This window comes from Triticum aestivum, chromosome 6D (genome assembly GCF_018294505.1).
Source record: "Triticum aestivum cultivar Chinese Spring chromosome 6D, IWGSC CS RefSeq v2.1, whole genome shotgun sequence".
NCBI classification, from domain to species: Eukaryota; Viridiplantae; Streptophyta; class Magnoliopsida; order Poales; family Poaceae; genus Triticum; species Triticum aestivum.
In genome coordinates this window covers 254968110-255040198 of record NC_057811.1, presented here as the reverse complement: position 1 = coordinate 255040198, position 72089 = coordinate 254968110, and the positions used below count along the sequence as shown (strand labels likewise).

General features: G+C 47.2%; 2 long non-coding RNA genes across 13 annotated transcripts; both read left to right on the top strand.

Moving 5' to 3' along the window:
• Nucleotides 1-32384: 32384 nt before the first annotated feature.
• Nucleotides 32385-34781, top strand: LOC123141464 (uncharacterized). Of its 9 annotated transcripts, none has more exons than XR_006470314.1 (8): nucleotides 32402-32523; nucleotides 32781-32847; nucleotides 32916-33020; nucleotides 33240-33327; nucleotides 33411-33479; nucleotides 33868-34245; nucleotides 34390-34459; nucleotides 34562-34781. It is a non-coding gene; the product is annotated as an uncharacterized lncRNA (long non-coding RNA). The 9 variants fall into 9 exon arrangements; XR_006470316.1 differs by having other exon boundaries at nucleotides 32403-32523; nucleotides 32781-32807; XR_006470315.1 differs by having other exon boundaries at nucleotides 32425-32523; nucleotides 32791-32847.
• Nucleotides 34782-35249: 468 nt separating this feature from the next.
• On the top strand, nucleotides 35250-38576 carry LOC123141463 (uncharacterized). Of its 4 annotated transcripts, none has more exons than XR_006470305.1 (4): nucleotides 35250-35279; nucleotides 35768-35974; nucleotides 37766-38052; nucleotides 38146-38562. It is a non-coding gene; the product is annotated as an uncharacterized lncRNA (long non-coding RNA). The 4 variants fall into 4 exon arrangements; XR_006470306.1 differs by lacking the exons at nucleotides 35250-35279; nucleotides 35768-35974 and adding exons at nucleotides 36742-36799; nucleotides 36917-37054 and having other exon boundaries at nucleotides 38463-38576; XR_006470307.1 differs by lacking the exons at nucleotides 35250-35279; nucleotides 35768-35974 and adding exons at nucleotides 36742-36799; nucleotides 36917-37054 and having other exon boundaries at nucleotides 38214-38562.
• The last annotated feature ends 33513 nt before the right edge of the window (nucleotides 38577-72089 follow it).

The window sequence follows — 72089 nt, the reverse complement described above, 5'->3', positions numbered from 1 at the left end:
TCTTTTCATCGATCTCACAACCGCACACTCCTCGCCCTATCTAGCTAGTAGCTGGGTCTCTCACACCACCACCTAGCTCCATTCTCTCTGTCTATCCGTCTCGCCGAGCCTTATTTTCCTCTAACAAATGGACGTACACCGACCGATCTCCCGCTATACATATAGCTAGCTAGGTCCTTATAACTCGTTTTTTCCCACGTGTCGGTCGATCTACCTCATTAGTTATGTCTCTCCCTTCCTCCGGCAAACAACAATTGATCTACCGATCTAGTTAGGTTTGCTTACCAAACACATGGTTCCCCTTCATCATCCATGGATGTGTCCCGACAGATCTATCACGCACAGGCACACACAGAAACACATCCCCACTCTTATTGATAATATTGCAGTTGCACCCTCAGTTTGTCTAGTAGGCCTCTCCCACCATCTTCGAGAAGCAACTCCATCACCCATCCAGCACTCTACCCCTCTCCCTCCCTCTCTCTCTCTCCTCTCTCTCTCTCTGTCCCATCCAATTTCCCGTTCTTCAGTTATGTATGGATGTCGACCGATCTCCCTCAAGATATAGCTGGGTCTCTCCTTCTCAACACATATATGAGTCGTTCTACCTCCATAGTTAGGCCTCTTCCTACCCCTCCCCCACCCCCTCCCGCAGACACACACCGATACATCGGGCGCTCTAGTCATGTCTCCCTGCCACAGACAAACTTTACCTGTGCCCTCTGACATTCCGGTAGCTAGGTCAGTCGCCCTATATCTTTGACTTGCACACACACACAATTTCGATGGCTCTCTTCATCGATCTCGCACCCACCCACTTGATCCTCTCTTCGACTCTATCGATATCTATGACCCCTCCCTCTCTTCTCGTGGATCGCCCACCCTCTCTATATGATATGGATAGGCCTCCATTTCACACACATTGCATGCAAAATTTTGTTTGAGATGTCATCAACACATATTACCACAAATACATTCATGAAATCAACCTCCCCCCCCGTCAAGCGGTTTTCGAACATGCGTTTGAAGCGAGCAAGGCATTCTTTCACCGTTGCGGAAGAACGGGTGTAGATGACGTCGAACTCATCGCCGGTGATGGTTCTAACGTTGTACTCACCGCCGATCATGGAGATTTGGGACGCCATGGATTTGGGAGGAGGGTTAGGATTGGTGGAACTACCGTACTGTGAAAGGACGGGACGACTGGGAGTGAACTGTTGTAAGGTACTGTACTAGTAGAAGACGGGGACGAGTAGGGCGTGCGAACGGCGTGGGGTTGCTGGCTTGCCCGGTGGATAAACGGCTACAAGCCCCCAAAGAGTTCTCGAGAACTATGCGGGACCCACTAGGTGTCATGTCTACTAGACCCATACCGTAGGCCTGACGCTATAGCTTCTGCCTGTTCGCACGCCATGCCGGCTTGTGTGTAACTTCAATTAATTCCGTCAACCGTCGCGCCTCCCACGACCTTCGCCTCCCTCGCGCCCTTTGAGACTTCGACCGGCTATAAATGAGCATTTTGTTTCCTACTCTGCATGCATGATACTCCCTCTGGTCCTTTTTACTTCCGTCAACCGTTTATACTAAAAATATCAATATCTACAATACTGATTATAATGAGTATAAGAACTACTACTAACCCAAAAAAGCACCTCTTGGGTGGGTTAGATTTTTTTTGGGTTAGTTGAGTTCAAAATAACCCAAACTAACTCTAAAACATGGATCCAAACAGGACCAAGGTTAGCTATTAGAGTACTACTACCTCCCTTCTAGTTTAAAGGGCTCGATTCAAAAATTTCACCTACTCTTAGAAAGATAGAGGCGGTGGAATAGTTTTTGTAGTTCTTCACAAAAAATGTGTTTACCAATGCATGCATAAACACTAGTTACTCTAACCCCCCTCTCTTCTTTAATTATTTGCCACATCAGCATGTTTGCTATTCCCGTGTGCATGATACCAGCTAAGATACCACCATTATGGCCAGCCTTAATCATCGCATGCAATAATTTAATGCACCTTCAAATATGAACATGTGTGGGGCGTGTATGTTTTTAATGACTTCAGACTATACCTAGCCTGGCATGCAAGATGAGACTTATTATGCACCGTTCCCCATACCTGCAGGAAGCCCGTTCGTCTCCAAATCTTTTCCTCTCCATGTGTGGAAACAATATGCCTGCCAGACTCTCCTCCCTCTGGCAGTCCCACCACTCCACCCCGTGTGGAAAAAATCTGCATGCATGACTCTCCTCCCCCCGCGGTCGTCCAATCCGTTGTGACCACCCATATTTCCACCCCTTCCCTCCCCCGTAATTTACTCCAACAAATATGCCCACGTAGCTGTTACTTAACTGCAGGTGCATTGGGTCACTGACATATGGGACCAACAGGGGTCTGGCCCACATGTTAGTGATGCAACTAGACCTGCAGTTAAGTCAGTGCAGCTCAGTTGATATCTTACGTAGATGTGCCATTGCTCGCTATAAATACTGCGCCTCCCACGACATCGGTATCTCCTCCCCCTCACGTTCACGTTCATCACTATCTCCTCCCCCTTCCTCCCACGTCGACCACCATGGCATCACCCCTCCCAAGCCCTAGGCGCCCCTCGCTGCACCGCGCGGATGGTCACGCATCGCCGTTCCGTTCCTCGCCGCCACTAGTCGACGAGGATGCGTCGGCATTCTGCTCCTCGCCGCAACGCGACGCGTCGCCGTTCCGTTCCTCGCCGCCACTAGTCGAGGAGGACGCGTCGGTGTTCCGCTCCTCGCCGCGACGCGTCGAGGTGGACGCGTCGGTGTTCCCAATCTCACCAGCACGCGCGTCGGAGGACGCATCGGCTCCCCGCTACGAGGAGAACGCCGCGCCGCCCGCCGAGCCCCCCAGCCTTGAGTAGCTTTGGAAAGAAATGGATGTCGCCTTGTGGGAGGCTTTGCCTCCAGCAGAGCGCGCCAAAATAGAGGCGGAGAAGAAGGCCAAGGAAGAGAAGCGCACCGCGGAACAAGCTACCTGGGAGGCCTATGTCGCGTCCGAGAGAGTCAGGCAATTGGCTATTTGGTAGAAGGCTCGTGCGAGGGCCGTTAGGGTGGCGGAGGATGCCCGTGCCAACGCCCTGAGTGCAGTCGGGCCCACGCGCCTCATCTACGCTTGGTGGTACGTGGACCGGGTGCCCGCTTCCAGCGAGGAGGAGTACATGTTGGCACCGGATCACCACACCAGTGAGATCGTGCTCGCCCGCCGGCAAGCCGCCAATCAGCACCTCGCGAGTTGCGAGGCTGAGGAAGAGACGTTGTGTCGGTGCGCTGGGAAACGGCCGCGCACCAGGGCACTCGTGGCGCGCCGCAAGCGCTCCTGCGAGCGCCGTGGCTTTTAGGAGGAGTATAAATTTTGTTTCGTAAGGTGATCTCATTAGTTTTGGGACGCAAATTATAAATCCCGAATGTTCAGGAATTATTAGCGTCCTTAATTAATTATGTAAAAGGGAAAGTTTGGAAACCTTGTGTATTCGTACGCATTTTGCAAGTACGTGCATATAGCACAAACTTTACTATATACTATCGCACTACACGTCTCTCTCTATATATGCTTGCAGACTGTGCTACTCCCTCCGTCCAGGTCAATAGTTCATCTTTAGTTGTGCACCGTGACCAAGAAGGAGGGAAGACTTATACACCTAGACGGAGGGAGTACTACTATTACTTATGTACGTGCAAATGCACGTTTTAACAGTATGATGCAGTTTTTGTAAAAGTAGAAAAACAACACTAGTCAATCCTGTGAAATGATTCAATGCAAAACAAATGCAAAAATGCTCGTTTGATTGTTTACTTTTAGCTTCCTTCTCTGTGGTTATTTCTCTGTCGTACTTTGTACGGAGTATCTCACTGGTCAGAAAGGCATGCAAATTCCCAAACCGCTTCCTACACCCTGTATCATATTTTTTGCCTAACAAGTTGTGCCATGCAATTGGAATTCCAACTTGAGTACTAGTACTAGTAGGAGAACCAGGGGCCAGTTCTTTTAGGCTTCTAGATTAGTATTCCCATAACTACTACCTCTGTCCTGGTTTATTGGTCCCCATTGTAATCTGTATCAAATTTTGATCATAAATTTAACTAATGAACTGTTAGTAGTGCATGTCACATGCACTAACATTTTATCAGTTAAATCTTTGGTCAAAATTTAGCACAAATTACAATGGTGAGTGTCGGTGTCAAAACCGGCGGATCTCGGGTAGGGGGTCCCGAATTGTGCATCTAGGATCGATGGTAATAGGAGACGGGGGACACAATGTTTACCCAGGTTCGGGCCCTCTCGATGGAGGTAATACCCTACTTCCTGCTTGATTGATCTTGATGATATGAGTATTACAAGAGTTGATCTACCACGAGATCGTAGAGGCTAGACCCTAGAAGCTAGCCTATGATTATGATTGTTGCATATGTCTATCGACTAGCCTGGCCTCGGTTTATATAATGCACCAGAGTCCTAGGATAACAAGTGTCCTAGCCGAATACGCCAATGGAGAGGAGTCCTTGTCTTGATCGCCAAGTCTTGTGGAATCTTCCTTGTTTGCGGCAGCTGTCCGAACTGGCCCATGAGTATACGACCATGGGGGTCCTCGGCCCAATCTAACAGATCGGGAGATGACGCGGTGACTAACCCCTAGTCCAGGACACCGTCAGTGAGGAATAAACCAGGACGGAGGTACTACTAGTAGTAGTAGTTGAGAAGCCCAAATAAATGAGTGAGGCGCCTTAATGTTACTCTCCACTATGACTAGTCTTATGGGAAAAGCTGGGGAAGCCGCCAAAAGAACTGGCCCTAGGAGTAGTAGCTAGGGATACTAGGAGTAGTAGTTAGGGATCGAGTGTGCGAGATGAACCGGAGAAAGTAAATGCAGATAGATGAAATGCAAAAAGGACGGAGCGATGTGATGGTTGCTTGTCCGTTTATTTTACCAGGCCACTTATTACTGGGAGTGGTTGAGTTTTGGGATATGGCGGCTTTACTGCCGCGCCACGAGCGGGGTGAGACTCCCTTGCAGCGCCGCCCTCTACACTAGTACGACTACATCGGACGTGGTTTATCCCCCATTGAATTTGACTGAAGATTTAATTGACAAAATGTTAGTGCATGTCAACAAAAACAATATCGTTGGATTCATATTTGAACATAGTTTTCAATGATACTCCTATAATTTTAGGTGACATGCATCATCATTTATCATACTATATATAATGTTAGTTCAATTTTTGGTCGTACTAATCTATAGTAAGGTGCCCGTGCGTTGCACGGAAGAGTGAAATGCATTGATCGGGGAGTTGTTTATTTTGACAAATGATGTGGGGGTCATCTCATGTGTAACGGGTATCGATAGGTTTGTTCGGATATTATTTCATCACTAGAGCTCACAAACATCCGGGTGAAATAGATAAAGAAAGTATCTTTTGCAAACAAAAGCGTTCAACTATTCAACCTGCATCCAAAACTTGTGAAGAAATAACTCTTATTGTTCTTTGCATGAAATGATCTTCAAGAATTAGTTTTTGAGTACCCATTGTTATACATGTTGGCTACAGATGACATGGCACTTTCTTATAGTCAACAGTTGGCTATACTATTTAAGTATTAACCATGCCCTTATACACCTAGACGGAGGGATTAAATCAGGATGACTTGGAAGGGGGCAGAGGATATGTAAGAAATAGTTCATCATAAGTCTTTCACCAGTACTGTAGTAAAAATTCATACATGGAAGATTCTAGACTAAACCATAAATGGATACACTTTTATTCATGTGTGATACTCCAATAGAGGAAGATCATGCATGGAAGTCTCCACATGCTTAGACAGCGAATTACATTGAGCGAAGACTAATGATCAACATTTAACTTGATAATGCAGATGTCTAGGTGAACCTCCTTGGAGTCCCCGTGCACATTGTTGGGGGTCAAATAATATCGTGCGTCTTCCATGTCCACATCGGCGGGAAGGTCCCAGCTCGGCAGAGTCCAAGTCAGCTTGACGTAGCCAGTGTCGCCGCCCACGTACCTCCGAGGGGTAGTAATAGTGAGAACACACCCGTACATCGGCCTCATGTCAGTGTCAGCGTCAGCGGCGTCGCCCCTGACGCACACTACAGAGATGTGGCGGCGGCCTGCGCGGGCCTCGCCGGTGGCCATGATCAAGAGGAAGACGCTGCTGTCCTCCTCCGAGACTAGCAGGCGGCGCTGATCCTCCATCGACTCCGGCACGGTGAACGGGTAGCACATCTCATACTTGATGTTCTTTGCCAAGGGCCAGTAGTGATCGCCACACGCCTGCGTCAGGTGATGCACGATGTCCACCGGCGAGCCCCAAAACGGCACCGGGCACTCATAGCAGTAGACGAAGGGCTCCTTGGAGGCATCGACCAGGCCATCCATGAAACGGGAGTGGCTGTAGGGGACGTTCCGCCAGTTGAATATATGAGCAAGTTACTACGAGATTTACTACAAAATAAATCATGAAGGCTATAAAAGAGATCAAACTAATCATGCGGACTAGCATAGTAGATGAACAGATCGTATCTAGGACACAGACAAGAAACATGAATTCTACCACGATTTCGAACAGGAAGGACAAAAACACATACGGTGCAACGGGAGTAGCACCATTGGCCTTGAGGTTGTCGCCCATGTCGTTGAGGAAGAGGTTGCCGAGTTCGGGAGAAGTCGTCGTCGGTGAAGTCGTCGCTGCTAGCAGTCGCGAGAGTGCGCTCCCCAAATTTCAACAGCGCCCGCCGAATGGAGCGCAGGAGGGAGTGGCTGTAGGGGACGTTGTGGCCGCCGAATGGAGCGCAGGAGTAGCCCACGAAGTAGTAGATGGTGCTCCTCCCTAGTCTCTTTTCTTATCTCTATCCCTACTACTCTTCTTTGTTTTTTATAATATACTAGTTGTAGTTGTCAAATCGAATAGTACTGCGCCGTCCACTGCATGCCCGGCTGAACACGCCTCCTCGCCTCCATCAAACCCACCCGTTAAACCCGCATGCAAACCAAGGAACCTACTCCGGCCCGCGGGAGGAAATTTGCCGGTTGCCGTTGGAGAATAATAGAGTCACGTCCAATCCATTTGAGTTAATTGCGTGTATGATTCTCCCTCTATGAAAAGTTATTTGCATCCTTAATCTTGTATTCTAAGTACTCTGTGGGTTCCACTGTCAGTACGGTGTACATGACTTGCAGGCTGGCTACAGATTCGTACAGAAAGTTACAAAGAAACAAATCCATCCTTAATCCTGTATTCTAAGTACTCCGTGGGTTCCACTACCAGTACAGTAGCGAAAGAAGTAGTATATATTAAAAAAATAAAAAGCTAAAGTTTAGGATAAAATTCGAACTCAGGTCATCACGCTGCGAGCATCCGGCCCGGAACAGTACACTAGGTGTTGGTTGCGGAGAATTCAAGAGATAAACCTTTATAACAATGAGCCCGTCCGTTGCAACGGATCCAAAGTAGAATAATACATATTCACAAATTTGAAAAAAAACAGTTTACTTTTGATATACATATCACTAAAAAAAATCTTATGTTTCACTCGAAATATATTCTTTGGGCTGTTTTGATGAAGTAAGGGAGGAATGTGGTTGGTTTCAAGATACTAAGGGGTTTTGTGTAAACTGGAGCAGAGAAGTGGGAATTGTTGCAAAAGGCCACAACTTACATCATAGCCGTTAGATGTAGATCTAATGGTCAGAAATGGCGGATGGCAGACACACCATCATCACCAACTGAGTCTTTTATAGGAGTAGGAGTAGAGAAAAAACCGAGTTGGTGATGATGGTTCGTAGTCGTTCCATGCTCGGGCATTGAAGTTTGTAACTATTTTAGATTAGAACATACTACTCCGGTGCTAGTAGTAGAGCAGAGTCCTACTCCACTACTACTCTACTCAAGCAACTTAGGGCATAGTAGCAGGTACTGTTGGGAGTACCAGTAGTGTGATCACTCAAGCAAGTTGTTTGACTTCGATATGACCTTACGCTGCTGGTATGTGTCTCGTAAGTCAAGCGGCGTGCTGTAGTCATCATCACCTATCCACTTCCCCCAGCACATATTCGCTTCTCCATCTTTGTCCGCTCTTCCATCCCTGTTAAGGCGCATCCTCCCTCGTCCAATCTTCCATCCCCGCTAAGGCGCCCCCCTGGTCCGAAACCCAAGAACTAACAATGGCATAACCGAGCACCGTCCGCCAAAAGAGTGGCTGGAATTCGCTCCCCACAGAGGTAATCAAGCTCATTGTTTCGCGTGTGGACAATCTCAGTACCATCCCGCTCGCCGCGTGCTCGTCGGGGCTGTACCGTTTACTCAAAGCCCTTAGGCCAGAGCTTTTTAAGCCAGCTCCTTGCTTGCTGATGCCGCCAGATCTTCAGAAACGGCGTGTCACACAGCATAATGATCGTAGGGTGGCGAGCATCAACCCCCTTGACTGCGACCCAATCCCCGTAACCCTCAACTACATTAACGGTATGTACTGGGTCGGCATGAACACGTCTTGGATGGTGCTCGTCGACGGTCGTGGCAGCTAGATGCTCGTGGAGGTCTACACCCGACGATTGATCCCCCTTCCTTCGATTAACACTGCACTGCTTTGGCACCGCGGCCCAGAATACTCGGAATCTTACAGTAGCCAACATGATACCAAGTTTGATTTGCTCAAGGTTGTAATCTGCCAAGTGCCCACAAGATCTGCGAATTATAAAGACTTCAGGCTAATTGCGTTCTTCAACCGCGGTCTCGCCTATCTGATAGATCACTGCGGTAAGTGGATAAATCTGCACGTCCATCGCAGGATCATCCATCCTCCATGGTTCTCTGATGCCATTGAACACAAGGGCTTCATTTACGCTGTCGACTCCTTCTATGGCTGGACCTATTGCTGGCCTACTCCAGTCATCGCTACAAACGGCTGTTACAGCAGTATGATACTTTCCTATGATATCATGATGGCTTCCTTATATTACTGTCAACATTTACTGAAAAAATATTCATGCTCATAACATGCTGTTCTTAAGATTGACTACATCAAGAGCCCTTTTTTATTTGACTCCAACTTTTTTTAGGGTTATTTGACTCCAACTTCATATGATGTTGTAGGCCGCCTGGTGTCCCTACCCTTCCTAATCCCAGAACCTTTCAAAGAAAAGCGGCATGGCAGTTGCAGGTGGTTCCTGGCTCGATCAGACGACGGCGAACGATTGATGATCGTTCGCACGTATCGGACGTGTTGTTTAGCGGAATACAATCACAGTCACTTCAAGGTATTTGAGCAGGATCCCAGCTTCTCTAGGCCTTCAGGAATTTTTGACTGGAGGTTAGTAAGTAGCCTTGGTACACGCTCTCTGTTTGTCGGACTGAATTATCCAATTAACCAGGAGATAACCGACGGCAAGGATCATGATGGCAGTGCGGTTTCGTTCATCAGGCAAAACTGTGTGTACACAGCGTACCATGCGTCTCTGCTTGCACCATGCCCTGATATGTGCCACCACGCTCTGCAGCCCAAACTAGGAGAGAGGGTCGCAAGTCTCAGACTTCTATCTGCCGGCTGGAGTTTCCCCCGTCAGGCACCCATCTGGTTCAAGCCGTCAGCCAATCTCCACAGCTTAATAAATAGTAACGTCTAACTGAGCCAGTTAGTTAGATGCGTACACTTGGTGTAGTAGGATCTTTATTTAGTTTGATGCATACACTTGTTCTTTTTTGGTAGCCCTTTTGTAATGATGGCTGATATTTGGTTTGGAAGAGAGAGCTGCGTCTTCACTCTTCTGGCCTGCTTACAGCTTCTGTTGCACCCCCAGCCCTAGTTGCTGCTGCTGCTGTTTTCAATGTACAATCAGTAGTATAATTCGTCTGTTGGTTGAATAAATGTGTTGTTAGAACGACAAACACAACGTTTTGGAAGTCGTTGCACGGTTCGATCCTTTAGTGCCCCGTACCGTACGTAGCGCATACTAATTTTCGTACGGAACACATTTTCCACTTGTTGATAACATGCAGCCCACTGATGAAGGCCCAATAGAGAAGCCCATAATTAACTGGAAGGGAGGCTCTCAGATGAATCCGGCCCAGGTACATGGTCATGGTCCCCTAAATATAAATATGTAAATAAATAAATAAAGCTAAATGCTCATGCACCAGTTCTTTAAATTCACGATTTAACAGGAGGATATTATTTCCTATGATAGTGTCGTTACATTCAGTCGATATTATTCTTCGGCAAAGATAGCGACCAGTCTTCTTTCTCCCAACATTTTCTTCCTACAACCATCGGACCCATGCAAATCGTAGTAAACCTCACAAATAGATCCTGTCCATTTTTATTTTTCAATAAGAATGTCCATCCCACCCCAGCACATTGGCGACAGCACTTTATCCTCTGCCTTGGTGCGCTCGCCACGGCGCCGCCGTCCGGCCCTGTCAACATAGTTTTTTTCGGAACGGTCCCTGTCAACATAGTGAATCGGGAGAGGACCGTAGTTGTGAGTATGACAGTACGGACCCACCAGGTCCACTCACGAACACAAGCAAGCGCCTCTTTTACTACTCAGATGAACCACTCGTTTTCTAATCTAATCCACCCTGCTAATATCTGGGACCCACATCATTTTCAACGTATAGTCAATTAATGACAGAATTGCACAACTTTTTTTAGTAGTAATTCGGAGGAGCAGGCTATAAACTGGGTTGTGCGGTCTCTGTGGCCCGTCTAACAACATGACCAGCCCTGCAGTTTTTTCTTTGGGAAAATAGGTAGCCCAGTATTTCTTTTTGAAGAATACCCAAGCTAGGCCTATTTGTTTTCTCCGACTTACTGGGCTGCAAAAGGGGTTGAAAATTCCAAAAAAATTATAGCAAATGGGATATTAGTTTCTTTTTTTGTTTTGTTCTTCACTGATATCTTATACGTATTTCATTGGATTTAACATGACATAGTACTAATTTATTTTTAAATTTGTTTTAGTATGGCTACTAATTTTTGGATTAAGAATATTTTGTTCCCCAGCAAAAATTTGCGAATTTTCAAAATTTCCCACATATTTGTTTAATTTTTTTAACCCTAGTACTGACCAGAAAATGGGCAGCAATTCTAAAAATGGAAAACGGGCTGCAATAAATTCCATATGAATTAGAAAATGAGTAAAAATTATCAAAACAATAGCAAATGGGCTGTACACGCCACATATTTCGAGGCTGACTTGTTTACGCAAGGCTTTGTCAGTCAACACACGATTCTAGCAGCAGTGACTGTTGGATGTCCATCCAACGGCCGATGTGCTTCTTCAATCTCTGATCTTCCTACTCCAGCCGCCTAAACTAGCGCCGGCGGGACTGCCTGCTCCCTCCTCTTGTGGCCCGCTATGATGCCGCGCAGGCTTCCCCGGCCCACCCTACTCCCTCCGCTGGGCTGGCCGCACGCAATCAACTGCCTCTTTATTACGCGAAAAAATGATTCCTCCCACTGACATCTGGGGCGCACCGGTTGGGAGGCTGACCTGTGGGCCTACTATGTTGACGCGTACGCAGGGCTTGTCAACTTAGTCAACAAACGATTCTAGCAGCAGTAACCGTTGCATTTGAATCGAACGGTCCTGCTCCTTCTTCAATCGCTGCTCTTCTTGCACCAGCCGCCCAAACCAGCGCCGGCGAGACCGCCTGCTCCTGCCTCCAGTGGCCGGCTGTGCTGCCGTTGAGGCTTCACCGGCCCCTACTATTCCCACCGCTAGCCAGGCCCTGCGGCCACGACAGCCTCACACCGCAGTCGAACCAGTGAACCCTCGTACTCCTCTCCGCGTGGGCATCCACTGCCGTGTCTTCCCCGTTGTCCCCTTCCTAGGCCTCGCTGTCGTCCACCGCCTTATTGCTCTCGGCGCGACGTGGTCAATGTGGTCAACGACCGACTTCCATCGGAAGAGTACTGTACGTGGAGAGACTGACAGCTGGGTCCACGGCCGTAGCCCAGTTTTTTGTGATTTGCCAAGTAAGTCGATTTGTCAGGCCTGTTGGGCTGCAAATCTTTCAAGACGAGGAGAGCTTCATTCGACTGGCCGAGAAAATGGCCTATCAGTAATGAGAAATGGGCTGTACATTTTTAAAACACATCAAACCGGCAATTAGTTTCAAATTTCCTTTTTTCATTTCGAGATTTGAAATTGCATTGATTTTTATGCGTCGACAAATTGTTGGATTTTATATTGATGTATATTTATTTTCAAAATCAGTTTGAACGTGACTCAAAATTTAGGGATTAAAAAGAGTTCGGACCGCACCGAAATATGCAAAAATTCGTATAATTTTTTAACCGTGGCCACAATATGGGCTGTAATGCTAACAAAAAGAATATGGGCTCCAAAAAAACCTTAAGAATTAGGTAATGGGCTGTAAATTATTAGAAATAATGGCAGATGAGCTGTATGCTGTTTTCCACAGATTTGAGGCTTTCCTAAAAAAAGGTTGACGCACAAGCAGTGTTGGATGTCCATCCAACGGCCGTCGTGCCTCTTCAATCTATGCTCTTCCTGCTCCAGCCGCTCAAACAAGCGCCGGCGCGACTGCCTGCTCCCTCCTCCCCGCGGCCGGCTATGCTGCCGCGCAGGCCTCACCACCCCACCGTACTCCCATCGCTGGCCTAGCCATCCCTCTACTCACCCACACCTGATGTTATCGTCCAGCGACGGCAGACGAACCAGTAAACCCTCGTACAGTCGTACTCCCCTCCGCGTGGGAAACAACTGCCGAGTCTTCCCTGGCTCCGCGCCGTTCCCTTCCTAGGCCTCGCTATCGTCCACCGCCCTGGTGATCTCGGCGCGGCCTGGTCAACATGGTCAACGACCGACATGCATCTGAAGTGGAACGTGCGTGGAGAGGCTGACAGTTGGCTCCACGGCCGCACGCAAGGAAATGCCTCCTTATTACGTGCAAAATAATGATTCCTCCACCTGACATCTGGGACCCACCGAAAGGGCCTCTGTATTTCACGAAAAAAAGTTACCGCCGCTGACTGCTCGGACCCACCAGCTATATCTTCGCACGCAAGGAAGTGCCTCCTTATTACACACAAAAAATTGAATACCCCCCTGCTAGCTGGGACCCAGTATAGTGGTAGGCTGACTTCTGGGCCTACTAAGTTGACGGGGACGGAGGGCGTTGTCAACTTAGTCAATATGCACGATTCTAGCTCCAGTGACCGTACGATGTCCATCCAACGGCCGTAGTGCTTCTTCAACCTCTGCTCTTCTCGCTCCAGCAACCCAAACCAGTGTCGGTCGTGCCTCGTGCTCCTGCCTCCCGTGGCTGGTTGCGATGCGGCGGAGGCCTCACCGCCCCTACTACTCCCACCGCTGGCCAGGCCATCCCTCTACTCACCCACACCCCGTGTTATTCTACGGCGACGGTAGCCTCACACCGCATCGAACCAGTGAACCCTCATACTCCTCTATGCGTGGGCATCCACTGCTGCGTCTTCCCTGGCTCCGCGTCATCCCCTTCCTAGGCCTCACCGTCGTCCACCGCCCTGGTGCTCTCGGCGCGGCGTGGTCAACGTGGTCAAGGAACGACTTCCATCGGAAGAGTACTCTACGTGGAGAAGCTGACAGCTGGGTCCACGGCCACAGCAAGGAAGTGCCTCCTTATTATGCGCAAAATAATTATTCCTCCACCTGACAGCGGGGACCCACCGGACGGGCCACCGTATTTTCGCGAAAAAACATTTCCCCCTGACTGCTAGGACCCACCAGCTACATCTTCACATGCAAGGAAGTGCGTTCGGGCAAAAAAAATGATTCGCCCTCCTGACTGCAGGGACCCACTAGCTACATCTTCGCAGGGAAGGAAGTGCCTCACAGTCGGGACCCACCTGGTCGAAGCGTACGTAACATTGTCATTCTGGTCGCGAACGTGTACGTACATACTAGTCGATGTAGAGGTGCGCACGTGTCATAGTAGAGGCGCGCACGTAGCATGTACACGTACGTACATCGGCCAGGGTGCAATAAAGTAAATACGGCCACATACGTACATACGGGTGGGGTCTCGAACGCCAACTCGCGCGTACGTACGGCCAGGGCTCGTGTACATGGCTGGGTCGGAACGGAGAAACAACGTCGTTGTCGTGTTCATGAGGAGCCAACCGGCTGGGTCGGAACAGAATGCATCGTCGTGTTCATCGGGAGGGCTTGGACGGAACAGCCGATGGAAATGAGGCCTGGCGTACCGCACAACGGAGGAAACGGCCTTGTGTTCGACCGGCCACGTTCGAAACGGGATCCTGTTCATCGGGAGGGGTCTGGCGTACCGCAAAACGGAGGAAACGGACCTCCTACGATCGAAACGGGGGTCAGGAGGGGTGTGGCGTATCGCAAAACGGAGGAAACGGACTTGTGTTGGAGCGCTACGGTCGAAACGGGGGTCCTGTTCATCGGGAGGGGTGTAGCGTACCACAAAATGGGACTCCACGAGATACTGTTCATCTCCACCGTCGACCCCCTCAAGCCTCCACAGGCTACTATTCATCCACCGTCGACCTCCTCCAGCCTCCACCTACGACTGTTCATCTACGGGCTCCTGTTCATCCAGCCTCCACCGCGCGCTACTCCACCGGCTACTGTTCAACCAGCCCTCTCCACGGGCTCCTGTTCAACCACCCCTCCACGGGCTACTGTTCATCCAGCCCTCCACCGTCTACTGTTCATCCTGCCCTCCACGGGGTGGTCCTGTTCATCCTGCCCTCCACGGGGTCCTGTTCATCCAGCCCCAACCGGCTCGATCGATCGAGGTCATGTTCATCCAGAGGCAACACCACGGGGTCCTGTTCATCCACCCCCACTGGGAACTGTTCATCCAACCCCCCCCCCCCCAGCAATGCTCACTGTTCTTCCAGAGGCAGCATCGATCGGCAGTTACCAGCAGTAGCGAAGGAATCGCTCGATCGGGTTTAGTTAATAGCCATCGATCGATCGCTCAGGTTCAGTAACACATAGCCTGCACTGCAATTGCTCGGGTTCAGTTAGAGACCACCGCCTCGCTCGGGTTCAGTTAGATCCCAACGCCTCACACCCACGCGCGTGCGTGTACAAGAGAAGCACGCATCGCTCGGCCCCGACCACCCACCGTAACCGGGAACACCCCGATATTTTCCTCGCCCTCGCTTCTACCATGGTTTTTTCCGGCATCGATGGCCCAAAGAATGTCATGCAGCTGCGTCTCTGGCCAGCCCAGGACAAAAAGCCCATTTTCTGTCATGATTTTTTGTCATAGAAGTAGGACCCCACCACATCTATGATGATACCGGGTTTTGTCACAATTATCGTCATAGATGTGTCATAATTATGACTGAATTTTTTTCGTTCGGCCCAAAATGTCACGGATGTGTCTTTTCTTTGTAGTGACAGGCGCACGGATTTATCCTTCTTTGGTACCATCACCAGGTTTGCTAGCTAGTCCGGGTGTTTTATTTCTCTGATGAATCCGGCCTCGAGTAACTTGGCTAGCTCCTCCCCCATAGCTTGTCGTTTGGGTTCCGAAAAGCGCCGCAGTGTTTGCTTGACAGATTTATATGCCTCCAATATATTGAGGCTGTGTTCGGCCAACCTGCATGGGATTCCTGGCATATCAGAAGGGTGCCAGGCGAATATGTCCCAGTTCTCGCGCAGGAACTCTCGTAGCGCGGCGTCGACCATTGGGTCCAGTTGTGCCCCGATGGATGCTGTCTTCTTGGTGTCCATCGGGTGGACCTGAAATTTGACTATTTCGTTTGCTAGTTTAAAGGAGGTGGATTTGGGTCGCTTGTCCAGGATTACGTCGTCCCTATCCACCGTGGAACGTAGTGCGGTTAACTCTTCGGTCGCGAGGGCTTTAGACAGTGCCTCGAGGGCCAGGGATGCAATTTTGTTTTCGGCGCGGAGCGATATGTCCAGATCACTGGCAAGAGTGATAATGCCATCGGGCCCGGGCATCTTGAGCTTCATGTACCCATAATGAGGTATAGCTTGGAAGCGTGTAAATGCATCTCGCCCCAATAGGGCGTGATATCCTCTATTGAAAGGGGCCACTTGGAAGTTTATCTCTTCGGACCGATAATTCTCCGGCGTGCCGAATACCACGTCGAGCGTGATTTTTCCCGGGCATCGCGCCTCCCGACTGGGAATGATTCCTCGGAAGGTCGTGCTACTTTGCTCGATGCGGCTCCTGTCTATTTCCATTTTGTTGAGTGTATCCTCGTAGATGAGGTTCAGTCCGCTGCCGCCGTCCATGAGCGCTTTGGTGCGCCGAAAACCGTCCACAATTGGATTGAGGACCAAGGCGGCTAGTGCTCGGACTGCCCGGAATTTTGGTTCGTCACTGGCATTGAAAGTTATGGCTGTGTCGTTCCAGGGGTTTATTGCTGCGACTTGGCAGACTTCGGCGAGGTCGCGGAAGGCCCTTTTGCGCCGATTGTTTGAAGCGAAGGTCTCGAAGACTGTCAATACGCTGAGGTCGTCTTCTTCCAGGGGGTGTTGCTCTAGGGTATTTTTGGTGAGGATATCCTCGCCGCTGTTGGCCACCTGCCGGAGTATCCAACATGCTCTAAGGTTGTGGGTTGGTGTGGTATCTGGTGTTGTGTGTATTTTGCATGGCCTATCGAGCCATCCCTCCAGAACGGTTCTGCACCCCATAATGGGTTTAGATTTCTTTACTGGTGGGACGGGCGCCCCGCGAGGGTGCGTCCTTTTTGCTCGAACGAGGGGTTGAGTGGAAACCGGTGGTTCCCAGCGAGCTGCTTGAGTTTTCCAGGTGCTTTCCATTGCGCAGTACTTCTGTACTATGGTTGCCAAGTCCGCGAACTGTAATACGCGACGGCGGTTGATGGTGTTGAGGATTCCCTCGTCCGTGCAATTATTGCAGAATACTGAAATCATGTCTTCGTCGTGACAATCTTTAATCTTGTCTTTGACAAGGACGAATCTGGCCCAAAAGTGATGGACTATTTCTTGAGACTGCTGTAGTAGGTACATGAGATCGCGTATATCTGGGTGGGTGGGTGGATTTAAATCCGAACCCTGACCCAATTTGGGATCCAGAGTTTGAGAAATTTCCGAGCTTAATAGTTCGGGCTCCGGGATATCAATGGATTTTTCCGGTCAGCCGTCCGATTCCAGGTTCGGAGGACAGGGCATGTCGTTCCGTGGAGCGATATCCGGCTCTTCGAGCTCGGAAATCCGAACATAGTTCGTCCTCAATATAGAGAGAGATTTGTTGTTTTGCTCCTCTACCACCTCTATCTGATGGGTGATCGGTGGAGATATGATTTCTCTCTGATCGGGCTTAAGCCCAATCCGACCGTAGTCTGTAGCAACCCCCAAGGAGGCGATGCGATCCAGGAGTTCGTTTAAAGACGACAACTCCGTCGGATCCATCTGTTTGGAGTATTCGGAGTAAACACGGGGGCGATTTTTGATGACCCGAGAAGTCATCGTCGGCTTAACGGCCGGACGGGTAGTCATGGTAAAGTCGCCCAACCGGAGAGTTTGGCCTGAGGCCAGGGCTCCTTCGGAGGTGATATTGTCCTTGATAACAAGGCGAGCCATCTGTAATGCCCCGAGACCGATGCTCCAGAAGCCTTCAATGTTTTTCGTTATCGTTGTGTGTATTTATTTGTTTGTTGCATTTCATCATGTCATGATGAGCATTGCATTGCATGTTTTCTAAAAAACTTGCACCCGTTGATAGTTGCCGCTTCTTCCTCGTCTCTATTGACCTTTCTCAAGACTGACCATTCGTTTGCTGCCCGACCGTTTGACCCTCTCTACACAATGCTCAAACCCCTCGCCAATGTGCGAAAACTTCCCCGAACCTGAACTGGACTGTCGTTACCGATGGGTCCGGATCATCCCCCAACATCTATAAAACATCTTCGTTTTCTCATTTGAACTCCCTAGACTATTTATTCTCGATCGTCTGACTATGATCGAAGGGTCCAACCTTAGTCTGTTTTCGCTATTTATAGACCACTTCTTACCAAATCAGTCCAACCCTAACCTAACTCTATTCCCACTCGCCGCCGCCGCCACTCCACCGAATCCACATCCGGATCCCACCTGCCCAAACCACCGCCACCATCTTCCCCTTGTTTTCAGCGTCACCCAATCAGCAGCAGCGCCCAAGCGCTCCTCTCCACGCCGGCATCCCCGTCCCGAACCTCATCGTCGTCGTGCACCCACCCTTGATCCATCGCCCGGGGCCGTTTCCCCACTGGACGAACACCAGGCCAGCCGCGCGCCCCTGCTCTTCCTTCTTCTTCCCCTATCCCGCTCTTCTCTCAGTGCTCTCTCTCTGTCCCGTGTAGGAGGACAGCCATGGGAGCACCTCGAGGAGCAACACCGCAGCAGCCTCGTCCTTGCTCCGCCACCATCTCCGGCAAGATTCGGCGAGCCGTGACGAATCCGACCTCCTCCCGTTCCTCTGCTTCGGATCTGGTGCTCCACACCCCCTTCCTTGCGCCTGCGTCCTCCCGCTCGTCGCCATCGCCACAGCAAGTGGAAGCTTCGCCGCCCGTTGCTGTTCATCGAGCCGTCCCACGCTCCAACTGCCGGGAACCGGCTCCCCATCGTCAAGACCTCCCGGATCCGTCCGTTCTGCCGCCCAAGACCTCGCCGGAGTCCCTCAACTCGACCGCACCGAGTCCCTGCACGCGCCCTGCCTCACGTTGACCGCGCCTGCTGCCTCCCCTGCTTCGCGTCGAACCGCTCCAGCCCCGCTCCAGTTGACCGAGCCCAGCCTCGCGTCTTGCTTCCTCGCGTCTGCACCAGCTGGGCCTGGCCCTTGGTGAGCCACCCAAACCCCCCCCTATTCACTGTTGGGCCAGTTGGATTCGGCCCAGTATAGTTTTTTTCGATGTCTGCGATTTTAGCTATTTTTCCAGGAGTTTACTGTTTTGTAGAAAAGTCCCTAGTCTTCATGCATATAATAACTCATCAACCGTGCATCGGATTAAAATGATTTATATATGTAAAATGCTTAGAATTTCATCTAGTTTCATAATATGCTACTTTCATCCATGTTAAAAATGTTTAACTTGCTGTTTGTTAATTTTGCATAAATGCCATGCTAAAATGTTTTATTTCATAACTAAATAACCGTAGCTCAGATTTAAATGTTCTTTATATGTAAATGGGGCAGAAAAATGCATACATTAACATGTTGTGCTTTATTTTCCTGTTTAACAATAGTAAAATATGGTTTTAGGCAGAACAGTACCAAATCCAAAATAGGCATATGAGGATTTTCCGGAATTGTCGTTTGTTGTTCCAGCCTCATTTAAACTTACCTAAATAGTTAGTTTACTATGCTTCACCCCTTGCCATGTTGAATAACATTTAATATTGTTGGGTACATAAACAAGAGCGAACTAAATAACTTGAATGTGGTGTTTCGTCAATATGCAACTCGTTGCATATTGAGCTCCACTTAATTTGTAGTATTGTTTGTGCACTTTGCCATACCATGCATATTTAAACCAGACATGCATCATACTTGTTTGTGCATCATGCCATGTGTATGTGGTGGTTGCTTACTATGTTGTTTGTTACTTTCCGGGTTGCTTCTCTCGTTAGCTTCGGTTTCGTTCTGGAGTTGTGAGGATTCGTTCGACTACATCCGTTTGTCTTCTTCATGGACTCGTTCTTCTTCATAGTGGGATTTCAGGCAAGATGACCATACCCTCGAAATCACTTCTATCTTTGCTTGCTAGTTGTTCGCTCTATTGCTATGCCGCGCTACCTACCACTTGCTATATCATGCCTCCCATATTGCCATGTCAAGCCTCTAACCCACCTTTCCTAGCAAACCGTTGTTTGGCTATGTTACTGCTTTTGCTCATTCCCTCTTATAGCGTTGTTAGTTGCAGGTGAAGATGAAGTTTGTTCCATGTTGGAACAGGGATATGTTGGGATATCACAATATCTCTTATTTTAATTAATGCATCTATATACTTGGTAAAGGGTGGAAGGCTCGGCCTTATGCCTGGTGTTTTGTTCCACTCTTGCCGCCCTAGTTTCCGTCATACCGGTGTTATGTTCCTTGATTTTGCGTTCCTTACGCGGTTGGGTGATTTATGGGACCCCCTTGACAGTTCGATTTGAATAAAACTCCTCCAGCAAGGCCCAACCTTGGTTTTACCATTTGCTACCACCTATCCCCTTTCCCCTTGGGTTCTGCAGACTCAAGGGTCATCTTTATTTTAACCCCCCCGGGCCAGTGCTTCTCTAAGTGCTGGTCCGAACTGAGTAGACTGCGGGGCCCCCTCGTGGAAACTCGAGGTCTGGTTTTAGTCGTAGGATGTCTCATCCGGTGTTGCCCTGAGAACGAGATATGTGCAGCTCCTATCGGGATTGTCGGCACATGGGGCGGCTTTGCTGGTCTTGTTTTACCTTTGTTGAAATGTCTTGTAAACCGGGATTCCGAGACTGATCGGGTCTTCCCGGGAGAAGGAATATCCTTCGTTGACCGTGAGAGCTTATAATGGGCTAAGATGGGACACCCCTACAGGGTATTATCTTTCGAAAGCCGTGCCCGCGGTTATGTGGCAGATGGGAACTTGTTAATGTCCGGTTGTAGAGAACTTGACACTTGACTTAATTAAAATACATCAACCGCGTGTGTAGCTGTGATGGTCTCTTCTCGGCGGAGTCCGGGAAGTGAACACGGTTCTTGTGTTATGGTTGTGCGTAAGTAGTTTCAGGATCACTTCTTGATCACTTCTAGCTTCACGACCGTTGCGTTGCTCCTCTTCTCGCTCTTATTTGCGTATGTTAGCCACCATACATGCTGGTGCTTGCTGCAGCTCCACCACACTACCCTTTCCTACCCTTAAGCTTAAATAGTCTTGATCTCGCGGGTGTGAGATTGCTGAGTCCTCGTGACTCACAAATACTTCCAAAATAGTTGCAGGTGCCATTGATACCAGGGCAGGTGACGCAACCGAGCTCAAGTGGGAGCTCGATGAAGATCTGGTTCGTTGTGTTGTTTCGTTTCCTGTTGATCAGTAGTGGAGCCCAGTTGGGACGATCGGGGATCTAGCATTTGGGGTTGTCTTCTTTTATTTTGGTTCCGTAGTCGGATCTTGTTTGTTCTCTGAATGATGTATGTTTAATTTATGTATTGTGTGAAGTGGCGATTGTAAGCCATCTCTTTATCCCATTCTTGTTCATTACATGGGATTGTGTGAAGATGACCCTTCTTGCGACAAAACCACAATGCGGTTATGCCTCTAAATCGTGCCTCGACACGTGGGAGATATAGCCGCATCGTGGGTGTTACAAGTTGGTAATCAGAGCCATCCCCGACTTAGGAGCCCCCTGCTTGATCGAATCGCTGGCGTTGTTGAGTCTAGAACAAAAATGTTTTGAGTCCTAGGATTATATATATCAGAGAGTAGGATTCTTTTTACTCCTCAGTCCCTTCGTCGCTCTGGTGAGGTCTCCTGACGTAGATGTTTTGACTTTCCTCTCCTCAAATTTCACTAAAAAAAATTTAGGATCACGCGGGTATCTTAGAATCGTTCCACTGGTTTTGTGACGAGAACATTGTTCTTGGTGCCTCCGGACATTTAGGGGTTGTGGCAGTGTCCCGGGGAGTTGAGCTCCGAGGTGTTGTCGTCACAATTTTATCGTTGCAGTTCTGGAATACCTGAGTTTCGCCGACATCGAAAATCTCTTTTATGTAGTTGTTGGTGAGATCACCTCGACGCCACCCAGTACTGGGGCGGGAGTTCGGGAGTATTGCCATAACTCGTATAACGGATGCTTTTCGAAGGTTGAGGTAAATAATTTCTGAAGGTTTCTTGGTTATGTGTTGACGGATGGATACAGCTGGATCTAGGGATTGTTAGTTTGGGTGATATATTTTGTGTCCCCTGTATCCCCAACAGCAGATTGCATAACCAGAAAGTTTCGGGAGTTTATAAGTGGGAATTCAAGTATCTTGTAGGATATCTTTCCAACACACACTTGATACGATATGGGATCTATCATATGTTTGTTTCTGGCTTATTTTGCAAGCCAATCCTTTGTTTTGTTTTAAGTTGTGGTATTCGAGTTGCTTCGAAGTCAAGTGTTGATTCCATACCTTTTTCTAAGTGGTGTTCTCATATTCCTATGTGGATACCAATCCTTCTTGATCATCGAGATTGTCATGCCAATTCTTTTCAACCGGCGTGCTTCTCTTCAAGTGGATCCGATCATTTTCAACATTCGCAAGATCAATTCTAAGCTTTTTCTCAACGGTGTTCGTTTCAGCCGTCCCAAGTTGTCTTTGTTTTTCCCGCCCTCCCACCCTTTTTTTTCTTCAAACACTCAAAATTCTTAATCAAGTATCCATCTTATAGATAGGAAGTCTCTCCATTCTTTTCCGTAAATGTTCTTATTCGGTGATTCTCAGGAAGATACTAACAGAGCCTTAACTTCATCATTATTCGTTCTCTTTCTTCTCCGGTGGTTTCAATTCAAGCTTGCGGTGTTGATCATATTCATTTCCTTGTTTTCAAATGCATTCTCATGCCGATGCAGCTCGTAATCATTCAGCTCTCGCTATTCATTTGTTCCGGAGTGTTGAATATATCTCAGAAGATTCGTGCTTTCCATTCTCAATCCGTTCAAGAGATTTTGAGGATGTTATTTCATTCAAGCCATTTAATTCAACCGGTGCAATCTCTCTTTTCAAGAAATCGTTCAACGGTGGTTCTTTTGAGTGGGCCCTAACCCACAAGTTTTTTTTCCAGGATCTTACCTGACTCTTCTAATTTTCCCAGAGCTTCTAAAATTCTTTTCAAAGTTTGACGTAAGAATGGGTTATCATCATTCATATGTCTTTCTCCAAGATCTTTCAAATTCTTCTCATCGTTGGTTCAACCATTCTAATTTTCAGACCAGAGTATCTCAACAATTCATGGTGGTTTCTCATCGTCATTCTCGGATTTTGAAGACCGAAGAAGAGTTTCCCTTAAATCTTGTCCATTCTCTTGAAGATTCATGGTTCTAGCTTCATGCCATCCTCATAATTGTTTTTGATTGTGACAATTCTTTTCTTACCATCCGGAGCATTTCATGAGTTGTTTCCATTTCTTCCCTCCGAAGGCCATCATGTCATAAATTCTTCATTTTAAGAATGTAGCTATCGTTCTCCAAATCTTACCGGTGCATCGTTCAAATATTGTCTAATCACTTCATGATCTCTTCGTTCTCATGTATCTAAATCCCCTCAAGTGTCTTCATTCGGTTCTAATTCTTCCCGGTGAATTGCGCCTTTGCTACTTTCGTTTACAATTCTTATGGTGGTTCCTTCAAGAGTTCTCTTTCTTGGTTATTATATTAATTTATTCGTTGTTCCAATCCTACCGGTGGTTCGTTGAAGACCTTCCCAAGTTTGCGCCATATATATCTTAATCCTTTCTACGAGAATAAGTAGTATGCCAAATCCATTGCTTGTCATCAATTTAATTAGTGAAGGATGAGCATAATGTAATTCTTATTCTTGTTTCATCGAGTAAATTCAATTCCTTATTCCGGAGATTCATCAAAATTCTTGATCTCATTTGTTCATTTTTCTTTCTGGAGCTCCAAGTTATTTCAATTATATCATTTCAAAGCTTCATCTAATCATTGCAAGGCTTCTCCCGGAGTTCTTTTCAACTTTCCCTTTCGTTTGATCATTCTTTTATTATCGGAGTTCTTCATGGAGGTTCAACATGGTGGCTCATCAAGGATTCCTTTCATCCTTCAATTGTTCTTCAAGATTTCTCTCGGAGTCAAGATCCGTCAAGCTATACTCTAAAATAAACATGGTGCTCAACACATGTTTTGTTTTGTGGAGACCAAGCATTCTTCATCTTGCATTCTAAAGTGCAATTCGTTCTACCTTATCATTTGAGGTGGTGTTATGTCATTCTTGACAATTTGAGTTCGCGTTTCATGATTCACATGTTGTCAAGAATGAGATATTTTAAATCCACCAATCTCTTCGTTGGATTTATCTTGTGTCATGTTTCACCTAAAGCCTTCCCTAAGGAATGTTGCTTTTATGGTGCTTATCAATGATCCAAGTTTTCTCCTATCCTCTCGGCGAGAGAAGTTTTCATCTCTTCGTTGATCTCAAGCAAGCAATTATTTCCGTTAGTGGCGGGTTGTCACCTCATAATTTTGAGATGTGTTCCATAAGCCCACAACAAGCTTGTTCTTTTCGTTCTTGATTTCCCAACAACTCCGTTATAACCTTCTTGGAAGGATGCTTTCCAAGCTCATTTGTAGCAGAAGTTGTCATTTTCTTCTCCATTCTTTATTCCAAGGATCTATCTTCTATTATTTATTTCTTCCAGAGGCATTGTGATGTTGCTCTCTTCACTCATCTTCTCGTTTTGTGAGGACCGTGCTCTTTTCGTGCTTATCCATTTCCAACCGGAGTGTCGTGCCCTCTTTTCAAGTTCTTCCCATTCTGTCAAGTTTTGCCTCCCATCTCAACCGGAGTGCTGTCTGAAATCCTTCTGACCCATTGTGCCATTCTTTCAATAGTTCCAGAGGCAGTGTGCTGTTGATTTCATTATGTATCGTCTCGTCTTGTAAAGTTCATGTTCAATTCCTTCCATTTACAGTCGGAGTGCTGTCCAAATTATATCATTCTTATTCCTTCTTTATCTTGTTTTAACCGGAGTGTTGTGTCTATCATTCCTCTTCTAACCGGAGTCTCATCCAAGTGCTTTCTTTTTGCCAAGTTCATATTCTACCCCTTCCATTTTCCGACCGGAGCGTTATCGTAATTGATCATTATCATTCCTTGTACATCTCGTTTCAACCGGAGTGCTCGCATGTACTTCTCGTCCATTGTTCTCGTCATTCATAGCTTTGCAAACTCCAAAGTTCACATGGTGTTCCTTGTTTCTCTTTTCTACCGGAGTCTTCTCAATTTTGTTCAACTCTGTCGTATTCTTCTTTCCAGTTTTCAACCTCTCAAGGTTCTTTGGTTTCACTCGTTTGTCAAAGAAGCAACTTGTTTTACATGTTCCTCTTCTGTTTGCCTCCGGTGCCATCCTAGATCTCGGGACGAGATCCTCTTGTAGTGGTGGAGTGTTGTAACGCCCCGAGACCGATGCTCCAGAAGCCTTCAATGGTTTTCGTTATCGTTGTGTGTATTTATTTGTTTTTTGCATTTCATCATGTCATCATGAGCATTGCATTGCATGTTTTCTAAAAAAACTTGCACCCGTTGATAGTTGCCGCTTCTTCCTCGTCTCTGTTGACCTTTCTCAAGACCAACCATTCGTTTGCTGCCTGACCGTTTAACCCTCTCTACACAATGCTCAAACCCCTCGCCTGTGTCCGAAAACTTTCCCGAACCCGAACCGGACTGTCGTTACCGATGGGTCCGGATCATCCCCCAACATCTATAAAACATCTTCGTTTTCTCATTTGAACTCCCTAGACTATTTATTCTCGATCGTCTGATTACGATCGAAGGGTCCAACCTTAGTCTGTTTTCGCTATTTATAGACCACTTCTTACCAAATCAGTCCAACCCTAACCTAACTCTATTCCCACTCGTCGCCGCCGCCACTCCACCGAATCCACATCGGGATCGCACCTGCCCAAACCACCGCCGCCATCTTCCCCTTGTTTTCAGCGCCACCCAATCAGCAGCAGCGCCCGAGCGCTCCTCTCCACGCCGGCATCCCCGTCCCGATGCTCATCGTCGCCGTGCACCCACCCTTGATCCATCGCCCGGGGCCGTTTCCCCACTGGACGAACACCAGGCCAGCCGCGCGCCCCTGCTCTTCCTTCTTCTACCCCTATCCCGCTCTTCTCTCAGTGCTCTATCTCTGTCCCGTGTAGGAGGACAGCCATGGGAGCACCTCGAGGAGCAACACCGCAGCAGCCTCGTCCTTGCTCCGCCACCATCTCCGGCAAGATTCGGCGAGCCGCGACGAATCCGACCTCCTCCCGTTCCCCTGCTTCGGATCTGGTGCTCCACACCCCCTTCCTTGCGCCTGCGGCCTCCCGCTCGTCGCCATCGCCGCAGCAAGTTCAAGCTTCGCCGCCCGTTGCTGTTCATCGAGCCGTCCCACGCTCCAACTGCCGGGAACCGGCTCCCCGTCGTCAAGACCTCCCGGATCCGTCCGTTCTGCCGCCCAAGACCTCGCCGGAGTCCCTTAACTCGTCCGCACCGAGTCCCTGCACGCGCCCTGCCTCGCGTTGACCGCGCCTGCTGCCTCCCCTGCTTCGCGTCGAACCACTCCAGCCCCGCTCCAGTTGACCGAGCCCAGCCTCGCGGCTTGCTTCCCCGCGGGCCACAAGCCACGGCCGGCCCAGCTTCCCTCCAAGGCTCAGCGTCTGCACCAGCTGGGCTTGGCCCTTGGTGAGCCACCCAAACCCCCCCTTTGCACTGTTGGGCAAGTTGGATTCGGCCCATTGTAGTTTTTTTCCATGTCTGCGATTTAGCTATTTTTCCAGGAGTTTACTGTTTTGCAGAAAAGTCCCTAGTCTTCATGCATATAATAACTCATCAACCGTGCATCGGATTAAAATGATTTATATATGTAAAATGCTTAGAATTACATCTAGTTTCATAATATGCTACTTTCATCCATGTTAAAAATGTTTAACTTGCTGTTTGTTTAATTTTGCATAAATGCCATGCTAAAATGTTTTATTTCATAACTAAATAACCGTAGCTCAGATTTAAATGTTCTTTATATCTAAATGGGGCAGAAAAATGCATAGATTAACATGTTGCACTTTATTTTCCTTGTTAACAACAATAAAATATGGTTTTAGGCAGAACAGGACCAAATTCAAAATAGGCATATGAGGATTTTCTGGAAATGTTGTTTGTTGTTCCGGCCTCATTTAAACTTGACTAAATAGTTAGTTTACTATGCTTCACCCCTTGCCATGTTGAATAACATTTAATATGGTTGGGTACATAAACAAGAGCGAACTAAATAACTTGAATGTGGTGTTTCGTCAATATGCAACTCGTTGCATATTGAGCTCCACTTAATTTGTAGTATTGTTTGTGCACATTGCCATACCATGCATATTTAAACCGGACATGCATCATACTTGTTTGTCCATCATGCCATGTGTATGTGGTGGTTGCTTACTATGTTGTTTGTTTCTTTCCGGGTTGCTTCTCTCGTTAGCTTCGGTTTCGTTCCGGAGTTGTGAGGATTCGTTCGACTCCATCCGTTTGTCTTCTTCATGGACTCGTTCTTCTTCCTAGCGGGATTTCAGGCAAGATGACCATACCCTCGAAATCACTTCTATCTTTGCTTGCTAGTTGTTCGCTCTATTGCTATGCCGCGCTACCTACCACTTTCCATATCATGCCTCCCATATTGCCATGTCAAGCCTCTAACCCACCTTTCCCAGCAAACCGGTGTTTGGCTATGTTACTGCTTTTGCTCAGCCCCTCTTATAGCGTTGTTAGTTGCAGGTGAAGATGAAGTTTGTTCCATGTTGGAACATGGATATGTTGGGATATCACAATATCTCTTATTTTAATTAATGCATATATATACTTGGTAAAGGGTGGAAGGCTCGGCCTTATGCCTGGTGTTTTGTTCCACTCTTGCCGCCCTAGTTTCCGTCATACCGGTGTTATGTTCCTTGATTTTGCGTTCCTTACGCGGTTGGGTGATTTATGGGACCCCCTTGACAGTTCGCTTTGAATAAAACTCCTCCAGCAAGGCCCAACCTTGGTTTTACCATTTGCTACCACCTATCCCCTTTTCCCTTGGGTTCTGCAGACTCAAGGGTCATCTTTATTTTAATCCCCCCGGGCCAGTGCTTCTCTAAGTGCTGGTCCGAACTGAGTAGACTATGGGGCCCCCTCATGGAAACTCCAGGTCTGGTTTTAGTCGTAGGATGTCTCATCCGGTGTTGCCCTGAGAACGAGATATGTGCAGCTCCTATCGGGATTGTCGGCACATCGGGCGGCTTTGCTGGTCTTGTTTTACCATTGTCGAAATGTCTTGTTAACCGGGATTCCGAGACTGATCGGGTCTTCCCGGGAGAAGGAATATCCTTCGTTGACCGTGAGATCTTATAATGGGCTAAGTTGGGACACCCCTACAGGGTATTATCTTTCGAAAGCCGTGCCCGCGGTTATGTGGCAGATGGGAATTTGTTAATGTCCGGTTGTAGAGAACTTGACACTTGACTTAATTAAAATACATCAGCCGCGTGTGTACCGTGATGGTCTCTTCTCGGCGGAGTCCGGGAAGTGAACACGGTTCTTGTGTTATGGTTGTGCGTAAGTAGTTTTAGGATCACTTCTTGATAACTTCTAGCTTCACGACCGTTGTGTTGCTCCTCTTCTCGCTCTTATTTGTGTATGTTAGCCACCATACATGCAGTGCTTGCTGCAGCTCCACCTCACTACCCTTTCCTACCCTTAAGCTTAAATAGTCTTGATCTCACGGGTGTGAAATTGCTGAGTCCTCGTGACTCACAAATACTTCCAAAACAGTTGCAGGTGCCATTGATACCAGGGCAGGTGACGCAACCGAGCTCAAGTGGGAGCTCGATGAAGATCTTGTTCATCGTGTTGTTTCGTTTCCTGTTGATCAGTAGTGGAGCCCAGTTGGGACGATCGGGGATCTAGCATTTGGGGTTGTCTTCTTTTATTTTGGTTCCGTAGTCGGACCTTGTTTGTTCTCTGAATGATGTATGTTTAATTTATGTATTGTGTGAAGTGGCGATTGTAAGCCAACTCTTTATCCCATTCTTGTTCATTACATGGGATTGTGTGAAGATGACCCTTGTTGCGACAAAACCGCAATGCGGTTATGCCTCTAAGTCGTGCCTCGACACGTGGGAGATATAGCCGCATCGTGGGTGTTACACCATCAATCCTATTTTGACGTCACATCAGAACTCTCAGTGAAAGCACCAATGTCGGTATCAAAACCGGCGGATCTCGGGTAGGGGGTCCCGAACTGTGCGTCTCTGGTCGATGGTAACAGGAGACAGGGGACACTATGTTTACCCAGGTTCGGTAATACCCTACTTCCTGCTTGAATTATCTCGATGAATATGAGTATTACAAGAGTTGATCTACCACGAGATCGTAATAGATAAAACTCTAAAAGTCTAGCCTGTATGATTATGATTGCCTCTATGGACTAAACTCTCCGGTTTATATAGACACCTGAGGGGACTAGGGTTGTACAAAGTCGGTTACAGAGAAAGGAATCTTCATATCCGAATGCCAGGCCATCCATGCCAAGGAGAGTCCCATCCGGACACAGGAAAGAGTCTTCTGTCTTGTATCTTCACGGCCCATCAGTCCGGCCCATGTCCAACAGGTCGGGCGCCCGAGGACCCCTTAATCCAGGACTCCCTCAACCGCAGATCAGGACATGCTGCCTGGGCGCCGTCGAACGGAAGAAACGATGCACATCCTCCCTTTCCGCCAGCGGACAGGATGCGGCTGGATCAGTGACCAGCAGTGAGAGGGAGAGGCCACCACCGCCTTGTGTGAGATACTCTGAAGAGAGACAAACCCTAGTAGGCAGGCTCCATTGTATATAGTGGAGCGGACTACCTTTTTCTCCATAAAAATCGTTTTATATTCTGTGTACGTGCCATTGAGCGATATAACTTTATTTAAAAATAACGCGCCAACGCATCAAGTCGAACTTTGTTTCGTGCACGCGAGGTACACGACCTCCGTAGGTAAACAACCGCTACGACGTTCAAATTAGCACGTGGGCTGCCATTTCGTACTGAAATGAGCTCCACCGTGTACCCGCGCGGGTGTGGGTGGGTACGAAGCGTGAGTACGTGCACCTATTCTCTTCGTGTACGTACGCCACCTATGTGGGGTTGTGTGAGAGAGATACAAACTTAGAGAGATATAGTGTGTGGGTTCGTGAGTGTTTTTTTTGGGGGGGGGGTGTCAATAAAAAATGTAACATATGCAATTTGTGTGAAAGTAGATTCCTGGATATATCATATATATAGATGGGGCAATCACGAGAAGAGAGTGGAGGTATCATCGGATTGAGGTATCCATAGAATCGAAGAGAGGGATGATGTGTCTGTGCACGCGCGCACGATCGATAAAGAGTGCCGTCGAATTTGTGTGTGCCCACGTTAAAGATATAGGGTGGCTGGCCTACTGGAACGTGAGAGGGGACAGGTGCAGTTTGTCTCTGTGGCATGGATACCTACCTACAGTGCTCGACTATCGGTGTGTATTGGTGGGGGGAGGCCTTATTAACTATAGAGGCACAATGGCTGGTATATGTGTGGAGGAGGAGAGAGGCCTACCTTATGTATTAAGGGAGATCGATCGGCATCCATGCATATCTGTAGGAGAGGAATAAGGTTGGGAGAGAGACACAGCTAGAGTGTTGGAGGGGGCGGTAGTGGAGTTGCTTGTAACAAATGGTGGGAGAGGCTTGCTAGACAAACGGAGGGCACACCTGCAATATCAATAAGAGAGGGGATGGCTGACTGTCTGTGCGCGTGCGTGTGAGAGACAGGTCAGGAGGCATGCACGAATGATGAGGGGGGACGATACGGCTGTGGTAAGCAGACATAACTACATAGGAAGATCAATCGTCCTCTGTCAGAGAAAGGAGAGCCATAACTTGTGACGTACGTCGATTGATGGGTGGGGGTATAATAGTTAAAGTCGACCTAGGTATATGTAGGGAGATCGATCAGTATACATGCATGTATGTGTTAGAAGCAAATAAGGCCAGGCGAGAAGGATAGAGAGAGAGGGATGCATCTAAGAGGTGGTGCGAGAGGCATACTATATCAAGGGGGAAGGGGTGTGCGAGTACGAGATCGATGAAAAGAGTGGTGGGAGTGAGGCATGGACGGTGAGAGGAGAAGAGGGGAAGCTTGTGTTTGTGGTAGGCACACCTGGCTAGAGAGGCATATCGATCGATGTGTGTGCCGTAAAGAAGGAGCTGGGGGGCCTACACACACCATGGGTGAACGACCTAAAGTGAAAAGACGAATTTGCATGATGGAGCTAGAGAATGCTGAGGGAGGGTGAGAGGGATGCGGGCGTGTGCATGCACGAGAGAAAGTTAGCGGTAGATACAAAGATAAGAGGATTGTGTGGGTGTAAAAGACGAATAGAGATCATAATTCGTTATAAAAAGCGAATTCGGATATTTGATGAATTTATCATAGTGTTTTAAACCGACGCATGCGTGAATATATATAACGGTGATACACATGGTGTATGAACATGTTATACTACATATAATATATTTTATCTCTGCTCCTATAAAAAAACAGAGTTGTTGATGATGGTGTGCCTGCCATCCTGCAATATAGGCCGTCCGATTTATACCTGACGGATAGGAAGGAAACTATGGCAATTTTAAAAAAGATACCCACACCCCTCTCCATATTTGCAAATAAGGCCTCCCCTTGATCATGTTGATGTTCCGTGGAACGCATGGGCATCTTGCTAGTACTACATATAATATATAGAACATTGATTATAGTTTGGGCTAATGTGTGGCTTTTGCAGCTCAGGGCTAAATACTTGTCATAATGTAGGGGGCGGGGCACTATACTTTGTGTGATAAACATGGTGTACGTATGGAACATGGTTTAGATTATGAATATCTCTACTCCTAATGTCTCAGTTGGTAGTCTCCGTTCCAGGTTTATTTTCGTCCCACCTCACCCGGTTTTTTTGGTACCTACTCCCACCTCAGGCTGACCCGCCACGAACCGAAAAAACCACGTACCGAGTCCTCCACCAGCCTCGCGCTCTTCAGGTCGTAACAGGCAATCGCGCCCAAGACAAGCGTCGAAGAAAAAATCTACGACGATTAACCAGCGATAAAAAAACCTACGAAAATTAACCAGCCAAAAAAAACCCGCACGTACGAGCGACGTCACATGCCCTCGAGCGAGAACGACTCGCACGAGATCCCTTGGTCGCCGCCCTCGCACTCGCATCCTTCGCCGCCGCCCTCGCACATCAAGCCGCCGTCGATCCCTGCGCTACTACGAGAGCCGCCGCCGATCCCATTGAGGAGCCGCCGCCGATGACGGGAGACGCCGCCTATCCCGTGGAGGAGCCGCCGCCGATGACGGCAGATGCCGCACGCTGACCTACCCCCTCCCCAATCCCTAGCATCGCACCTCTTCCCGTCTGGCGCCTCCTACCTCGGCTGGGCGGTGGCCTCAAGTGCCTCTTCTTCCCCAGTGCGGCCTCAACCAACGACGCTGCACCCCGGTGATGACTCCGCCCCACGATTCCCATCGGTCGGCGCCTCGCCAGCAGTGACCTCCCCCTCCATGTATCCTGTGATCCGGTCGTGCGCCACCGCCTCTCTAGGCGCTTAGATCCAGGCTTCCAGAAGGGGATAGGGGTGGAGGCGGCAGCGGAGGGGACAGGGATGTGGACCGGAGAAACTACATGGTGGAGGCACAACAAAGCGTTCAAGCACGGCACCCCATCGCATGCAGCTGCAGGTAACTACTTCCCTGAGTCTCCTTCGTAGGTGTGGTCACTATATTTCCTACTTGTGCAGATCCTAACTGGTTGTAACTCCGTTCATTCTCTTCCTAACAGTAGTTCATCAGCCACATTGGACTAATCTAATGCATTCGAATTGCCTTGGTGTATGAAAATAACGATATAGGCTTGATGTGTACAAGCGCATAGCTCCTTATCTAGCCTAATCTGAATGTAGCTTATATTCTTAATCTTTTTATGCACACTATTTTAGCCAGCGGCAGGTGTTGGGCACTTTGAGGTATGCAAACCTTCTCAGAGCAAGGGGAGCAAGAGTACCGGTACTGCATTTCTTATCTTCATCACTCAAAATTCCCAGAACTAATCGTGAGCTCTTGCTTTGATACAGAACTAATCTTGAAGGTGATAGCCCTGTTTCTTCCCTGTTTTAGATCAACCGTTCTTCTTTCTTCCTTGGAGCTCCACTGTTTTGGATGAACTGGACTAACCCTAGGTAATTGATTAATTTCTCATGAAAATAGAATTTAGATGAGAGTGAAATTGAACTGGAGGGTGCTTAATTCGCCATTTGTTTCTGGATGGAGGCTGCATTATTTTCTTTAGGAGAGAACCCCTTTTCCGTACTATACTCTGTACTTCATAAGGACCTAAATCCCTCTCAATAGTCTTGCAAGGTGAACTCAATTTGTTTTTTTTGTGCTTAATTGTGTAGAAGGGATGAAGGTCATCCACGAGGTGTCTCAAGGTGAACCCCGTGGTACCCGACCAAGTGGCTGGAGGGAATGGTGTATGCTCACAAGGTACGTGATTTAGCTGTGCTTCTGACTATATGTGTGCTCATGGCCTCATGGGTTCTGATATAGCTGCGCTGGCTATATTTCAGTTTGTACAGACCAATTTGTTTCACTCGGACAAGAATCCCACGAACCTTAATGTGGCCTTTAAGTTTCAGGTACAACATTCTCTTCTGCTCTGTTGCGTCGCGTGCTCCACCCCTGTACCTTATGATTCATGAGTTTCCGGTGACAAAATGTGTTATATTTGTAGAGTCGATGCTTTAGGAGAGGGAAAAGCAGCTGCCCACGCAATGGTTTTCCAGTTATACTCTTTAAAGAATTTGTAGGAGGATCCATTGATTTAAAAACACGTGGAAAGCATTCAGTTTAGTAAATATTGTATATACCCTTCCCCTGAAAAGTTTGACGTTGTTACTTGGGAAAAAGGAAAATGCCCATAGATCAAATCCTTTGATACATTGATTACTTTTTAGTTATGCAAAGTTTAAACTTCAGTCATGCTTTATTGGTCGTTTTTCCCCAATAAATATCTACCAACTGCAGGTCCTTGGGGTTGGATGCGGCAACTCGCGGCTCGAAGACAATCTTTTGTGGTGGGGCGTCGCCGCCGCCGGCGGCACCTGCATAGACCGTATCGCTGGGAACGAAGAGATGCTCCCCTGATTTGGAGCTGTAGAAAGGAAGTGGTTGCAGACACAAAGTGGGGACACACAACTCCCAGTCATAATATTCTTTATCTTGGCTCGTTGTTTGGGGATGGACGCATCAATCTGATGGCGCTCTCCTCCATGCCAAACGGATCCTTGGTTCGGAGGCGCGCGGCGCCGACGATGACAACCTTTCTATCGACGCAAGGGCAGCAGGAGCTCATGACGTTGTTGATGCCACCACCATGCATGGGGTTGATGCAAGGTGGGACAAGTATGTATACCAGGCAAAGTACTCAATCTGTTTGGCATTTAGCTTTTTGATTCTGTTTTTAGTGAGCTTGATTCAGATAATTTGTTTACCTGATGCCTTCACTCCAGGTAATCTGTTTGTCTGACATTTTGCTTTTTGATTCAGTGCGATCACTAATGGGGAGAACATAAAACTTCAATTGAGGGCACTGTGATTCTCTAGCTACATGTATCATGTAAGTAACATCTTTCCATGAATCTTCTATTCATTATATAACCTCTCAGGCCCTTACAAAAGTATCTCTGTTGACTCGATTTCTTTCTGCTGATTCTTATAGGGTCACCAACCACACATGTAAAAACCATGTCTCCCTACTGTAATTTGATGATTTATTTACATGTGGCACAGAATAGTTCAGAGTTCACTCCGAGAAAGAATTGCTTTGCATGTACATTTGCTAAAAGACGGATGTGCTGAACTTTCGACGGTTCCGATTGGTCGCTGACATAACCTTTCCTCTTTTCATTGATAGGTCCAAAAGAGATCCTTATTTCACCTTTGTTTATAGGTATTCAATGTGAGGAATTTTATACTTTTGGAGTGGAGCTATCAAATATATATTATGAGTTTCTAAAACATCTATTATAAGGTAAAATCATTATATACATATTATTTTATTTATGTTTCATGTGAGCCGAATCTACCGCAGCCATATGAAAGTTTTGGAAGGCACAGCTTATTGCATGATCACGAAGAAATTATTGGATAGTTCATCATTTTTATGTTTGTATGAACAAGGATTTTTGGTTGTTTGGCCTCACAAAGGTTCTTTGTTGAGCAGGAGTTGAACAGAGCTTCCTCTGCCCCGGCAGATTCTGAGAAAACCAACCAGCAGAGAACATGAACAAATATAGTGATGAGAAAGGGTGGAGCTGACTACACCACACATGGATATGATGGTCTCCCCTATGTTCTTTTTGGCAATCCAGTTAATCACTGACTCAACTTTGTATGTGTGAGCTAATAAGCCCGTGTTATGTCTTCCCTCTTTCTTTGTAAGTGGATGATTTCAGATTGCTCGTCATTATTCAACAACTATACTTGTGATAGAAAAATGTGCTAAACTATAGTTCTCCCTCCGTCCCATGATAAGTTTCGCTATACTTGTGAAAGATTAATGTATATTCTTCTAAAGTTATAATACATTCATGGTCTGTGTATATCATTTGTATGTTGCAAACCTGAGTCGGGCAGGCAGCAACTGATTTCTTCATTTGCTATCTTTATATTCTTCAAAGCAATAAAAGTGTATGCGCATTTGGTGAGATTAGGGGAATGTACTGACAAGTGACAAGCATATTTCCTTGCGTGTCGTCCTCGATGCTGCTTCCTTAGTTCACACAGTACATTTCTTAATCACTTTTGTCGCAGATGTTTGACACATCCAACTACCATGTTGATTTTCTGATCATTCTTTGGTCTGGACTATATATGATATATGTATTATATCATCAGCACAATGTGATTCTTCTTCTTCTTGCAGGGCGCTTCCGATGCACAAATGGTGGCGGTGAAGCAGCAGGCCCGAGAGAGCGTGCAGGGGAGGAAGGAGTTCCTGGTGGAGGTGCTGATACTGGCGGTGCTCAGCCACCCTAACTTCGTCAGCCTGATCGGCTTCTGCGCGCAGGGGACAAGCGGCTGCTGTTGTACGAGTACATGCCCTTCGGCAGCCTGGAGAGTCATCTCTTTGGTAATACTTCTCAAAATTATTTAGACTTGCTAATAGAGCATTCGATGTTTAGCTTCTGCCAATCTGTACATTCTGTTCTTAGATTTATTTTCCCTCAATACCTTGTTTAGTACAAGGAAGGACTGATATTATTCCCCAGCCAGGGTCGTTGATTATTGTTTATTTTATCATAGTTCAGTGTTTTTCATCTGAAAATAGATTCAAATGTGTACAGAGTAAGGGTCGTTAAATTTTTATCTATAGTCCTTCATCACCATCATCGAGCCGCTGGAAGGTGGGAAGCAGAGAGGATGTGTCATAGGAGGATTCCATCAGATTAGTTAGAAATTAGAATGCCGCTCAACCTAGCATTAAGGTTGGTTGAGCCTGATGCACTAGCACATTGGATTAGTTGGAAATCAGAATGTACGATTAATTATTAGAGAACTATACATGCAGATTACTCATGTGTGTCTCGGTACCATGATTACATAGGAAACACGTTAATTATGTAAGAGACGATAGGAGTAATGACATCATAGCTCGGGCGTCTTGGGAGGAAAGTGGCGTCGGTGGTGCTGAGCCAGAACAAGTTCACTGGCTCTCCTTCTACCTGCTGGAGCATATGGACGTGTCACGGAAGCCCTTCGTCGGGCCGTTCCTGTTGGCGCTACTGTCTGTCCAGTACCTGAGCATAGCCGGCAACAGGTTCACCCAGGCGCTATCCGACAAGGGGTCCTGCTGGGACAACCTCCGGCTTGTCGACCTGATGGGGAGCATCCCCCCCCACTATCACCATCCTATCCAACCAGCCGCCAAGCATCTACTACTGCTCCCACTGGATATGTAACCCATCTGACTCCCTTCGCTTCCTGTTCTTCCCTTGATATTATCAATTTGTGTGCAAATGCTCTTTTTCAGGAACTTAGTTACGGACTCTGATTTTATTCTTGTTTCATGCAGGCACTTATATATGAATAGCGTGCATACATCTGCACAACTGCATAACAGTCACAAATGATTGTTTTGTGAATCTGCAGAGAATCTAATTATCCATGTACGGCAATAGCCAGATTAATTTGTTTACCCAAAATTATCAAGGTGAATTCCTTGTTCTCGTTTTCTCAAGTCGATGATGCATGCCAAATATCCTACCACTTTACATTCGCTCTCTTTAAATCATTCATCTATTTGATCAGGAAGCATCTTGCTATGATCAATAAAGACGGAAAAACAGTGCACACAATAGATGAGTGGCCGAGTACAATGAGCTTCTTTTATAGTCATGGATTATTCATGTGTTAAGCAAGTTCTGCTCATCGATTAGTTATTATCAAACCTGTGCATTATGTTTTTACTATAATTTATGATTTAATTTGTACCTTGCAAACTCGGCAAGTAAAAATATCACTTATTTAAGAGCCGAGAGAGTGTTGTTAAAATGTGTCTGATTACCTTTTAAATGTTTTACAAGATTCAGCGATATATGAGTATACTTCCATGTCTACTTGATTTCTATACAGAATATGGAACCAGATGTAGTGAAATGTTTGCATACCATGTCTGGATTCAACAAGCTATTTACTGATGGCTGATTTTTAAGGATGTCTTATGAAGTTGTGATTCTGCAAGGAAAAGCTCGTGAGTGGAATTATTCAGTATGGTGCTTGTGATGTTTCCTTCATAGCTCTTTTACAATCAGCCATTCCTCTATTATTATTCCTAAATGGTCCTCTAAATCCTAAATACACAATAGATTTTTTTGTTGCATTCATCTGTGTGTTACAATCTATTTCTTTCATATTTTTTCAGCGGTTCCATTATATATATTCACTTTGGAAGGCAAAAATTATATGTTGGCTGGTTGCCCGAGAAATCAAAAAGGCTAAATCTTGAGTTGTATGGAGCATGGTCATTTGCTTGAAGTTTCCAATGGACTGTATATACCATTGAATGAGAGGAATTATTCCATGAGTGTGGACAAATTGAGCTGATCGATTGATTGAGAAAATATTGTGTGGATGTTCTCAGATCTCCTTGCTCCACTACTCCTTGGATTATTACCTTTGTCCATATATTTTGGTTTATCTGAGCTGAAGGTAACCTTCTTAAACTATCCATAAAAATAGTTCAAATTGTTAATTAATTATTTGCTTAATTGTGTTGTCTATCTATTCTTTTGCACATAGAAGATATAACCTGCAAATCTGCACATGCTTTTGCCAATGTATCCATCCTGATATTTCTTATAATGTGGAAGTTATCAGAGCCCTTTTTTAAGCATCCACTTTGAGTTCACCGGTGGCAGGTAGCTTGTACAATACTGAATTTTCAAGGTAACAAAATCGGTTATGCGTTGCAGCAAAATCGAATGTGGTAGAGAAAATATTCAGGCTTCGTAGCGAAACAATGCCTCTGTTAGGATAGTACACCCAGATCCCCGATGCATTTGGTTTATTATGATGTATTGATACTGAAGTTTGTACCATATCTTGAATTATGATTTCAGCAGTGATAATATACTCTAGATAAAAGGATGGACACATAAGCTTGGGACATGATTGTGGCCGCTGTACTTCAAGAAGGTGCGGAGCTACGGTGAGCAGCAGGTTGCATCGTCATGATGGTCGCCCTCGACCACGATGGTGTGCACACCTTGGCACCAGGAATTGGCTTGGGACGCCGTGGAGGAAGAGAGAAGGGGGGCGGGGGCAGTGGGATGACTGTGAGAGTAAGGTGTGGGCTGAATGTCGTGGTGTAGAGGGGGGGGCTGTAAGAAGCCGCGGCGGGGATAGCAAGCCGGGAGACGAGATGTGAGTGTCAGCACTATATCATGTGGCGAGAGAGTAAGATGGTGAATTGCATTTTTAAGATAAGAATAAAAGGTGATTACTTTTTTTGGAAAAAACGATGGTTTGCTATGAGAAATGTCACATACTTCTTTATATAGTAAAAAATATCGCAAACCCTAACAAGTTATTTCTTGAGAATAATTACTAACAAGTGATTTACAGATGAGTCTACATATTATTAAAATTGGGATGCGACTCACCCTACTAAAGGCGGTCACCTGCTTGCATGTAGCAGCTGACGAATAAATATATACTCCTTCCGTCCCAAAATTCTTGTCTTAGATTTGTCTAGATACAGAATTTTGGGACGGAGGGAGTATTATATATGAGCTTTTTTAAGATATGTATATGTTCACTTTTGTACATCAGAGATAAAAGTCAATGGTTGCGAATGATGCTACTGTTGACCGACAAAGTCACTAACGTAATTATGATTGACCAGACTGAAAACTCATCAAACTTTACAAAATCAGAAGAGATGTATACAAATTATGGTTCTTCTTTGTATATAAACTACACACAATAATACAAAAGGTGTATTTCTCTCTCTCTCTCTATATATATACATATATATATATATATTCTTTTTTATAGATTACGATAGCGATGGAGATGAATTATGTTGAAGTTCAAATGAATCCATCAAGAAGGGTCCCAACGACGTCGTTGGAAGGGGTAAAAAAGTCACCAAGTCTTATACAACAATACAAAAAGTCATCAGAAAAAAAAGTTAAAAGGCCCGTAGCAACACAAGGGAATACATTGAATCCAGAAATCCCGGATCCCACTTATTTTTATTGATCTGATTCTGAAGCCTACCTCTTTCTTGCGGCGGAGAAGCGCCATACTTAACGCAGGTGATGGAAAAATATCTCAAGTTTGCATGCCAATGATATTTATCGGACTCAAAAGACGATGCATCCATTCAAATTGGGCATCGCTTCTACATGACATTCGGTGTAACCTACCAAATATCTCCCAGGCATAAATGGTTATTATTTTTAAGTATGGCACCCAAATAATTCATCCATTACATGTCTTGAAATTAATTTATTCAACTGATTATTCAGAACATGAGTGTTAGATTTTGTAGTCCAAAAAGATGATCATGAAGTTGAGAGAAGAGAGTATGCCTAGGATCTATGAACATGATGTGTGACAAGAGATGGTATGACTTCTTTAGAGAACCATCTTGATCCTTCTTTTTTCTTCATATATGGCCAACCATTGATTATTGTGGTGCAGAAGGTCGTGAGCGCTAGAGATTGTGGCACTATTTAGAGGGTTGGGCGGCAACTCAGGTAGAGGGAGGTAGTGTGTGACAACATTTGCTGACTGTTGATGGTGGTGGCAAGTGGTTTCGTAGGTAGAGGTGGGCGGGTCAATAGACTGGACGGAGAAAAAGGTATGCAGAGGGAGGAAGAAGAGTAGTAGTAGCCGCGGGTGTTGGCGGCGGAGGAGAGGCAAGGGGTTAGCGGTCTCGAGTGCGGGGTGCGGGAGGTCGTGGGCACCAAAATGATGGTAGGTTTTAGAGGAACGACTGGCGTCAGCGTTGACAGAGGTGGTGACTTGAGCAAGTGGCGACGTGTGGCAACACTCGCCGGCTGTAGGGTGGCGGTGGCAGGTGCTTAGGCAGGGAGACGAAGTGGTCGAATAAAAAATCTGCGGCTACGGGAGGAAAACGAAGAATTAGAGGCGGGTCATCGTTGGATGAGAAGGGGCAGGGGATTAACGGATTTGAAGGTGGGGTACAGGATATCTCAGGTGGCGGAGATGGTGGTGGTGTTTAGAGGGATAGCCGACACATCATGTTACAGCATTTTGTTTGCACCATCCATCCCGAACAATCACGGAAAATAGAGAAATTGGTGGAACTATGTTAGAAAGATCTATTTGGGTGAAGAGATGAGGAATAATGTAGTTCATGACAGTCATTTTCATCGTCTACATATTGTCAGCTTTGTCGGCACAGGAACACATAGAGTGAGGGGCGCGTGGAGTGAAAGAGTGAGAGGGCTGGTTGTGGTGAGAGAGTGGCTGAGGTCAGAATAAGGCTAGGCAGGTAAGCTAAAAAAACTGGATAGACAACATTCTTGATTGTGAGATAATTTCTTAAGTGCATCAAGTAAATTTTAATTTGTAACATATTTTTAGTTAGATAATCGCTCTATATGCATACATCGTTAAATTGTTTTTTAATCAATTTACATTGCAAGTGAAGTGGACTTCAATTATTACCCAATTATGCCCATGCTATCTTTTCTCTACATGTGAAATTTAACTTGTGTTATGTTTATATAACTTCAGCAAAATATTTTAAAAGCCCATGGCAACGCACGGGCATTATACTAGTATAGTTAGTACATCAAATGTACTATTATTTGGAATCAACATCAAGTGTAGTCAAAAGATTGAATTCGAGTTCATATAGTACACATAGTTCTATCTCTATAGTAATCATGTGGTGTGTTGTTAAGGTAATACATGAATGATGGTTGAAGTTGGCAACAATCAGGATTGTAGATTCTTATTGAAATAGAGAAACGAATTCAAATTCAGTTCGAATTGCAACGGTAGTATAAACATTTGGAATGCACTAAAATGTGAGTAGGTTTCATGCATTATACAGCCAGCGAAAAAATTTAATTGGACATAACATGGATTCATACTCTGTCTTTGTGTAGCTTTGAATAGCATTTGTATAGTAAAACGGGACAAGACTCTCCCTTTGTGTGGTGCGAATAGTTTTTCTTTCGTTGAGGGAAGTGCGGTACGTACAAGTACAATATTACACGTTAGGCTTGTCCCTAAAATTCAACCCGCGCCTTGGTATATCCCGAAAATTCGGATATCGTGCTCCCAAAACTGGCGCCTTCACAACCCGCACCTTGCTATCCCGAAATTACAACGCGCGCGAAAACTCCCTCCAGCTGCCAAATCCCGACACGCGAAATCCCCCTTCTAACCCTGAGCCGAAAGGGCCATTAGTTCACATCGGTGGGGGTACTTTTGTAACACACCCTACATTTTGGACAAGCGTGTCCCTAAGTCATGGTTCCCCCTCCCATCGCCTCCTTTTCGCCATTCGAAATCTGGCCGCCATAACCTCTCCGCTCCAGCCACGAAACCCCACCTTCCTCCGTCCGCCCCCACACCGCTGCCCAACCGGAGCCTCTTCCCCGACGACGTCGTCCATCGCAACAGCTCGACATCCCTCATCCGCCTCCCCGGATGAGGATCTGTCGTCCATCCCGTCGTCCCACCGGTTCAGCCGCCCTGTCCTCCACCTCCAACGAGCTGCTCCGACGATTGCCTCGTCTACTACGGCTGCTCCATCCCCACAACGCCGCCTTAACCTGCTCCAGCGGAACCGCAGCATCCTCACCGACTCCTCGGATGAAGCCAAGGCCTACTCGGCGCCACCAAATAGGTTGTACACTCATCGCATCGCACCTTCTCCTTAACTCGACCTCCCGGCGCCGATGGTGCTCCATCCCGCACCCCTATGGAGCGGCTACCTGGAAGCCGGCGCCGCGGGCGACATCTCCACGGCGGCACTCCCCTGTGCGAGGCCCCTTCTGCGGCGGCGTCCATACCAGCCGGATCTGCTGCTGCTCCGGCTGTCGCTCGGTCGCTCGCGCTGCTGCTCCGGCTCTCGCTCCCTCGCTCGCTCGCCTAGCTGCTGCTGCTCTCGCTCGCGCTTCTGCTGCTGCTCCGGCTCTCGCTTGCGCTGCTCCTCTTCCCTCGCTCGTGATGCTGCTTTGCTCCGATTTGGCTACACTTCAGTCAACTGAATCGACTTTTGGGTCTGTCGATTTTCAGGGGGTGGTGGGTCTCGCTGGAGTTAAGGAAGAACCACCCGCAGCGGGGAGGGGGGCTCGCCGGAGAGGTACCCCACTATCTATCTTAGGGTTCTGGGTGGGGTGCTGCTCGCCGGCGGTGGGGGCGTGGTGGTGGGGCGGTGGCGTGGGGATTGCCGGAGAAAAAGCTTGGCGCGGGGGGGGGGGGGGGGGGGGGGGGGGGCGCTAGAGCGCTGGCCGGGGCGGCGGCGGACCGATGGTGGGGAGTTGTTTCAGGGCGGCGGCGGACTGGCGGAGGCGAGTTGTGTCGGCGCGGTGAAGCGGGGGCGGACCGGCGGTGGGGAGTTGTTTCAGGGCGGCGAGGCGGCAGTGGGGAGTTCTTTCGGGGCGGTGAGGCGGCGCGGGGTTCGGCGGATGGTGGCTGGCGGCTCAGGGGGTGCAGGTTGAAGATGAACTGTAGGCCCACCCTAAACTATCTCATGTGAAGTGCCTCTCTAGTACCATTGCGTTTAGTTTCGACAGTAACATTCAGATTCCACAGTAAATTTCACCTTCGACGGTTAAGTTTAGAGTCAACAGTTTTTACCTCTTTTGTTGTAGTCAGGTGGTTTTTGGTGATGTAAATTTTACGTCTATAACTTTTTGGTAATGCAGTTTAGATCATCTATTGGAGATGTTGTTAGAATCCCACTTTAGATTAACGATGTATGTCTTGTGCTGCTTCAGCCTTGACGTCTTACGGCTCACCGGAGCTGCTCCAAGGACAGAACGATCCATCACAACAGAGCAGTGCCCTGGACGACGTCTAAAGATTCCCCAGATCTTCCTCCACACCTCCGACAGCCACCTATGCCTCAAATTCTTCAGCGACAAACCCAACGATGCTGAGGTCGACACGGCTACGACAAAGAGGTTGTACACTTGTCGCATCACTTATTAGTCTACATTCATGTCGATTCATTAGGGCTATTGTGGTTCAACGGGAAAACATAGCAATAGGAAATTTTCCTATGGCACTCTACTATTCAATTATTCATGCATTTTGTTAAAAGGAATGGAGCAAAACATCCACCTGGACCTACTTTTCAAAATCCTATGCATGAAAAAAAGACCAAGTGCATTAGTGGCAGAATAACATTCTAACTGTACACACTTTCATATGGTTTCACTTTATTTTGGCCATGTTTCTTTGCATTCCTCTGCTCCCCCTTTTCCAGTGAACCAAACGCCCAAGTTGACAGAAATCCTGTTTTCACAAATGCTTTGTTTCCCATGTGCATTTGTATCCTATTCCGGTGTTTTTCCTCCTATCCTTGTGCTTTTAGAATCATGCAAGCCAAATGAGCCCTTACAGAATTACTTCAGTTACAGGTAGGTGTCGACGAAAACTTTGTGTGGTTTGTCCTGCTCCTGCCGCGACGTCGTCCACCTCACCTGAGCTCCTCCATCGACAGAAGCATCCACCAAACCAGACATCACAAGTCCTGACCATCTTTCGCCGCCTCAGATCTCCTTCCCTGCCGCTGGCACCTACCGCAATGGCAGCACAATCATCGACTCAGCAAATGAACCTAAGGAGTACACGGGTCCACAAGAGAGGTCGCACTATTTTGTTTCTGCTTATGTTATGCATTGCTTAATATTACCTGCTACTTTATTGTCCTGTTCACATCTTAGACTCCAAGTCAGGTCCAAATTGATGTTCAAACTTGAGTTCTAAATTAGTTGTGGGGCACATATCGTGGCAGCAATGGATAGTATCTTTGTCTAATATCTGGTTCACCTAGGGTATGCCTATGTTGTTCATCTTGGGTGGGAAACAAATAGTAAAGCAATCATCATCTATTTTTTTATTAAATTAAAGCAATCATCAGCCTGCTATCATTATTTTTGCATCCATCCACTGATTGTTACCATTACTCTAGGTTTCTGCATGCTCTCCTTACATAATCTCACTATATTTTTTGTATGCATGTTACATATTGTACACAGTCATGCTGAACATGTAGAGAAAAAGAGAAGAGTTTTGCGCGACAATACAATCTCATGCAGACATCGCTCCATGGTAGGTTCAATGGCAAACCCTCCCCCGTCTCCAGATTGTAAACCAGAGGAAGATATCTATTCTGAGGCGGATTCAGACACAACTGACCACTCCTATTTACCCCCAAGGTGTTTGCTCTAACTTGGCATGATGATGTTAGTCATATCATGCATATGTTGCCTTGCAGTGCCTACTTTCGACATCATATATGTCATCTGCTTAGTTTAGACATGTTCTGTAATGCCACATGTTTAGTTTCAATATCATATATGGGACTTATGCAATGCCATCCTATTTAACCAGGCATCATATATTTTAATGATATCTAGCCCATCCTTTTCTTCATTAAATTTCCATTTGTCGACAATGTCTGTACATTAAACTACTCTTCCTGTGAATCAGCCATTTGAGTGGGTGATGGAAAAATCTGGAGTGAAAACAAGGCCTTCAGAGCAGACAATGCTACCTGTCGAAGCAGATCTCTTGCTGGGTCCCGATAGCTCCTCAAAGATGGATTCTGGGACAGATGACCAGTTCTATTCCCGCACCGAGGTGTATGCTCTACCTTGGCACGGTTCTACTGCTCATATCATGCATATGGTGTCTTGCATTGCATAGTTTAGACATCATATACACAATATTCAACACCATGTTCTTAGTTCAGACATCATATATGTGAATACCCTCCGCTTAGCATATAAATCACATATGTGAATTAAATCATGCGATTCTGGTTACTTAGATAACATGTATGTGAGTTATGTCATGCAATCCTGTTTAGTTAGTCATCATATCTTTGAATTATCTTATGCTATGCTATCCAGTTTAGATAGACATCATGTATGTGAAATTATGTCAGGCTATCCGTTTTAGTTAAACAATATACATGTGAATTATTTAATGCCCTATTTTTTCCACACTATCTACTGCATCTGTCTATCATACAATGTTTGTACATTCAATTATGTTTCCTATTTGTCAGCCATTTGAATTGGAGCGGGTGATGGCGGTATCTAGTGGTAAAAACACGGTCTTGAAATAAAACAGTGCTACCTCTTGGTGGAGATAGCACCCCGGTTGTACATGCACGAGAACCAGCCCTACCACACATAACCCAGACTCCCGCAGATTTTACCCCTACTGCGATGGACAGAGAACCAGCTTCACCAAATCTAACCCCAACCCCAGTAGATACTAACCCAGTTCCTGTTGACACAACACCATCTCCACCACAGAGCTCCCAAACAAGAGCATTTAGTACGGCAGCTCCAGTGCCCAAAGCGCTAGTACTACCACGACGAACCCCAACTCCACCAGTTAGTACACCTATTCCTGTGGAGGAAGCACAACCAGCCATTCATAGTTTAGCATCTATTGCATTTGAAGTTGTTAAATCCTATGTGCGTATCTTCCCATCATGGAAATATTATACTGAAGATGAAGGAAAATGCCAGTTGCAGGTGTTTGTCCAGGAGTTATGTGTAAGTAATGTTATTCATGGCAATTATTTTGCTTTGTCCCATACATTCTACCTCCATCATGGTTATAATACAGCAAATTTTCCCATTTTTCTCTATAGAGAAGGACCGATTTGGAAGCTCGGGATGAGGTAACCTGTGCTAATACCTCTGCTATCTTCAAGAATGCTTGGTGACAGTATCAGAATTACCTAAAGAAAACGTACTTCACTGGCAAAGAAACTCATCAAATCCCCTTACGTTCTCCTGAGACACATTTACTGGACGATGATTGGGAACGCCTTGTTCTTTAGTGGTCCCGAACCAAGAATGTGGTAAGGTCTATGAGCTCATTTTATTTTAAGTACTATATGCTTGCGTCTTATTGTACTCTTTTCATGTAGAACAAGTGCTTAAACCTGAAGAACAACTGTTCTCATTTAAGATTCCATTGCTATCGTGCATACTGCTTTGCTCTTGTATCACCGTATTTACTCATACAAACTTATTTTTAAATTAAACTATCCAATGGAAACTCCAATGGCACAACAGGTATGTTTACACATGTTTCTTTAACAAGTTTGCTCTTATAAATAGCTCTGTTGATTTCAATTTCAATTGTGTATACAGTTGACTTCTCATATCATGCACATTACTAGCATCATAACAGGGCCAATAGTATTGTTGTACATGTAGACCCGTGGTACCCATCTGAAATCTTGTTGTGCCGTTTAGTTTCCCACGCTTTGTATTCTTTCAGTGCTGCTTTCTCTTGAACTGGTATGATTTTAACCATGTCTCAATTTTGATTTGGAAAGACAATGCAGTGACCATAGGACATACATATATGTTTGTTTGATGCTTTTATAATGTACTACTTGGCAATAGAAGACTTGGTAGTTTAATCTTGTCCACCTTACTAATGGACTGGTTCACCGGAATGAGTTTCATATACTAGTACATGCTAAACCTGTTATGTGTCTGCTTGTTTCTTCTTTTAGAATGCTGAAAGAATATTGGGGAAGAGTGCCTTATTAAGTAGTGATAAACGAAGTAATGCAGATAAGGTTCGGGATCGTGAGACGTCCTTGTTGGTCTCCAACAAAGCTGATAAAACAGCTAAGGAAAACTATCTTGAAGACAGTGAGGCAACCCCAAAGTCCTGTCTTGGTTTACTCTTCGAGTTACTGGCCACTACCGCTTGCACAAGCTATTCAAAATCACTGTCTGAATCAGTTCGATTTCTTGAGTCTCAACTATAAGATGAAATACATCGATTACCTATGCTGCGACAAGAAGCGGAAGGACTGTAGAAGTCCCTGGAGCATTCAGATGCATACTTTCTGGTGCAACAGCAAGCATTGGAGGATTTTAGCGCCAAACAGGACAAAGCTAATAAGCTTGCTAAGCTTATTGCCAGCATGGTGGATACCCAGGATAACGTTTCTTGAGCTCTTCTGAAGATGTTTCAGTTATGGACTTGTTTTGCTGCTGCGTTTATTTGCACTGGTGGCCAATTTTGACGGCCAGTGTATGTAATATGCCGCTTTGTTCCCTATATTTGCACTGGTGGCGAACTTTGATGCCCAGTGGACGTAATATGTGCAATAGCTGTAATAGGATAGCGTTAGTTGCTTGCTTATTTATTTCCTTATTGTCTTGTTTAGTTGTTTGCTTGTAGTCACTGCAGTTCTTTTTCCGCGTTTTCTAGTGGCCACAATAACCTAGTTTTGGTAACTAGGCCACAATAATCATGGCAACACAAACTGTTGTAACCATGGGCCTCCTGCGGGCCGTAGGATCCGTGGGCCTTCTACGGGCCGTAGGATCCGTGGGCCTTCTACGGGCCGTAGGATCCATGGGCCTTTTACGGGCCATATGATCCATGGGCCTTCTATGGGCCGTATGATCCATGGGCCTTCTACGGGCCGTAGGATCCATTGGCCTTCTACGGGCCATATAATCATTTTACCAACCATGGGCCGTACTATTTGTGGAACATAACGGGTCGTTAAACAGTCGTATTTGATAATGCTATGAAAACAGCCCAACGGGTTTACGGGCCACAAACGGGCCGAATGTAACCACGGGCTGTATTTGGCCCACAAACGGAACAGGCCATAATGTACCGTATCTAACCGAATTCTAGAAATGAGCCGAAGAATGAATGGGCCGTTAGAAGGCCGAAAGTTAACACGGGCTGGAAACGGCCGGCGGAATAATGGGTCGTTAATGGGTATAAAGCGATACTCTGTTCATTATGGGCCAGTTTCATCTCGGGCCTTTAATGGGCCAAGAGTTACAAAGGGCCTCATATGGGCCGAAAGACATCATGGGCCATACATGGACCGGAAGTTACAACGGGCTAGAATCATATTGGACAGCCCAGATGAAGCTACTCGGCTTAATTCCGATAGGCCATAACGGGCTGGTAGTAAGCGGGCCGTAAATGGGCTATATACGAATAGGCCGTTAACAGGCTTTCCGTGGGCCAGCCCGTTACCTTTTGACCAAGTCAAACGGGCCAGCCTTTTCACCGGAATGGGCCTGTGTTGGGCCGTGCCACGTGTCGACGTATCATAGGCGCCTCCTGTCCAATGAGTGGATGACATTTGTCCGAACGTTGAGCCCACACGTGTTTCCTCCGGCCAATGAGAATTTTACACGTGGACAATTGCCATTGGTCCGGGCTGTTAACGAGTTGTCGGATCCAAAACCGGACCAGATAGCTTAACGGCGTCCCGTTACGGTGGATGCCACGTGTCGGTCACCCTTGACGAAAGCACTTCTATGACGCGCGATTTATCGTCATGGAAGTGGACACTTCCGTGATGATAATTTTGGTAATGTCATGGAACACTTATACGATAGCACATGTATGACTATCTTGATTCTGTCATAAATTTGTCATGGATGTACATGCATGACAGAAAATGTGACCTACTGTGACAAACTTGTATCATGATGGAAGTGTCTTTTTTTGTAGTGGTGGGGCCTGGAGCAGAAGCTTTGGGGGCAGTCATGGGCTTAGAAGGGGCAGCCCCACACTTGATGGCATCCCCATCAGCTGTTGAACTTTAGGTGCTGGTGCAGCATCCTCTTCTTCTTCCTCCTCATCCGACTAAATCATCATTGAGGATTTTCCAATCACTCTGGCCATGGACTTCTTGACCGTTTCCTTTCTCTTCTTGCCCTCACCAGGAACCTCTCCAACAGTTGATTTGGAAGTTTCAAGAGTGGAGGCTCTGGCCTTTGACATGGGCACTCTCTTTAAAAAAAATAGTAGGGTAAAACCCCACTGCAATTTTTATTATTTATAGAAGCTAACAAGAGTAGTCTTAAGGCTTGAGATAAGCCCTAAACAGAAGAAAAAAAGATAGAATAAAATAGAGAAATTTAAGAAAACTACTACTAAAACTAAGGGAGAAGAAATAAAGAAACTAGACAAATAAAATTACATCAAAGCATCTAGCCAATCAGTAAACTGCCTCTCAAACTTCTGCTTCATGCTGTATCTAAGTAATTTAAGTTCCTCCATGAAGATGAATTTCCATCCTTGAAATGTGGGTGCTATATTTTCAAAGATCTTGTTGTTTCTATTTATCCAAATGGCCCATGATACTAGAATAATGATCACCATGAAGAAAGGGTACTGGAGCTTATCTTTGAGGTCTTGAAATGCTTCTAGCACTGATAAGTTTGGAGTTCTGCTTGGACAGATGAAATCCCAGCATTGTCTAGCAAATGGGCATCCCCAGAACAAATGATGCAATGTTTCCTCCTGCTGACAATTCCTTACTGCACAATTGTATGCTTCTAACTCAAAACTCTCTCTCCTAAGCAAGTTCCTTGTGTTCACTCTGTCATGTAACAGCATCCAGAAGAAAACCTTATGTTTGGGCTGACGTGAGCTCTTCCAAATCCAGTTGAAATGTGGTGGGGTTTGCTTGTGTCCAATCAACACATTATATGCTTTAATGGAGGAATGGAACTCTTTCCCCATATGTAGCTCCATGTGTCCAGAGAGTCAAAATATTCAGATTGCCTTATAGAGATACACATATCGTGCATTTCCAGATATTCTTCATATGCTTTTGTTGTTAGTGGTAAGTAGAACAGGTCTTGCAGCTATTCAGTGGTAACCACATTTTGGACATTCATTTGGGGGTTTCTAGCAAAGGAGTACAGATAATGGAATTTGTGTTTGAGTATTGATTGATGCCACATATCATCCCAAAAAATGCAGATTAGCCATCTCCTACATTGCATCTGGCAATTACTTCGAACTGATGAATAAGAGCCAGATTTGATTTCCACCAAAAGGATCCTATCATAGTTTCTCTTGGAAGTTTTCCATCATTGTGATAAGTCTCCCAAATTAAGTTGACCCAAGGTATATCATGTCTGTTGAAGAATATGTGTAGATTTTTCATGAGTAGAGTTTTGTTATGAGTTTAAATGTCCAAGACTCCCGGTCCTCCTTGATTTTTACGTCTACAGTCTGTGTGCCAAGCCACCATTGCTGGTCTTCTATCCTCCATGTCATGGCTTCTCCAGAGACAAAGCATTAGGTATTTAATTATCTGCTTCTTAATGGTGATTGGAATGTCTAAACAGCACATGAAGAATACATAGAGTGATCTAAGCACTGATTTAACCAGCAATAATATTCCTGCTTGTGTCATGAATGTACATATACCAGCCAGTCTCTTTGCAATCCTGTTTACCAGAGGAAGACACTGTTCTACAGTTGGTTTGTATATGCCCAATGGTAATCCCAGATAAGTAAAAGGGAATTCCCCTCTAGCACATTGCAGAGTGTTTGCGAAATATCAATTCTGTCTTCAGCAATATTAACAGGTACCATGATTGATTTCCCATAGTTGACCTTAAGCCCAGTAGCTGATGCAAAAGTATTCAAAAGAGCATTGAGGCATATCAACTACCTAGCCTTTGCTTGCATTATAACTAGTGTCATCTGCATACTGTATTGTTGGAAAATCTAGGCATGAATTTACATGCAGTGGAGGTGTTATAAGGTTCAGTCTCATGGCTTTGTTTAAAATGGATTGTAGCATATCAGCAGCCAGAAAAAATATTAAAGGAGAGTAAGGATCTCCCTGTCTTACTCCTCTTCTAATATAAAACTTTTTTCTAGGTACACCATTTAGCATCACAGCAGAGGTAGCAGAGGAAACATAAGTTTCATCCATGAAATCCATTTTTCTCCAAATCCCCTTGCTCTAAAAATACCAATGATTGCTTGGTGTTCAATTGTAGCAAAAGCCTTTTCAAAATCCAGCTTAATAACTAACATCTCTTCTTTTGACTTGTGTTCAATGGGCACTCTCTTTGCAGGAGCCCTCTTGTTCAGTCCAGGCTTTGTAGATGCAGCTGTGCCAAATTCCTTCTTGACTACCTTCTTTTTGGAACTGACCTCCTCCTCAGCAGCAATATAATCTTCATCTTTAGAATCATAATTTCTCTTCCTCCTGTGCCTAGTAGCAGCCTTAGGCAGGTTGCTAGGAGTACTTTTGCTGCCTTCATCATAACTGCTAGAGGGACTAGTGCCCTCACTCAGATTCACATGCTCCTCAGACTTGTTCTAGCTATCACTCTGATCTGACATGTCTGACACTGCAAACTGACAGCTGACCCTGTGAATAGTTATAGATGAGATAGAGTGGATGAGCATCACAAAGTGCAGAGGTTTTGCAAAACAAATGAGTCAAAAACATGGTTTTAGTTTTCCACAGAAAGCATTTCGGAGCTATAGATTTGTTAAACTCGGTGACACCGAAGCAACTTTGGTGTCTAAACTAGTGAAATCGGTCAGACCGAGACACAGTTTGGTGACTCCAAGATTGCTAGGGTTTCACTGAGAGTTGAACTCGGTCACACCGATTTGCAAGTTTCGGTCAGACCGAAAGTTACAAGTGCAATGGCTTAAGCCAAATCCGTGAGACCGATTTCTACAACTCGGTCGGTCCGAGATGAGTTCGGCGGAAACCTAACCCTAAATTTTCGAACCAAAACTAATCTAAAGGAAGTTTTTATTGGATAGGATGATCTCATACGTGGTCAGAATCATGGCATTTGCTTTGTGCTAAGAATCAGAGGTAAGGATTGTAGAAAGGTTCGAACTCATACCCTAGTTCGGCGATGAGCTCGCTACGGCGGCAACAGCGGTGTAGATTTACGTTGACGGCGACGGAGACCAGTGGCGGCATGTCGCTAGCGACGAGAGGACGATCCAGAGACCCGAGTCGGCAGGGCAGGACACGCGCGGGAGAAAGGTTTTGGAGAAATTTTCAAATTTTGACCCATCGGTATATATATCCTAACCCTGTCGGTGTGACTGAGGGGAAAAACTCAGTGGCACCGAGATGCAGCATCACAAGCGGTTACTGCAACTCGGTGTGACCGAATAGTTCTAATCGGTTGCACCGAGATTGAAAACTTAGATCAACTCAGTGAACTCGGTATGACCAAAAAGGATGAATCAGTCAGACCGAAATGCACAGAGAGGTTTTGGACGTTTAAGTCTATGACGAATCGATGACTCCGAGTGCTCCTCACCCAGAGGCTTCGAATCTGACTTCATCAAACTTTGTGATGTAGCATGAATAGGGTTTGAGACGAGAAAAGCATAGATAGCTAGAGGAAGTGCTTAGGCATTTTTGTCCATCCATTTGGCAAAAGAAGAAGAGCCAAACAATCAAAGCAACAAATGGATGTCCTCGAATGAGAAAAAAATATCCAATCAACATGCTCACACAATAAAATGGCAAATGAAATATGTGGCAAAGCAGCAAAAGTGGGGTTACCACTTTTACATAAAGCATTGTTGTGTTCACACCATTAGAGTTGCTTTAGCTCAATAGTTAGAGTAAAGCTCCCCCTAGATGTGATTTCCCCCTAAGAGGGATGAACTAACCTTGGGTTTTGTCGATGATGACTTCATGTAGATGTTCAAGATGTGGATGCTCAATGTTGATGTAGATCATTTGGAGCAATCCATTGGGGTGAGTTGCACTTTCAATACCTACACGCGTTAGTCCCACAAGGAACAAACAAGGATATCCATAGACATAGAGTGAAGTTCACACAAGATGATGTCCATGAAAGCATTAGCTTACCTTATCCCTTGTCTTACCAACAAGAGGGTTTGTGACTCCTTGAACTAGTGCAAGATGTGGAAGTTGTTTGCACTTGTTCTCGCCAAAATGATATGAGTGAAGTATGTAGGCCGAGTCACCCTCAAGAACTCTCTAGTTCTTCTTCTTCGGGATCCACATCATCTTGATAGGAATCCTTGGAGTTGTAGTCGTACTTGGTCAAGTAGAACTTGATGTAGTCCTGGGAACCCACTTAACCAAGGCCTTGGGAGCTTCTTCAAATGCATCAATCTCCTCTTGAAGCTTGTCCTTGCCTTTTTGCATGTGGTCTTGTGGTGGAAGATCATCTTGAACTTGTGTCCCCTTGAAAGAAGTAGGATCATACTTCTCTTGTTGAGGAACAAACTTCGTCTTGGGGTATTGATCTTCTTCCCACTGAACTCCATTGGCATTGAACTTTCCTTCAAAACCAACACCTTGATTCTTCCGTGCCTTCCTTGCTTGCTTACAATTTCCTCGAATTGCTTACTTCCGGCAAGGCTCTTGTAAACACCTTTCTCTATAATTCCCTTCAATAAGCTATTTTCTTGCTCAAGTGTAACTTGCCTAAGAGAATCAATAGTGGAATCAATAGAACTACTAGAAGCAACATCATTGGATTTAACATGATTATTGTTACTACTAGAAGAAGAATCTTTCTTGCTCTTGTTGCTAGATTTTACTTGTGGCATGTAATTAGACAAGAGTAAACGCTTGGCAATGTAAGAAGAACTTTTCTTATGAAGATCATCATTGATTGCTTTTAAGAGCCCATGCGCCTGCTCTAGATTGAGCTTTTCAAAGCGTAGCTTCTCATGAGCCTTTAAAAGCTCTCGATGATCTTCTAAGGTAGTTTCATGAGCTAAGTTAAGAGTGTTTAGTTCTTTAGTTAGACACTCAATCTCCTTCTTATCATCGTCATTCATTTTATCTTGATTAGCATGATTAATAGCAAGTTCATCATAGTTTTCATCCCTAGAGTTGTCAACAAGTAAATCATCATCACCTAGCAAGTTATCTTCATCACTATTGAAATCAAAATACTCGGGGTGTGATACCTTTGGGCCTTTAGCCATGAAGCATCTTCCAATTACTTCATTTGGTGAGTTAAATATGTAATAGGAGTTGGTTGACACAAGTGCTAGACCGGCAACACCTTCATCTTGAGTATATTCTGAGTCGGAGTAATAACTTCTCTCGGAGTAGTGGTCGGAATCCGAGCCGGATACCCATTCACCAACGTGAGTTTGATGTCTTCATTTTGTGTAGCTCCTTGATGACTTGTCCTTCCTTTCCGAATCCTTGCTTCTGTGGGAGGTTCTTCGTTCATAACGATCATCTCTACTCCTTCTCTCTCTTGGAGGTGATTATTCTTTTCTACTACTCCTTTTAGGTGAGTCTTCTCTTCTTTTGTAGGGAGCCGTACACTCATTGGAGTAGTGTCCGGGTCTTCCACAATTGTAGCAAATACGCTCACGACTAGAAGATCTTTTGTCACTGTAGGACCTTGACTTGGAACTTCTTTCCTTGCTTCTACTCTTGTAGAACTTGTTGAAGTTCTTCACCATTAGGCTCAATTCCTAATTGAAGGCTTTTATCTCACTTGATGATGTAGGAGCATCACATGAGGCTTTGTAAGCACCACTTGACTTGTTGTGAAGCTCTTCTTTATCCTTGAGTGACATCTCATGAGCAAAAATTCTACCAATGACCTCGGTTGGCTTGAGATCTTTGTAATTGGGCATCATTTGGATCAATGTGCACACGGTATCATATTTTCCATCCAAGGCTCTTAGTATCTTCCTGATGATGAATCTGTCGGTCATCTCGTCACTTCCTAAGCCGGCAATATCATTTGTGATGAGAGCAAGCCTAGAGTACATTTCAGCGACAACTTCACCATCCTTCATTTTGAACTTGTCAAGCTAACTTTGAAGCACATCCAATTTGGATTCCTTGACGGAGTTGGTTCCTTCGTGCATATCAATCAAAGTATCCCAACTTTCCTTTGCATTCTCAAGACGGCTGATCTTGTTGAATTCTTCGGGGCACAATCCGTTGAAGAGGATATCGCAAGCTTGAGCATTGTATTGCAGCATCTTCAACTCTTCTGCGGTAGCTTCATGATTCGGTTCTCTCCCATCAAAGAGTTCACCTTGCAAGCCAATACACACAATAGACCAAACGTTGGGGTTTTGTCCAAGAATATGCATTTTCATCTTATGCTTCCAACTAGCAATATTAGTACCATCAAAGTAAGGACTTCTATGGTGGTAATTTCCCTCGCTAGACGCCATACTCTCCTAGGTTGTGAAACCAAGGCTATGATTACCAAATCTATGGAAATCAAGGCAAATGGAGACCAAAGCTCTGATACCATGTGTAGGATTGAAAGTATGTCTAGAGGGGGGGTGATTAGACTACTTCACCAAATAAAAATCTAGCATTTTCCCAATTTTAAGTCTTGGCAGATTTTAGCAACTTAACACAAGTCAAGCAATCAACCTACACACACAAGTCTAAGAGTATAACAGCGGAATGTAAATCATTGCATATGAAGGTAAAGGGGAGGAGTTTGGAGGGAGCAAAAGCAATGTAGACACGGAGATTTTTGGCGTGGTTCCGGTAGGTGGTGCTATCGTACATCCACGTTGATGGAGACTTCAACCCACGAAGGGTAACGGTTGCGCGAGTCCACGGAAGGGCTCCACCCACGAAGGGTCCACGAAGAAGCAACCTTGTCTATCCCACCATGGCCATCGCCCACGAAGGACTTGCCTCACTTGGGTAGATCTTCATGAAGTAGGCGGTCTCCTTGCCCTTACAAACTCCTTGGTTCGACTCCACAATATTGACAGAGGCTCCCGAGTGACACCTAACCAATCTAGGAGACACCACTCTCCAAAAGGAATTAGATGGTATGTTGATGATGAACTCCTAGCTCTTGTGCTTCAAATGATAGTCTCCCCAAAAATCAACACTCTCTCACAGATTTTGATATGGTGGAAAGATTATTTGAGTGGAAAGCCACTCGGGGAAGGCTAGAGATCAAGATTCTTGTGGTTGGATTGGAATATCTTGGTCTCAACACATGAGTAGGTGGTTCTCTTTCAGAAAATGAATGTTGGAAGTGTAGGCACGTTCTGATGGCTCTCTCCATGAATGGAGGAAGGGAAGAGGGGTATATATAGCCTCCACACAAAATCTAACCGTTACACACAATTTACCAAACTCGGTGGGACCGAATACTCAAACTCGGTCAGACCGATTTAGTTCAAAATGTGAACGTTAGGATTTTTCATGGGACCAACATGTCAACTCGGTGGGATGGATTTCATTAGGGTTAGGGCATAACGTAATCTCGGTGGGACCGATCACATGAACTCGGTGAGAAAGATTTCTGTAATAGGCAAACAGAGAGTTGGTCAGGCAAGTTTACATTGCGAACTCGGTGGGACCGATCGCTCATTTTGGTGAGACCAAAGCGGTACGAAAAGGAAACGGAGAGTTTGCATTGCGAACTCGGTGGGACCTATCGCTCGTCTCGGTTAGACTGAAACGTTACGAAGGGAAACAGAGAGTTTGCAATCCCTTCTCGGTGAGAGCGAGATCCCTATCAGTGAGACCGAACTGATTAGGGTTTCTTGCAATGGCTATGTCAAGTGAACTCGGTGGCGCCGTATAGATCAAATCGGTGGGGCCGAGTTTGACTTTTGGTTTGGGACATATGTGGATATGAGAAAGTGGTTGAGGGATTTTAGAGCATATCACAAAGCATTTTGAGCAAGCAAGCCATTAAGCAACACCTCATCCCCTTTTAATAGTATTGGATTTTCCTATGGACTCAATCTGATCTTTGATCACTAAAATGAAAATGTAGAGTCTTGAGCTTGAGCCAATATGTGTCCTTAGCATTTTGAGGGATCCACATTTATAGTCCATGCCATGCCAATCATTGAACTTTCTGAAATGATCATCTTGAAAGAATATTAGTTCAATGAGCTATATGTTGTTAAGAATTACCAAAACCACCCAGGGATTAGTTGCACTTTCAGAAGCCGAGCCCTCCCGCGGCCTGCAGCAACGGCTACGACCTCACCGGCGCACAAGCCCACGGTGCACCTCACCCCTTTCTACTTAAGGCCACCCCCGAGCCCCCTCTCTACTCCTTTGGCTTTCTCTCTCTCTCCCATACGCTCCCCAGTCCAACCCATTCCTCCTCTAGTGCCCCCATTCTCCTCCATGGCCGGAAACCTTGCTACCGGCCACCGCTCAAATTTGAGCTCTCCGGAGCTCCACTCCCCCTACTACCTGCACCAGAGCATCACCCATCTACCCACGGGCCTTTCGCGGACTCCATTTCTTCTTCTTCGCGGCCGAAACACCGTGCCCCAACCTCACCGTCTCCTCTGTCTGCCGCAGGCAATGCACCGCTCGCATCCGGCCGCCCCAGCCGGCGTGGCGCACCTCAGCGGGTGCGGCACGCTCTCCTGAATCCGTCAGTGTGCTGGGCATCGCCGGAGGTGGCCGGTGCCGCCGGGGAGAGCGCCGGCGCCCGCTCGGCCTCGCCTTCTCTGTTTCCCGTCGCGCCACGTGGGAGGTTGAAGACGACCTGCTGCTGGGCCCCGCGCGTCAGTGACCCAGTGGGTAGGCCTATCTGTTTAAGTGGAGACAGCTTTGGCCCAATCCGCTTTCCGCGCTGGCTGGCGACCTCCCAGAACGGGCCTTTGGCGTCAGCTCCTCTGCCTGCGCAGCCGAGCCGCTGGGCCGACCCACTTACTATTCGGCGCTTAGTGTGCACTGCCGCCGCCCAGGTCCAGCCCATTTTGTTAAATGCTTTTCCTTTTCTTTTTCTGTAGATTTGCAAAATACATAATATATTCAAATGAAGTCCAAATTTTATGATTCAAATTTATCGTAGTTCCTAAATTCATGATCTATCACATGGTGCAATTTGCACATTTTTCCAGAAACATTTACTTCACAATATATTTTTGAAATCTCATTTTCCATTTCAGTGATAAACTTTAGAAAATCACAGGGAGCCCATTATTGATCCAAATGCCATGATTCAAATTCTTATATACTTATAAGTTCAAAACATAGTTTTTGAAATTTTTTCCCAATACTTTATATGCCACATGAAATAACTGTCCATTTCTCCATATATAGCCCACTTTGTAAATTCATAGAAAATTCATTTGAAATCCAAATCCAGTAAAACCAACTACTAGATGCTTCTAAAATCATTCCTAGTGCAATGAGTGCCTTTGCTCATTTTGCAAAATAATGTTTATGTACACTTCTTGCAAATCCATTAATCCCGTGATTCCATCAGATTGAAATGTTCAGAAATATTCACCAATCCAATTCCAGTGATACCACTCTGGTTATTTTTCATATAACCCAAGAAGTCCTAGAAAAGTCAACTTAATATTTTTAGAGCACTTTTATTTTTTTCCTTGTTATGTTGTTTATTGTGATTGCTTTCGACATTAGTTGACGTAATAGATGGAGTACTCGGAGATGGACCAGAGGAGTTGAAGACTTTGCTGAGCCACGCAAGCAGCCCTTTGACCATGTCTATGAAATCCTTTTTATGCATTTCATATAGCACCTTATTATTGTTGCATCGGAATCATGATGAGGTGGTAACCACTTTGATGGGTTGCCTCCGCAACTTCCTTTTTGATACTTGCATTTTGCATGACCCTACCTTCCTATGAGGGTTATGCAGGTGGGAGTAGATAGGATGAAAGTAGTTGCTACGCAAATGGGACGGGTATGCATGGTGTTGGAGACAAAAGTATTTTCAAAGACTTTTCGAAAACCCCGTCGGGTGCCACTAATGCCCGAGGGAGATGTTGAGCTAGGTAATCACTTTATAAAGAAGTGGTGTACCAAGGCAATTGAGTGTGTTGTTTTCAAAAACGGATTGGTTTAGGTTGCGACCGTTACTCCCACCTTACATGCGCAACCACTCTACCCTTATATGGGAAAGGTCATTATTGATTACCTAGTTCATGCTAACATGGATACCCGCATTACTAGTGACGGGAGTTGCGTGGTCACTCTCAGGACGGGGTCGTGCCAGGTAGGGCGGCCATGACTGTTTTTACAGGGCACGGGACACACCGTTGGTACCCCGTGCTTGTGATATGTGATGAATATGGGAGCGTGGATCCACAAAAAATAATATTATGTGACAATGTTTGGCCCGGGTGCTGCTACCAATCATGTGGACTCCTTGTTAGTCACGACTAGGGAAAGGTAGTGATCAGGTGCTTACCCCGGGTAGTTGAGGTACCGCGGGTCGTGGATGAGACGGAAGTTCCCCGGATCTTGTGGTTAAAGTGTGCAACCTCTGCAGAGTGTCAAACTATTCGAAGAGCCGTGTCCACGGTCAAGACAGTTGGGTAACAGCTCTTGGGCTACGTCCATCATTTATGAAACCTGGTGTGTGTGTGTGTGTGTGTGTGTGTGTGTGTGGTTGTGTGGAGAAAACTACTTGAGTCGAGTCGAATGACTCGACATGTTGATTAAGTTGGAGTTGATCCAAACTCTGTTATGTTGATATTTGTAACCTATTCACATGGATATCTGATTTCTTATGATGCATGCTTTATAAGTTGATAAGACAAGTCATTGTACTCAAAACTAGCATTCTGCAAATTTACCTACTTAGAGCTATATCATGCATTGATGTACCTTGTTCCAAAACATGGGTTGCTTGTGAGTACATTCAAAGTACTCATTGGCTTGCCACTGGTTATTTTATTGGCCAGGCATGAAAGAACGGGATATAATGAAGAGTACCTTGGTGAAAAACATGCGAGCTAGGACGCTTTCACAGTCAGAATGCCTGTAGGGTTAAGGCAGATGACATTGGTCCAAGTTATCGACGAAGATTTCGGCTGCAATGTTATATTGAAGACTTGACCATAATGGTCATAATTTATGTTAGATGGTATGTATGGATGTAAGACTCTTGTTATTCAGCTTCTGTGTGTTCAGTGAGCATTAATCTCTGGGATCACTGTACGCGTGTATTCGGTGATCACGACTTATGAGTCAGGGTCCCCACAGCGACGGCCTAGGCGCACGTCTCGGAGCGCCCTAAGATCCTGGAAATCGTTGGTGTTGTGGGTGTGGACGTTGTGGAAGACGTAGAATGGGCGGTTATCCTTGGCGGGCTCATCGCGGTCACGACCGCGCTTCATCCCGGGCTCTACTGCCAGCACAGTGGGGCCCTTGCACTTCACTTCCTCGGCCTTGGCCTTCTTATCTTCAGGGTCGACGTCAGGGTGCTTGAGGAGGGAGAGGTGCTCTCTTCGTCCCCGGCGCACCTGTCCGCCAGGTTGAACATCTCCAGGGCCATGCATAGATCATCGTGGATGGCGAGCTCCTCGCTCGTCATGACATTCGTGACTGCCTCGGTGAACACCGAGATGATCGCTTCGTCCGAGGCTTTCGGGATCTTGAGGCGGACCTGGGTGAAGCGTTGAATGTACTTGCGGAGTGTCTTTCCCAGCTGTTGCTTCACGCACCACAGGTCATTGACGGTGAGGGCGCGGTCATGGGTGCCTTGGAAGTTGGGGCTGAAACGCTCGCAGAGCTCATCCCACGAGGAGATCGACCCCTCCGTGAGGTGCATGAGCCAGGAGGGTGTGCTGTCCTTGAGAGCCATGGGGAACCAGTTCGCCATGACCTTGTCGTCACCATTCGCCGCGTCGATGCTCAACGAGTAGAGCTGGAGGAACTCCACAGGGTCACGGATGCCGTCGTAGCGCGGGGGCAGGTCCATCTTGAACTTGTCGAGCCATACGACGTGGCGCAGCTCACGGGTGAAGGCGCGGTAGCCCGCCACGTTGGTGGGCGCTGCCCGCGAGAGGGGAGCATGGTCCTGACAACCATGTGCCATGGCCCCAAGAGCAGCCCGGTCTTGGTGCCGGTGCGGCGGTGCAGGGAGCGCACATGCGTCGTATTGTGGCTGCTGCACCACCTGGAAGCAGGCCTCATCCCGGGCCGGCGCTGGCGCTCCACACGGCGAGTCATGCGGATGCGTGTCGCGCCTGGGCTCGGCGTCGACACTGCACAGAGGCGGAGGCGGAGGCGCGCCATGAGCCACGTCGCCCGCGCAGGACGGCGGGGGATGGAGTGAATGGGAGGGCGTCGGGGCCTCACCGGCGGTGTTGACGAGCTGGGTGATGCGACCAAGCCAGGCATCGTAGCCTTCATTGGCAGGACGGTAGTCCAACAACTCACGCTCCATGAGGAGTGTGGCTTGCGCATTTGCTGGACTACGACGAATGTGAGAGGACGACGCCATGGCAGGAGTGCGGGAAGGTGTGGTGGCGTGGCCATCACACTGCACGGAGGGCGGCAAGGAAGAGTCCTTCTACTCCTGAGCAGCGGTGTTGGTGCCAGCATTGGCTGAGGGAGAAGCAGAGCGACGAGGGGCACAGCGGCCCACGGGCGCCGTCTGGGCGACGTGAACTCGATGGGCGTCAGCCATGGGAGCGACGAAGCTGGGACGGGGCAAAGCAGAGGGAGAACTTCGACATGCCCCTACCTGGCGCGCAAAACGTCGGAACTAGGGCTCCATAAACCCAAACAAGGAGCGAACTCTAGGGCATGTATGATGGATCTAGCCTAATGGCAGCTCTCTGCTCACAGCCCCATGGCTTGGCCTCGTCGGGTTCGAACGAGTGGGGAGAAGAAATGGACATGGTGGTTTACCCAGGTTCGGGCCACCTTGCGTTGTAAAACCCTACTCCTTCTTTGGGGTGGATTACCTCGCGAGGAGGACGAGTATAAACTAGTACAAGTGAGAGCTGCCTCGGCAGAGCTCAAGGGCCGAAGGGGTTGGATCAATCCCATCTCTACAATGGAGACTAACCTATACTTATAGCGGCCTTGGTCCTCTTCCCTCATAGCCTAGGTGAGAAGGGATTCCACAATGGCCAATTTGAAAGAGGACAAGAGTACATCTTATCCTGACAAAAGGTGGTCTTCGCCTGCAAAGCTTCTAGTCGTGACGTAGAGGTGGGCTCGACGATGATATCTGTCCTGCAGAACTCGTGGTCTTGGTCTTGTTGCACTGGAATGGATACCTTTGGGGTTTCCTTGGGAGCCCACATACGTCCTTGCCTCCTGAGCAACAAAGAGGAAACTGTCCCCCTCTATGCCCGCTGGAGCCCGCCTGGCCTTGGTCATCATGGCTCACGTCATCGCGTGCCTCGTGAGGTGAGGTTCTTGCATAGAAATATCTACCCCTCGGGAGGCAGCCTCGAGAAGCCACTCCTCGGGAGGCCTTCGTGTCATTTGCCTCGTGAGGCGGGGTGGGGGGGCTCGCGAGGGTCTTGCTGGCGAGTCCTTAGAACTGGGTCGTACCGGGCCGTCGATGGAGTCACGTGTTGGCCGCGGGCGGGCAGGTCTGGGTACCCCCGATCCCAGAACGCTGACGTATTCTTTTTCTTTTTTCCCCTTCAGAGTTCGTTTTCATTCTTGTCTATATTTCAGAGGAGTTGATCAACGCCAGACAACGATGAATGCAAGAATAAGAGTGTCGATGCAACGAACAATAACGTTTGGCCCAGACTTATACACATGCATGCTAGCACCCTATATCCAACACCAGCCTATGAAAGCAAGACCGGAATAGAAGTACTGCTCTTTGTGACATCAAAGAGCGGGTCAAGAAGACCACGTTAAATATACAAGGCTGCAGAGCACCACCTTGGGAAAGCCTCCCTTGCACTGCAGGAGCGCCTGGTCAGGTCGAGGCCGCCCCAAGGGAGAATCCAAGACTTCCCTGGTAGGCTTGCCGGGACTGCCAAAGCAGAGAGCCCTACCAAGGCACCACCGCTCCACCGCTCCACCTCTCAGCGATGCAAATCACTTATTGATGCGGTGTCGAGCCCCCAAGTGATTAACTGGATTCCACTAAGCATGTGGCAACCCATTGGAAGATAGATTACCCTCGGGTGACACCCGTCGAGAGGGGTGTCAAACAGATAAGCAGGTGATTGCTAAGCAGCACGACAGGCTTGCTGGGCTTCACCCTCCACATGGCACCTAGCAGTGCATTTAATGCCCTTTGTCATAACTGCCAGAGTTAGGTATGATAGTACTGTTAGCTATCTAATCACTAGATAATGACTGTTTTGCCACTGCGGTTACCCATTAAGCTATAAAAGGAGGTCCAAGGCAACAGAGGAAAGGATTTCGACCCTTCACACTTGTACGCGCGTAGCTGCTCCTCCCCCGAGGGAACCTTTTTGGCCACGAGCGTTGCGTGTCGTTGTGCTTGTCCACTCAATCCACCAAAGCATGAGTAGGGTTTTACGCCTCACGACAGCTCGAACCTAGGTAAAAATCTCTAGTGTTATTGCTGTCACGCTCTCTCATTGCCTCCACTCTTTGTGCAACGTGACCTCCCCCCTTGCCGAACCACAAGAGGATCATAGCCCCATAGGTGATCGTGTCAACCCACGACATCTTTGGCTCGCCAAGTAGGGGGAAGCGCTTGCGCGAACCTGAGGTGAACAGCGTGTCAATGATCATCATCGTCGTCATCATCTTTATCCATGGCGCCCAAGTAGAATCCCGGTGCAGCGGCTCATCCCTCCACTTCGAAGACCCCCTCGCACGCAGCCGCGGACGCCATAGGTGCCACGACAGTGTTGGGGGAAAGGCGAGTACTACAGGTGACACGACCGGCGTGGGCGACGCCGTTGTTGTGTCCCCTATGGTCGAAGTTGGAGCAGGAGGCGCCGGGGGAGGGTGCCCCCAACAACAGCCTGAGGGTCATGACCCGCAAGTCACGAGTGGAGGAAATGTTCAGTCCCAACCTCCATGTCACACTAGCAGGCGTAGCCATAGCATTGACGCCCGCTCTGGTGCAAGCCATGACCCTCCAGCAGCACGTACTACAGGTGCAGCTACCGGCCGTGTCCCTTGCCTGGAGCAAGGCGAGCAGGACGATGTGCTGAACGGGGTTGCCAATCCCCGGGCACGTCCTACTCATCGCCCGATCGCCATGGCAACCGGTTCGCGGAGGCAAGAATGCGGTGGCCATGACCCACAAGCCACGAGTGGAGGAAATGTTCAGTCCCAACCTCCATGTCGCACTAGCGGGCGCAGCCGTAGCATTGACGCCCGCTCTGGTGCAAGCCATGACCCTCCAGCAACACGTACTACAGGTGCGGCTACCGGGCATGTCCGTTGCCCGGAGCAAGGCGAGCAGGACGGGGCGCAGAATAGGGTTGCCAATCCCCGGCCACGTCCTACTCATCGCCCAATCGCCATGGCAACCAGTTCGCGGCGGCAAGAATGCGGCGACGCTCCTGATGGTGCTACCAAGAGTCGAGTGACGTCACAATCCGCCTCGTCTGCTATGCCGAGCACGGCTACGGAAGCCATGGCACGGGCCCAACTCCAACTTAGATTCCCACCAGTGGCTGATCAAATGGATGAGTGGAGAGCCACCATCCAGAGTTTGATTGGCTTCGCTGAAGCTGGAAAATGCCAACAGACACAGCCCTCGCAGTTCCCGCGAACAACAACAGCAGCACGAACTGCTTGCAATGTTGAGGGGGCCACACTGACAGTGTCGTCCCGTCCGCAGTAACCGACCCATGGACAGCAACAAGACCACGAACCTGATAGAGCATCGATGGCCTCATCCGACCGGCAGGCCCGCTGGGATCAGTGACGTGTTCTGGAGGATCGACAGAGGGAAGATGCGCGCGTCACCATAGAACGGCGACGGGGAACCCGCCGTCAATCTGATAGGGGCAATGGCCCAGACGTCGACGAACTCGCGCCAAGTGGTGGCGGGTACCTACCTTTTGAGGCTGCGTGCCCTGCCTTCACTCGCGAGCTGCGGCAAGTCCGTTGGCCATCTGCCCGCGCTTTCAAGCCCGAGTTGCGAGAAAAATATGACGGAAAGTTGAACACGGCACAGTTTTTGAGCATCTACACAATGATGTTCAAGCTACCAGAGGAAGAGATGAGATAGTGTTCGCCAACTACTTCCCTTTGGCACTTAAGCCAAATGTGAGGTCATGGCTGATGCACCTACCACAGAACTCCATTTCGCCATGGGCTGACTTGTCCAATGTGTTTGTTGGCGCCTTCACGGGCGGCCATCAAGAGCCTGGACGGCCCAGCGACTTGCAAGTCCTTCCACAAAAGGAGGGGGAGAGCTTGCGAAAGTATATGTAGAGGTTCAGTCGAGTGCACCGCAACATTCGAGAGATACATCCAGCAGCTATGATTGCCGCATTCCATCCAAAAGTGCACAACAGAAGGATACATTCCAAGATGAATGTCCGGCCGCCCAAGGCCATCAATGAATTGTACACTTTGGCGGACATGTTTGCTCGGGCTGAGGAAGGAAGGCGACTCCCCGGGGAGGAGGATGGCGTCGAGGTCGATTCAAAGGACGATGACGAGACTGCTAACCCGCAGAGTAGCAGCCGAAAGCACAACAAGAAACGCAAGGAGAAGTTAGTGTTGGCCGTTGAGGTCTCTGGCGATCTCGACAAGGACAAGAAGGCCAAAATCGAAGCCCCGGCAAGGAAGCTGCTACGTGCACTGCTTGCCGGGAGGCTGCGGTAGCAGAGAAAGCTGGAAAGTCTGACAGGACATACTACCAGATCTACCGCACTAAAGGGCATGACCTGCAAGAATGCCATCAAGTTGAGTAGCTTGTTAAGAAACAGAAGGCTGGGTATGAGAAGCGTGAAAAGGAAAGAGACCATGAAGGCCCCACAATAGAAAGAAAAGCTAGCTAGAGGCCGAGAGAAGAAAGAAGGGGCGAGGACAGTGATGAAGGGGATGAGGGAGAAACTAGCGAATAAGAGTTCCAGAAAGCAACTGAAACCATGTGCCTTGACGAAGGTGCGTCTCTGCACTCCTCTCGCCACCAACTCAAGAACTGAGCACGAGAGGTCAATGCCATGGAACCAACTGCAGATTCTCACAAGCTGCTCAAGTGGTCCCGCACGCCTATCATCTTTGATGAGCAAAATCACCCCAACCGTACCACTATGGTAGGGTGATTGCCATTGCTGGTTTCACCAACAATACACAACTTCAAGGTCACAAAGATGCTAGTTGACGGTGGGGCTGGGCTGAATCTAATCTCCCCTAATGTGGCCAGGAAGCTACAAATCCCCAATGAGGAGCTCAAGTTTACTGGTACGTTCCAAGGAATCAGCCCCGGCAGGAGCTGGCCCAAAGGAAGGATTACACTGCGGGTAACATTTGGTGGAGAATGGAGAAGGTTGTGTTTGACGTTGTTGAACTCCCCTTGCCATACAATGGGATTCTTGGTCGTCTGGCTCTGGCAAAATTCATGGCAGCATCCCACTATGCCTACAATACCTTGAAGATGCCAGGGCCGATGGTTGTCATTTCCATCCCATCAAATGAGAAAGATGCAATCATATGTGTGGACAAGATGTACCGATATGAGGTGGCTGGTGAGGCTGCAGAAGCCATGACTCTCGCTAGGGAAAGAAAGAAGGGAAAGAAAGCTAGTAAGGATGCCGAGAAGGAGTTCGGGAAGCATGCCTATCCGGAGTGCGTTGCGCCTGTTATGACCTTCCGGAGAGTTCCACTAGCAAGAGATCCAAGGTTGCTCCACCAGCTGTAGAGAAGGTCCCAACAAGGCAGGATGGCGTTGACGGTACGTTCACCATCAGCGCCACCCTTGACGACAAATAGGAAAGCACTCTCATTGCCATTTTCTGCGGGCGAATGCCGATGTGTTTGCTTGGAAACCATCTGAGATCCCCGGCGTTCCCATGGAGGTAATAGAGCACCACCTTGCTGTCTATCCTCACGCTCAGCCCGTCAAGCAGAAGGTCAGAAAACAAGCTTTGTAGTGGCAGTAGTTCATTGCCGAGGAGATTAAGAAGCTTGAAGCAACTGGTTTGGTCAAAGGAGTGTTGCATCCAACATGGTTAGCTAACCCAGTAGTAGTGCGCAAGGCGAATGGGAAATGGAGGCTCTGCATAGACTTCATAGGTTTGGTCAAAGGAGTGTTGCATGCAACATGGTTAGCAAAACCATTAGTAGTGCGCAATGCGAATGGGAAATGGAGGCTCTGCATAGACTCCAAAGGACCCTTTCCCCCTGTCGCGCATTGATCAGCTCATGGATTCAACCTTTGGGTGTGATTTTCTTTCCTTTTTGGATGCATAGTCCGGGTACCATCATATATTTATGTCCAAGGAAGACGAAGAGATGACCGCATTCATATCCGCGTGGCACGTACTACTTTATACGGATGCCTTTCGGGTTAAAGAGCGCTGGATCCACCTTTACGATAGTAGTGCAAATTGGTTTTGAGCCTCAGCTACATCAGAATGTAGAAACCTACATGCATAATATAGTGGTCAAGACCAAGGACAGATATAAGCTCATTCAAGATTTGGAGGAGACCTTTGCAAACTTGCACTAGATCAATTTGAAGCTAAACCCTTAGTGTCAGTGCAACAAACCCTGGGTTCGTTGCCCAGACTGTGCACATGCACAAGAACAAGATTGAGGCACCAGCTTAAGCCAGAGATTGAGGGACCAAGAGATTGGAAGAACCAACATGCAGTTTAGAGGGACCAAGATCAAGCCAGAGGAGCAAGATATCGACAAGAGAAGGGCCTCCCTTGCCGGGCAGGCGAGCCCGGCAAGGGGCGAGGCCACCAACAGAAGCAGGCAACCCAGGCACCTCGGCAAGATCTGCCGGGGCTCACGGGGGTAGAACCACCCCACCAACCACTCAAGGATGACCCAAGTCGTCAATTAGTGCGGCGTCAAGCCGCAAGGTGATTAAGTGGCAGCCATTCGCCACATGGCAGCCATTTCCTATAGAAGAAACCCACACATGACACCCGTCCTGCGACGTATCAAGAGAGTAGGCGCGGAGCTGGAAAGATAGCCTGGCAAGCCTTGCCGTGCAACCAGTGATGTGACACTAAGTGGTGCATTCAATGCACCCTGTCAGCCTACAGAGCTAGGTATGATAGCACTGTTTGCTATCATATCAGTGCATAATGACTACTTTGTCATTGTGGTGACCCCTTGATCTATAAAAGGTGGCCCATGGCACCCGTCGGAAGGGTTGGAAAGTTGAAGAACCCACACCCCCATACGCGCGAAGTCACTGCGGCCCTACGGCAACCCTTGCCGGGCAAGTGTACTGCGTTTCACCATCCCCATTCCGCCATCAATCCACTAAAGGAAGAGTAGGGTCTTACGCCTCGCAGCGGCCCAAACCTAGGTAAATTGCTTGTGTCCTCTCTGCCGTGCTACCGTGCGCTGGTCTGCTCTTTGTGCAGCGCGACATCCCCCTGCCGAACCAGCAAGGGGCCTCCTGGTCCCATAGGTGGCAGTGGATATCCCGCGACATCTTTGCCGCACTAGCTAGGGTCCCTCGCTTGCGCGAACCTGAAAGTGTGCGCAGCGCGTCATCTTCATCACCATCTTCATCTTCGACGATGGCATCGACCATGGCGCCTAAGAAGAAGAAGTCTAGCCCTTCGGCCCATCCTTCCACATCGAAGGCTCCGCCGCCCGCGGCCTCTAGTGCCTCGAAGGATGCGGGGGCAAGTGTCAGGACCCCGATTCCAAGTCACATCGATCTAGCCAGTAACACCTCATATCACTTTGCGGCCACACGCATGGTATTCCCACGGGTGTCGCCTTACAATGGCCCGGGACCGTTTGCGCCTTTTGGCTCACGTATATGATAGTGTCGCTAGCATCCATATGACAGAGATCCCGGGCCGACATCACTAGTCGTGAACCCAAAGTGGCACTAACTTACGGGGACAGGCATACATGAATCAACATCGAGCATGTCGGTCAGCAACGTGTGAATCCGGGCTGTAGCACTGGGCTAACACGACTCCGGGAACCCGGGCTGTAGCAGGCTAGGCAGGACTCCAGATGTCACCGCGTGACATTTCCCCGAAGGGACAGACACAGGAATGAAGTGAATCACATGCCGGCCAGTCAAGTGTTCCGGAGCAGTAGTGCTGGGCTAGCAGGACTCCGGTGAACCGGGCTGTAGCGGACTACTATGGCTCAGGGAAGCACAAGACTACATTTCCCCATAAGAGAGGCTACCAAGAATAAACAACTAGGGTGTCGGATCCCACACATACCAAGCATTTCAATCATACACACAATATGCTTGATATGTGCAAATACAACATGGCATCACAACAAGACTCTACGACTCCGAGTATTTATTCATTAGGCTCCGAAGAGCCAGATATTACAAACATGGGTCTCATGACCCAACATTCAGAGCATACAAGTCAAAGCACATGCGGAAGCTTAACATGTCTGAGTACAGACATCTACAAATGGAAAAGACTGAGAAGCCTGACTATCTAAAAGACCCCGCCGAGGACACATGATCGTAGCTGAGGTATCAAGCTAAACGTCGAAGTCCACACGGAACTACTAGCGAGACTGACGTCTCTCTCCAAAACATAAAATAGGCAAACGTGAGTACAAATGTACCCAACAAGACTTACATCAGAACTAACAACATATGCATCGGTATCAACCAAGGGGGTAGTGGAGTTTAACTGCAGCAAGCCAGCTTTGACTTAGTGGCTAACCTGAACTACGACTGCAAGCAACTCTTTTGAGGTGGCGCACACGAGTCCACATATTCACCATTCAATACACCACTATGGATCTGCTCCCGTCTACCTACGAGACGCCATCCATAGCACTCACGCTTATCTTGGGCATTTTAGAGTATCCACTTTCACTTGTCTATGGACTATATAGGCAACCCAGAAGTCCTTTACCGCAGACACGGCTATTCGAATAGATGATGTTAACCCTGCAGGGGTGTACTTCATCACACACGCTCTCGCCACTTACCACCATGTACACGTCTTGTACCTCGGCAACCTTCAAGCGGAAGCCTGGCGAGGGAGTCGGCCACGACCTGACTAACCACACAAGTCTCTAGTCCAGGTTTATCTCCTATTCGGGTTCCATCCGCAAGGAGATCCGGCCGGGGTGTCGCTCACAGCCCCAAACGATGTGTGCAGGGTTCCCGAGCCCACCATCCGGGTGCCACTCGGTACAGCAGGCCACGTGTGCCTAGTCTGTGCCAAGCCCACCTGTACCGGGTGCCACTTGGTAGACTACTAACACTACCTACAAACACCAGAAACTAGTTGCAACTCCTGGACAGAGATCAAGTTGATTAATAAGTCGAGAGGGGTCGAGTTGCCGGAACCCAATGTGTGGTAGTAACTGTTCATGGATCACAAACACAGAACTCAGTTCCTGAGGATGGTTTCAATGAGACAACTCACCATCTACTCCTACATGGCCTCTCACCGCTACCCTTACCAAATCGTGTTCACACACTTAGCTCTCAACAGTAGGACATGTTCACCACATTCCAATTCATCCCCGAGGAATCGGACCTGACTCAACTCTAAGCAGTAGCAGGCATGACAAACAAGCACAAATGAGTAGGCACCTCAGGGCTCAAACAACTCCTACTCATGCTAGTGGGTTTCATCTATTTACTGTGGCAATGACAGGTCATGCAGAGGAAAGGGGTTCAACTACCGCAGCATGTAACAGTTGAATCGCTGTTGTCCTAATGCAGTAAAAGAGAGCAGGAGCGAGAGAGTGGGATTATATCGGAATGAACAAGGGGGTTTTTCTTGCCTGGCACTTCTGAAGATAGCATTGAGTCTTCATTAGTGTCAACGATCACAACGCCGGAACATCGTCTACCGAGAGGGGACAAATACCGGCAACAGAGAAGAAATACAATCAATGCAATGCACAATATGATGCATGATCATGACATGGCAATATGAATGTGTTTTGGGCTAATGCAAGCTAGAACAGATTGAGATGAGTCCATTTGAACCAAAGATTCAAATGCAAACCCATTTTATAGTCATATAAGTGCATTATCTTGTTTCATCTAAGCAACATGGTTAGGTTGCTGTAACATGCATGAAACCAGTACAGATGGATAGATTGGATTTTACTGATCATTTTTCATATATAATTTGTTTCATTTGGAGTTATGGTTGAATTTCTATGAATTTTTGAAGTTGTAGTATTTTCTGGAATTTCCTGTATAAGAATAATTCCAGTAATTAAATTACTGCGTCAGCACTACGTCAGGATGACGTCAGCAAGTCAACAGCGGCTGGTCCTGGTCAAACCTGACAGGTGTGGCCCACCTGTCATTGACTTAGTGCTAACCAGGGTTTAGTTAAATCCTAACAAAAGTAATTAGAAGGGCTGGGGCCCACAGTCCGCGAGTCAGTGGGTTATCTTAAATTTAATTACCATCTAAACTAAATTAGCAGGGCCTCGGGCCCACATGTTAATGACCCAGGGGGGTCAAACCCTGGTCAACTCGGTCAAACATGCCGGCGACTCGACGCCGGCGAGGCCAGACACGGCGGGGCACCTCGGGTTTCGCCTACAGGGCACGGCTTGCGATACAGTTGGGTTCTACGGCGAGCTGGGGCTCGTGCGCATCCAGCGGTGGCAGTGAGAGGGCGCGAGGTGGTCTGTAGCGGCAGCAGCGGCGAGTTGGGCGGCGGCCGGAGCTCTGGCGTCGATCTTGACATGTCGGTTGTTTTTAACCGTAGGCATCTCGCCAGGAAGTTGGTGGGCTCATCATGAATTAGGTCGGGGTGGCTGGACGGAATCGATGACACGACGCGCGGGAGGACCAGCGTTTTGTACCTACGTGATCTACGAGAGCTCACGAACCCAACGGAGGCACGCACGGGACCAAATGGCCACCGGA